The sequence below is a fragment of the Myotis lucifugus genome, unplaced genomic scaffold (genome assembly GCF_000147115.1).
Source record: "Myotis lucifugus unplaced genomic scaffold, Myoluc2.0 scaffold_138, whole genome shotgun sequence".
In the NCBI taxonomy this organism is placed as follows: Eukaryota; Metazoa; Chordata; class Mammalia; order Chiroptera; family Vespertilionidae; genus Myotis; species Myotis lucifugus.
Window position 1 is genome coordinate 1,930,376 of NW_005871186.1, and position 65,647 is coordinate 1,996,022.

Sequence of the window (65,647 nt, forward strand, 5' to 3'; positions counted from 1 at the left end):
TCCTTGCCTGTAAGCCACTACATGATCTGGTCCCTTCCTTCACTCTGCCCTCATCTAAAACTCCCCTGTGATCTTGATGCTCCAGCCACAATGACCTTCTTTCTGTTTTGTGAAACCTCAAACTCATTCTTGACTCAAGACCTTTTCCTCTTGCTGTCTCCTCTGTCTGTAACAATCTGTCCCTAGATCTTCGAATGGCTGGCATATTTCATCACCCAGCTCTCGGTTTATGTGCCACCTCCTCAGAGAGGCTTTCACTGACTTCCTTCTCAAATATGGGTACCTTGTCCCTGCCCTTTGCCTCCTATTGCTCTGTCTCATCTTCAGTGCTCTTATCTTTGTCTGAAGTTTTCTCGCTTATTCATTTGTTAATTTTTTTGTTATCTCCCTCTTAGTGCATGAGCTCCCTCAGAACAGTGATCTTTTCTGTTTTATCCATCATTTTATCTCCAGTTTGTGGCAAATAGCAGGCACTCTACATGTTTTTGTTGTCTAACTGAATGTTGCCGTCTCCATGCCCCTGAGCTTGCCCGGTTAACTGCTACTAGCCCCCCAAGTCTTGGCTCAGATGTCACCTCCTTAAGGAAGCCCCCTGAGCATGACAACTTGGTGAGTTATTGTCTGTTTACTCCTGAGGTCCTTATAGTTACCCTGGTCCTGGCATTTACCATGACATGCTGTGATGGCCACATCATTCTCAGTTTCTCCCCACTGTTGGAGGGATGAACTATGACTTATTTACTCTGTATCTTAATATCTCCAGTCTGATCCACAGTAGACAGCCAATCAATAATTGTTGAAGAAATCAGTGTTTCAATCAAAGTCTCAGATCTGGCTTTCCACTGCACTATATTTCCCTGTGTGCAGGCAGCAGCCAGAGTAGCTGTGATGGGCACTGACAACTAGGTCAAGCTTTCCAGCTCTTTGGGACTCTGATTGGCTCTGTTCCTCCTTGGGAAGTAGAGGGGCAGGAACCAGAACCCTGGGGCTCTGAAAAGGAGTGATTTTGGAGGGCCAGGCTGACTTGTGTGAGTAGAGTGGGGCTGGGAGTCTCACTTTCTATTGAGTTAGAAATTGCACTCTCCTATCTTTCTATTCTCATCTTGGCCATTCTAAAAAGAATGGAGAAGACCCTGCAAGGGTTCATCTGCTTTATCAAATACAAGAATATGATAATTTGGAGTGGATGTGATTCTGGGGCTACCACCCTGATGGAGTACTAGGAAAAGTGCTTCTCCACAAATCGGGTGAAGAACTCCAACCTCCTTGCTGGTCACAGCATTGTCCCTGAGGCTGGCCTTCCCTCTCTGGGCTTGGGAGCAGAAGCTAGAGTTTCCCAGGTATTTCTGGACTTCTCTCTGAAAACATTCTCTGACAGATGTTCCCACAGAGGCTGGCAGCGGTACCTGAGACCTCCACCCATTGTTCCAGGCTTTCCAACAGGCTAGGCTACTACACTGTGCACAAAATTAGAAGCAGCTAAAATAGGGGAAAATGTATAGGCCTTGGAGTTAGACAATCTAGGTTAAATTTCTGCTTTACCAGTCAACCGTTAAACCCTGGCAACATTATTTTTCCCCTTGGGATATCAGTTTTCTCACATATAACATAGAGAAGATACATAGACTTGCCATCATGCAACATTGTTCTTGGGTTAGGGATACACGTTGCAGTGCCTGGAATTTTGTAGGCGCTCAATGATTTCTGCTGTTATCATAAAAACAATAAAATCAGTGTTGGGAGTGACCTTGTTGTTCTGTTAGGTCAGAAGAGATGGAGCTGAGAGCCCCGGCCTCTCTCCCTGACTGCTTTCCTGTGGGTCTCTGAGAAGGCAGGAGCTGAGGGAGTTCTGGGGAAGAGTGTGAGGAGGGGCTGGTCATGGGGGCTGAGCTGGCACTGGGGGAAAGAGTCTTGGAGGCCAGGGGTAAGGAATGAAGAGGATTGAAGGCCTCAAAGTGGATTGCCACTCTTTGTAGCTGGGGGTTCCTGCTCCCTCATCCTCAAGAAAAGGCCAAGATGTCCTTCACAGTTCTCCAAGAAACATTCCTGGCACTTGCTAAGATAGTGCGACTTTTTCAGAGAAATATCTCAAGCACAAGATTATTCCTTAGAAGTAAGAGCAGTGTGTGTGGGCTTTCTAAAAGAAAAGAAACAAGAGAAAAGAAAAGAGCTCCTTTGTTTATTTTTCCTTGATTATACCTTATTTTCAGACTAGAGTGATTTAGTTACAATTTCCTCCAGATCTCCAAAGTTCTATCTCTGAGTATGTGCCAATGGCTCTAATTACCAACAGTTGCTCAGGCTGTAAGTCACTGGGTCCTTCTGCCTGCCTCCTGGTGGGACTGTGGGAGGTGGGGATGCTTCAGGGAGGGGCGGTGTGAAGGGTGACACTTGGTCCCTCTGGCTGGCTCCCTTGCCCATTCCTTTATTTCTCTCCTGCTGCAGTCTTCTGAGGTGTAGCCCGATATTTTACCTCCAGCAACAGCTGCCTGTGTCCTGCTGCCGAGGCACCTCCCTTCCAGTCCAGCTGAATCTTCCCCTCTGATTTCTCCATCTCAGTGCCTAGGCTTTGCCATTGTGAGGGACTGATTGCTAGTCAGCATGTGTATGTGTTGTATGAGTGTGTGTTTGAGGTGGAGTGGCAATGAAGGTGACAAATAGGAAGGAAATAAAACGTTTTTAGAAACTTCATACCTCTTTAGAGATCTTCTTTCCCATTTTTATGGAAATGTTCAAAGACAGTGCTTTGCACACTGTGACGCAGTTTTTGCAATGCCTTTTGACACGCCTTATCTCATGATTTTGCAGCAGCACTGTGATTTCTTATTCTTGCCCTCTGCATTTACTTATTGCTGAGACTTGCATTCCTAGCCCCAGGACGCTGCTCATTACATCACTTTACCCTCAGAATATGGCAATCCATGGCAATCCACAATACTTTCCCAACACATCTCCTAAGGCAGCACATTTTAATCCTGGTCATTCATTGCACTGCACTACCATGTCTGTTCATGTGAAATTTCTGGATGATATGGATATCAGAGCCTTCTTGCTAATGTCTCCAGGTGAGGCATCTAGGTCCCCTCCTCTCTTGGACACACACTGTATGTATGTCCACTTTACATGTATTTAGAGCCAAGACTTTGCACTTGCTCTGTTCTCTATGCAGCTTCTCATGCCCTCTGGCTCCCTGGGTAAGAAAGATCTTTTCTGTTTGACCTAAAAGTTCTTGTTCTGAAGTTAAGACCACCCCACCTGAACCTTCCAAACATTCTTTTATTCTTCTCAAAAGTCTCTAAAGTTCAGACAACTAGACATCCTTCCTACACACTGGACCTTGTTGTCCTCATTAGATGCCTATTGAGGGATTCTTCTTTTGAAAAAACTCATCTTACTTTTTAAACAAACATTAACTAAACACTTAATAAATATGGTAGGGTTTCTGCCCTTAAAAATTCATAATTCAGGGGAAAACAATAAATATGCAATAATTATAGTTCAGGAGGATAAATTCATAAAATGCGACCTAAACAAAGATCTTTGGGAGCACATAGCAGGAAATATTTAATTATACCCAAGGGAAAGAGAGTTAGGAAAATAGCATAGGAGAGACAGTTAACCAGGACGTGAACGGTGAGTAAGATTTTGCTCTGTGGAAAGTCAAGAAGGGAGGTCTGAAAGGACCTTGACAAAGGAATAAGAAGTAAAAAAGACAAAAAGACACAGGGGCACGAGAATCATTGCTACTTTATGAAACACTATGTACTTTAACATGGCCGAATCCTAGGGGCCATGGTGAGAAGTGGGAAGAGAGAAACCTAGGGCCAGATGCTGAAAGACAGATCTTTACCACAAGTTAGTCTTTATTTAGATTGAATTTGGAGCTTTCAAAGGAATTTTTTGTTTTGTTAATCCTTACTGAAGGATACTTTTCCTTTGGTTTTTAGAGAGAGTGGAAGGGAGGGGGAGAGACACACAGAGAAACACCGATGTGAGAAAGACATATTGATTGGTTGCCTCCCGCAAGCACCCTGATTGAGGTATGTGCCCTTGATCGGAATTGAACCTGAGAACCTTCAGTCTGAGGGCTGACTCTACCCACTGAGACAAACTGGCTAGGGCTCAAATGAATTTTTTTTAAAACCATGGCTAGTGACCTGATTTCTTTTGGTTAGAAGACTATTGGGATTGTGCCAATGAAAAAGATTACATGAGAGTCATGGCAGTCAGAATTGGAATATCTAGCTTGTGTGACTGTTTCGGCCACCCTAACAGAAAAGAGGAAAAACAGTTAATAACAACAGACAAGATTTTTTGCACATTACCTATGTGCCCGGCATTGTGTTAGATGTTTCATCATCTCATTTGATCCTCACATTGACATTTACTAGGCAGTGACTGTTATCCTCATTTTAAAGAGGCTTAGAGAGGTTAGTTGGTTTGCCCCAGATTGCACACTTAAGGAGGTCTTTGACTGGGATTTGAATTCAGGATTAATTTCATACCTCATATTCTTAAAAGCTATACAACTGTGTGTCTGTAAGAGTTTGTTTTTGGACAGGGAGAGTTTGATGTGCTTGAGTGACAGACAGGTAGATCCTTTAGTAAGACTTTAGAATTATGAATCTGGATCATAAAAGATAATTCAGGGCTGGCTAAATAGATTTGGGGATCAATAGTTTATACATAACAAATGGAAAGGAATGAGATGGCTCCAGAAGGGGGACATAGAACAAGAACACTGAGGATAAAATTCTCAGAGCATTATCATTTAAGAGTATGCTTAATGATCAAGCAGAGGAGACTGAAGATCCAGAAAGGAGACCAAGAACTAGTGATCAGAGAGAGATGAGGAGCAGAGGGTGGAGGGAGAAGTTCTAAGAAGGAGGGATTTGCTCCCAGTGTCATGCTACAGAGAGGTCAGGACAGAAGACTTAAATGACTTTGCCTCTTTGCCTAAAAATCTAGGTTAAATATGGCTCCTTATACCTTCTCCCTCCAGCAGTTTGAATTAAGCTCTGTTACTCTCTGTTCTAAAACTTGTGCTCCTAGTGTTCCCCTGGGTGATAGCTTAATGGTAGAACAAAGATGATTGACACATCCTGAACCCAGTGTTAGATGCAAGTCCCTCCTGATGCTGGCCATGAGCTCTTCTTCACACTCAACTCTTCTCTGGTTACCCATGCAGAGAGGCCCTACCCCTGCTGTCAAGAGCCAGATCTTGTAAATCTCCCCTTGCTATTTTCTTCCCAAGATAAAACTATCTGAAATATACCCTAACAATAAATGGCACTACTTCCATAGCTAGCTCCCAAATTATAGCTGAATGTGTGTGTGTGTGTGTGTGTGTGTAAATTTATACAATTTACATAATCTCATAGAAAGTAGGAGCACGTGAATATTTATGGATGGTAGAAAGGAAAGGAGGAAGTTAGTTAACTCTACTTGTTTTAACTGAGAGAGATGATCTGAGCAAACTCACTTCTGACATTTTTCACCTCAGCACTCTCTACTTACATCCCTCACTTTTGCAGCCAAGGGCGGGATTGGTAATCACGGCTGGGTGAATTATCTGAACCTTGACTTTTGAAGGATGGTTAGGTTGAGTTTAGAATAGGCTCAGAGGGTGGATAGACAATGACGTTAGAGTTTGGGTCAGAGAACAGGGCATCAGCATGGAGGGGAGAGGTGTGGTGTTGTGATTCAGGAGGATGTGACAGTTGTTTATCTTTGCATTCTAGCCTCCTCAGGTCTGGCGTTGACTGCAACTCAGCTTCTTCACTATGGTGGGCCCTAATGGCAATGAATCCAGTGCCACATATTTCGTTCTAATAGGCCTCCCTGGCTTGGAAGAAGCTCAGTTTTGGTTGGCTTTCCCTTTATGCTCCCTTTACCTTATTGCTGTGCTAGGTAACTTGACAATCATCTACATTGTGTGGACTGAGCACAGCTTACATGAACCCATGTATATTTTTCTTTGCATGCTTTCTGGCCTTGACATCCTGATCTCTACTTCATCCATGCCCAAAATGATGGCCATCTTCTGGTTCAATTCTACTACCATCCAGTTTGATGCTTGTCTGCTACAGATGTTTGCCATCCATTCCTTATCTGGCATGGAGTCCACGGTATTGCTGGCAATGGCCTTTGACCGCTATGTGGCAATCTGCCACCCACTGCGCCATGCCACTGTGTTAACACTGCCTCGTGTTACCAAGATTGGAATGGCTGCTGTAGTACGAGGTGCTGCACTTATGGCACCTCTGCCTGTCTTCATCAAACAGCTGCCTTTCTGCCGTTCCAATATCCTTTCCCACTCCTACTGCCTACATCAAGATGTCATGAAGCTGGCCTGTGCTGACATCCATGTCAATGTCATCTATGGCCTCATCGTTATCATCTCTGCCATTGGCCTGGACTCAGTTCTCATCTCCTTATCATATCTGCTTATCCTCAAGACTGTGTTGGGCTTGACACGTGAAGCCCAGACGAAGGCATTTGGCACTTGTGTCTCTCATGTGTGTGCTGTTTTCATATTCTATGTACCGTTCATTGGATTATCTATGGTGCACCGCTTTGGCAAGCCGCAGGACTCCCTCCTGCCCGTCATCATGGCCAACATCTACCTCCTTGTCCCTCCTGTGCTCAACCCTATTGTCTATGGAGTGAAGACAAAGGAGATCCGGCAGCGCATCCTTCGTCTTTTCCACGTGACAACCCTGACTTCAGATCCCTAGGCGTCAGTGATAAAACTTATTTTTCACTCAAAGTTCTTTAATGCAGATTTTAATATCAATATTTTGGGAGACAGTATTAGGAGCAAAACATTTTCCTTAATAAAAACACAACTGGTCCTTCAAAGATGAAACTGGTGGGAACATCTCCTGTGGATAGGGGCAGCAGAACAGTATACTCCCAATCCCCATTTTTTGAATATTATTTTTCCCTCTAGTTATTTTCTATATATAATTATTAAAATCCTGAGGTGATTGTAGTTGTAGGATTATTATTTCCCATTTAAACATCCAGTCCAATTCTCTAAACCTCTTGTACTAGTCCACAGCATTCTGAGATAAGGGTGCCACATCGAAAGCATATTTACCAAAGGCTTAAGTATGGAAAAAGTGAAATAAACTCAAGAATACAATACAATCAGATACTTTGGTTTAAAACTATGATTTTTTTCTCCCCAGAAACCATATTGGATCTCAGAAAAGAAGATATACCTGGATTTTCTTTTTCAAAATGATCTCCACAAAGAATATATAATTTATTTTCTTTTGGGCACCAGCCCTTACGAGGGAGATTGGAAGTAAAACCATTCAAAAACCACGTTACCTGCATTAATGAAAGATGACACACTGTTCTGAGAGTTTTCACAGCCCATGGACACTTCTTTTCAATCTGAATAGGAATATAATTAGTACCCCCATTGTACTAATGGGGAAGTTGATGCTCAATGGGGACTAATAATTTACATGAGGTCACACAAAAAAATTGTCTTTTGATACCGAATCCTATATTGTGAAGAGGAATTGTTAGACCAATGGGATAGTGAATTAGACATTTCCATAGTCTTGCATTTTCTAGGGGAGGTATTTAATTTCCTTTCTTACTCATCCAGTATTGTATTTAGAAATTCCCCATTAATATTGTTGGTGGCTTTAATCTCAATAGTTTCTGGTCCATTTACCACTGAACTTGTGAAGTAGCAGCAGGAGTGTGTTTGGGTAATTCCTAATCAGTAGTTAATTTGAGAAATAGCATGATTAGCAGTGGAGGCATTCGCTGGGTATCTGGAGAGGCACTTCATAAAGAGATGCATCAGAAAACACCTTGAAGCTCATGGGAGAAATAGGAGGTCTACCACAGACCAGGGAATCAAGAGCACGACACATCATGAAACTGAGGAAGCCCATGGGGCTGGCCATGAAGCAAGGCTAAGGCAAGCGTGGGTCCACAGAAACAGAGTAGAGCATATAGGTGGACAACTACATCCCCAGAGCTCTGAGCTGCCTTACAGGGGAAGCACACAACACCAATGCTTGGAGAACAAATCTACAGGAGAGACCAATAAAGCCTGTACTCTTGCCAGCTGTACTTAGCATAAATGTGGTCCTAGCGATCCCAGGACCCCCACAAGCTAGGTAGCATAGCATTTCCAGAAGGAAGCTGAATGGGAAAGAGGGGTTATGGGCTCCACAGGAGTGCAATAGGAATAAACAGGGCAGAAATGAGACCACTACCCATAGGGGGAGTGCTCAAAGAGAAGTAGCTAAATGTGAGAAGCAGGTAGTATAGCGGAGAACATGGCACAGGGCCAGCCAGACTTTTCTTAGCACAAGATTTCTTAGTAGAGAGGATATGGAGTGAGCATATCTGATTTCTTCCACTGGAATCCAGAAGACGAGAGTTGTGAATAGTATGGAATATGATACACCCAGGTGAGTGGTGGCCAGCAGAACTAGGAGCATAAACTTGAGTCATTGCAGGCTTCATTTGGAGGGAATGAAGGATTAGCCCATTGCCCAGCAGAGTCCAGACAACTGGGACTTGGGACTGAGAGAAAGAGACAGAATGAAAGACAGAGAACGACATATCATCTTTTCTTATTAGGAAATCAACACATGATTACTATAAATATAAATCTTAGACATGTGAAAATATTAAAAAAGTAACAATATGATTGTAATTATAATAAAAAAAACTCCAATAAACTTGTCACCTTAAAAGAAAATAATTATTAGCATTTTGGTGTTTATTTTTTCAGATTTTTATTAAGTGTTTGCATGCATGCTTCTGTAGGGGCATATGCTAAATGTGTGTGTCTGTTTTATACTTGAAATGCTATTGGAGACATAGATAGATGAATAATAAGCAGATAAATATAGAGATGTCAAATTCATTATTTCAGATTTAAGTAGGGATTTCATGTCTATGGTACTTAATATGCTCTGGATAACATTTCATAGATTTTATCCTAAACCACTTAAACATTTTGTGAGTGTAAATACACACAAACACACACACACACACACACACACACACACACACACACACACACACATTGGGTTACCTGGAAGGGCCCGGAGTTAAGAACTAGAATGAGAGGAAGAGGCTGCTTCTTTTTAGGAAATTTGGCTGGAAGTTAGGGTAGGTTCTGGACAAAGACCTTCATCATATGCCTTTTACACAAGCATCCTTTTACCTTCCCCATTTCTTTTGTTTGTATATTCCTGCCTCCGGCCCTACCATCTCAGCCACTTGGACCTTTTTGAATCCTGAAGAAATCTGAATGTTCAATCTGTCTATAAGTCACTTGTTCATTTTTTGTAGGTTTTATCTGTTTATAAAACAGTTTATGAACTGTTTTATAAACATGTCTTCTCCATTCACCAAACCTAATTCCTCCCCATTGTGGACACAAAGCTAAGCATTTCTCAGCCTCTTTTGAGATGGGTATGATTAAATGCTAGCCGTTACTTTCAGTGTGAGTGGAAGTGACATGTGCCACTTCTCTGCCACGCTCAAAAATCTTCCCATGTTCAATCTTCCACATTGACATCAAATGTGACTTGGGAAGCCATGAGTTGCACATGGTAAACCACAAGCAGCCTGGGTTCCTAAAAATTATGTAGAAACAGATCCTTCGTACCTGCCACCCTCCATCAACCCATATTTACACGAGGCAGTTGAATAAATAAAAAATAAAATACTAATGTGTCAAGACTTTGTACATGCTTTTGTTGTCCTTAAGTAGCCTAGCCTTGTAACAACACGAAATAGTTATTGAATAAACAGATTAAAAACTAAAGGAAATAAAACCTGGAAAGTAAGGAGCTGAGGTAAGACTGCTTTTTATCCTTTTAGATAAAATACTGGATGTATAAATTTATCAAAGAAGCAGATATTTATTTACATTAATATAATTATCAAAGGTCTTAATCAAGCTGGGTCTCATATAGATTTTCTTTTTTAATTTACTCTGGGTCAATACCTTCTCACCTTCTCAGGAAACTTACATTATTGTTCCTTCTCCCTATTAGATATTCAACCTCACTATCTCAGTCATTCTTAGCATTTATTATATTCCAGTCTCTTCCATATTAAAAATGACAATGACAAGTATAATCCCGCCAAGATACTATACTCCTCTTTTATCTCTTCCCTTTCAAAAAATCTCAAGAGAAGTTAGCTGTAACTTATCTCCACTTATGCCTCTCTCATCTAGCTCTCCCAATGCTCCGATATAACCACGGCCTTGGTGGAACTGCCAAAAGAACTTTTACTATCATCATCAAGGTTGTTTTTTTTAAATAATATATTTTATTGGTTTTTTACAGAGAGGAAGGGAGAGGGATAGAGAGTTAGAAACATCGATGAGAGAGAAACATCACTCAGCAGTCTTTTAAATCTATCTTTCTGACTTCATCCCCTACCACTCCCTCTTTAAACCCTATGCCGCAGTCATAATGGTTAAGATATAACAAGTGGTAGAGATGTAAAGAAGTGCAGAAATGCTCATCTTTCCACAAACACATGTACTTTTTCAAAATATTGAGCCTTTTTTTATATATCTCATTCCCCCCCCCCTACTTTTTTCTCTTTTTTACTCAATGCCTATGTTGCCTAGGGAAAAAAACACACCACCCTACATTTTTTTCCAAGATGAAATGAAAAGCATCCTCTTCCTTGTAGAGGTTTGTCCAATCTTTCTAGGCAAGATCTGGCAACTACTAATTTGCAGTCTTTAGTAATTTCTCGCAAAGAACTTTATTATGATACTTATAAATCTGTATTCTAGTTGTGTATATACATGTATTTATCCTGGCACAAAATTGTGAGTTTCTGGAGAAGACCACATTTTATATATTTCTCAGTTTTTATTTTATTTGTTTATTTTTTTTATATTTTATTGATTTTTTACAGAGAGGAAGGGAGAGGGATACAGAGTTAGAAACATCAATGAGAGAGAAACATCGATCAGCCACCTCCTGCACACTCCCTACTGGGGATGTGCCTGCAACCAAGGTACATGCCCTTGACCGGAATCAAACCTGGGACCCTTGAGTCTGCAGGCTGACGCTCTATCCACTGAGCCAAACCGGCCAAGGCATATTTCTCAGTTTTTAATCTTGGCACTGCTTCCAGTACAAACCAAATGGTGAACATAAATTTGTAATAGGAAGAAGCCTGATGGTCTTCCCACTGTATTAGCATAGTCTAGGAACTTTCAGTGATCGCCAAGGGTAGCAGGTTTCTGTGAGGCTATAGCAAGTGTCTTTGATGGTACCCAACCCTGTTGTATTTCATAGTTTCATCAGCCTTGGCCCTTTCCCCTCAGCACTCTGAGCATGGCCTCCCTGATGGGCTTGGATTTCACACTGTAGATGATGGGGTTGAGCACAGGGGGCACCATCAGGTACACATAGGCAACCAGGGCATGTACAATGTGAGGCAGGTGCCTTCCAAAACGATGGATCATGGACATGGTGATGCCTGGGATGAAGAAGACAAAGACAGCAAGGATGTGTGAGACACAGGTGTTGAGGGCCCGGATGCGCTCCCGGGGAGAGGCCAGCCCAAGGACTGTGCACAGGATGAGAGTGTAGGACAGGATGATGAGCAGGGAGTCTATGCCCCCAGTGGACACAACCACAAAAAGTCCATAGCAGATGTTGATGGTGATATCAGCACAGGCTCTTCTCATTATATCAGGATGAAAACAGAATGAGTGAGATAAGAGGATCTTGTTAGGGCAGAAGTTCAAACGTTTAAGCAGGAATGGCAATGGGAAGAGAGAGAACGTAGCACGGGCCACAACAGCCAGTCCAATTCTGATGATGACATTGTTTGTGAGGACAGCTGCATAGTGCAGGGGGTTGGAGATGGCCACAAAGCGGTCAAATGACATGGCCAGGAGCACCGAGGACTCCACCACAGAGAAGGAGTGGAGGAAGAACATCTGCACCAGGCAGGCATTGAAGGCGATGAGACGATGGTCAAACCAGAGCACAGCCAGGGTGGTGGGCATTGTGGACAAGGTGAGACCCACATCAGTGAGGGCCAGCATGGACAGGAAGTAGTACATGGGCTGGTGCAGGCTGGGAGTCCTCCTCACAGCCAGGAGGATGAGGCAGTTTCCAGTGAGGGCCGCAGTGTACATGCAGGAGAAGGGAATGGAGATCCAGCCATGAATGGCCTCCAGCCCTGGGATGCCAATCATCAGGAAGAAAGCTGGTTGGAAGAAGGAGATGTTGACATAGGATTGGGAAGAGAGCATCCTTGGAAGGCAGAAGAGGTCTCCAGAAAGATGTGAACTCTTCAATCTGGGCAGAGAAAAGACAGGGCACCTGTCATTAGGAAAACATTTATTTATGCTGTATAGGCTTTTGAATGAATTATTTCCCATTTCTCAGTTCTTACTTTGTATTATAAGTAGTTATAAAAATATGCAAACATTAGCGAATAGGTCCTCAAAACAAATATAAAATGTAGGGGGTAGTTTAACTTCTTCATGCTTACCAGAATATAAGTGACTGAAATGGATTTAGAATTTAGTTGTTTCTAAATATAAGTTCTATGCTATTTTCACCTTACTACACAGAGTCTTCATTAAATAAAGTGATGTTTATTAATATACTTTAATATATATAGTACTGTTTAATAATCATTAACACCATCATCATTATCATCATCATCATCATCATCTTCATCATCATCATAGTCTTTGTCTTGGTCGTTACTGTTATTTTATTAAGACTGCATTTTGCAGTGTTTCTAAGTGCTTTCACATAGTTTTCTCACTGTTGTCTTACAATTACCTTGCTGATAGAGACGGGAAATATTTCAGCTAATGTGAAAGGAGAGAAATTATGTATCCCACCATAGGGTGAGAGCTTTTCCTTGGACCAGTTTATTAGAACTTCAGATCTTTTTGTGTTTGAGGGGTCTGAGTACAAATCCTAGGACATTCTCTTTTAATCAAGTCCCAGTAATGATAAAGTCCCAGGATGAAAATGAGAATAAGTACTAGGTAAGTTTCGGTAAATGAAGAGACAGTTGATTTTCCCCAGGTCACTGAGGACACTTAAATATATGGGTTCAGCCCTAGCTGGGTAGCTCTCTGATACACCAAGGTTTGATTCCCTGTTAAGGACTCATACAAGAAGCAACCAATTAGTGCATAAATAAGTGAAAAAACAGATCACTGTCCTCCCCCCTCATAGTGGCTCTCTCTTTCTCAAATCAATAAATACAAATTTTAAAAAAAAAGTTGTCTAAATATGCCTTGCCCAGAGAATATCAGCCAGGGTCACTGGATGCCAGTGTTACCCAGGCTACACATTACCTTTTTAGGAATCACCCCTCACTCCATTTATTTAGCATTCCCCACAACCTTTACAATACCAGCAAACGCTTTGTTCAGCCCCTTCCCATACTCAATTGAGGCCTTGACTTGCCCTTGAATGTGCATCCCTGTAAATCACTCAGCACTGACATCTGCTCTAGCTGGAGGTCCACAGCTGCAGGGCCAAGGACCCAAAGTTAGAATTTCTACAGACACCAACTGAAAACATGAATCAAAGACATAAATGCAGGCACCTGTAGTGATCAGTGGGATCTGTTCTAATTTTAGTGTTTGATGCTGGGATAATACATTTATTAATTTATCAATCATTGAATATCTCTCATGTTCCAGATATTAGACTTCTCATTTTTGGTTGTTTGTTTGAAAATTCAAAATCAGAATTAAGGTCTATTTGTCTTAAACACTTTGAAATCTTATACTGCCTGTATCGGCCATGGACAGTACTAGATGCTGGAGATTTGTAAAGTGCGGAGCTGGTTGGACCAGATGATCTGAATGAGCTTGTTCTCTTCGCATGTTCCACGGTGACATGACTTGGGGCTCTCCAAATAAAACCCCTTCCTTTTTCTCTAAAAATCTCCTGTTTACCCCTCTGTCATAGTGAGCTTTTGAGTTCTTCCCACAGAGCCAGTCATCGTGCTATTCATCTTCTCATTTTTACTATTTATTGTCACTAATCCAAATCACATTTCTTCAGAAACCTCATGAAATCTCATTTTTTTTTCATTTTGATGATTTCATAATTTCTGTCCTCTTTTTTTTTCAGTTACTATCAATGAATGAACAGGAAAATGAAGAGCTGAATGAAAACTCCCTACTCTTTAATCTAGTTCCCTTCCATCCCAACCCATAGTACAGCATCTCTTAGATGCATATGTTTGTTCATAATTTATACTATGTTGTTTGTATATAGTAAAGACCAGTGGCTCCTTCAGATTAATACAAGTGATATTTATTTTTATCCAATCTTATTTGGGTTTTCATAGGACCAATCAGGAAATACTCCTTGTTATTGGTAGTTTAAAGCAGAATAGCAGGTGAATTCTGCCCTCTCTATATAACTTGCAGAAATATGAGGATTAATTTTTACCTGGGATGAATATCACCATTCTTTTTCTTTTATTCTGTATTGATTTATCTATTATTGAGTAATTCACAAATCCTCAATCCCATAGGTTAGAACTTGTCTAGTTGGTCTGTAGGTCTGATGAACTGTTAGATATTTGTGTGATCTATTGCTCTTGGCCGTGTTGGAAGGATATAAATGCTAAGTTAAGCTGAATATTACAAGAAGCTTAGAGCTCACAAGGGTGAAATTATAGAGCACCATTTAAGACAAGTTGCCAAAAATTAGGGACAACTTTTATACAATCAAGCTAATTTTTCCCTGTGTCCAGATGATGGCTCTTTCCTTTTAATGTTTTGTGACTATTACAGTGTTATGAGGGGTGGCATTGGGAAGGGATTCTGTGTGATAAAAGGACAGGTTTTTTTTTGGTGTGTGTTTTTACTAAAATGCCCATTTTGGTAGCACAGTTGGATTGCCATGTTTTCTGATTCCCGTGAAATCCCAAAGCACTCACTTAAACCTGGAAATCAGGTTAGGTTTGGCCTTATATTATTATCTCCAGGACAGTAAAAGGTCAAAGATATTTAAAAATTGTAAGATTCCCCCAGGAATGAAATCATTTCCATTTTACTACTCTAAGATTCTGTTACCTTGTGACTGGGTGTGTCTGGGAAAGTTAAGATACCTAGAAACAATCATGCTTTCTTTACCCCAAGCCAAGTACTTTTCTTTTTTCACAAATCAGAAATGGTAAATATGTAATATGATGGAGGTAATGTCTAATGCTATATGGTGGTAATTATTTTTAAAATACATATAAGCCAAATGCTTTTCTAAAAGGCTCTTTTTAATTGGAAGAATTGAAGGACAATCTCATAGTGAGGGTTGAGACACCATTCAGGTCATTGGCTGATGCTGGATGCTTATCTTGGATGGTATCGATACCCTCATACTGTGGCCCCAATCAGAGAAACAAAGGGGTAGTAATTTGCTTGGTCACAGAGTCTGGGTTTCTGATAATTATCTAACTTGAGAAATCTCTGTGCTTCAGGAGAGTAGCCTTCTTCACTTCCTATTCCCTTTTCTGGGGCCATAGACCAGCCATCCGTGGAGGTCTATGGCCCTAAATAGAACTCCTTACCTCTCTTCCAGCTTCTGCCATCTGCTCATCCACCATCCCATCCTGCACCTGGCAGCAGCTGACAGAGAGGGGATGTCAGACTCACTAACCTGGACCCCATTCTTCTAAATAATATAGATGGGACTGTGCCTGAGCCTCAAGTTACTCACCCTGCTTGTTGTTGCAGCCGTCTCCGCCTGTCCACATTCTGAAGGAGCCCAAGAAAACTCTGCAACTAAGATGTTACCTTTATACCACTGGCTGGATGCCTTAGTGAGTTGCTGCTCCCCAGGGATGTCTGAGCTACAGGTCACAAAGGAGGCTCTGTGCTTATGTTTTTCTGAGCAATGGGAATGTGTAGGCTATGTGTGTTGCCAAGGAGAGTTATAAGGAAATACAGAGATATAATTTAAAAAATCTACATTTTTTCCATTACTGGTGACGCTCATAATTTTAGCTTCCATTGTCTTTTTTTTTCTAGACTCTTTCAAAACAACTCCCAAAATGTTTTCCTTGCACTCTTTTTCTCTTCCACTTTTACCTTTTCAATCCAATAGACACAGTTAAACTGGTGCAACATTTTACAATGTAATAGAATTTCCATGCCTGACTTCTATATATATTTTAAATCCTTACACAAAAATATTTTTCCATTGATTTTTAGAGAATGTGGATGAGAGAGAGAAAGATAGAAACACATTGATTGGTTGCCTCTTGAATGTGGCCTGACCAGGGCTGGGGCAGGGGAGGAGCCTGCAACTGAGGTAGGTGCTCTTGATAGGAATTGAACCTGTATCCCTTAAATTCACAGGCTGATGGTCTATCCATTGAGCTAAACCGGTTCAGGCTCCTTGCCTAACTTTTAAACAAAGAACAAAGGACAAATGTTTCAATCAGGTCTGAAAGACCCAAGAAGTCTCACCACTGCCCATCATCCTTAGCTCATCTCCTGTTCTTCTTCCAAGACTCACACAAATTTTGAGCCATATATGCCTACTCACCTTTATGCAAGCAAACCAAATAATTCCATACCTCAGTCCCCCCCTTTACTAGGTGTGCCTTCCCCTTGCCCACCTTTTCTGCCTGACTAACTGCTCCTCACCTTTCAGCCTCCTTCTTACCTGTTTGCTTTCTGATTTAGTCTCAACAAGACAGTAAACCCTCTTTGAGGTCCCCCCAGCACTTACTGTGTACCTATTGCAGCCTCATTACACTTGGTTTTAGTTGTGTATTTACAAGCCTCTGTCCTCCAAAGAAGGGGAGAGATTGTGCACAGTTCATTTTAATATATCTAGTAATGAGCACAGATTCTTACACAAGTAAACACTGAATAAAATAGCTGAAATTAATGAGTGCAGAAAAAAATCAAGACTGTTCTCACCCATCAGTCTAAGGGTTTCCAATTGCCTGCCATACTCTTGATTATGTATCTGGGTCAAGGCTCTAAACAAGGGCTTTCTGGACATAAGATATGACTGTTTGGCCATGTTTTCCTCAGACTCTGTGGTTGAGTCTTGGTTTCATCAGCTTTGCCACTTCTCCCTCAGCACTCTGAGCATGGCCTCCCTGATGGGCTTGGATTTCACACTGTAGATGATGGGGTTAAGTACAGGGGGCACTACCAGGTACACATAGGCAATAAGAGCATGTACAATTTGAGGCAGGTGCCTTCCAAAGCGGTGGATCATGGATACACCTATGACTGGGATGTAGAAAACCAGAACAGCTAAGCTATGAGAAACACAAGTGTTGAGGGCCCGAATGCGTTCTTTGGGAGAAGCCAGACCAATCACTGTATGAAGAATCAGGGTATAAGATAGCACAATAAGCAGGGAGTCTACACCCACCGTGGACAGAACGACATACAGTCCATAAAGGATGTTCACAGTAATGTCAGCACAGGCCTTTTTCATGACATCAGCATGGAAACAGAATGAATGGGACAGGAGCATCTTGCCACGGCAAAAATTCAGTCGCTTCAGTAAGAAGGGTACTGGGAAGAGGGACACAGTGGCTCTAGCCACAATGGCCAGTCCAATTCTGATGATGACATTGTTTGTGAGGACAGCTGCATAGCGCAGGGGGTTGGAGATGGCCACAAAGCGGTCAAATGACATGGCCAGGAGCACCGAGGACTCCACCACAGAGAAGGAGTGGAGGAAGAACATCTGCACCAGGCAGGCATTGAAGGCGATGAGACGATGGTCAAACCAGAGCACAGCCAGGGTGGTGGGCATTGTGGACAAGGTGAGACCCACATCAGTGAGGGCCAGCATGGACAGGAAGTAGTACATGGGCTGGTGCAGGCTGGGAGTCCTCCTCACAGCCAGGAGGATGAGGCAGTTTCCAGTGAGAGCCACAGTGTACATGCAGGAGAAGGGAATGGAGATCCAGCCATGAGCGGCCTCCAGCCCTGGGATGCCAATCATCAGGAAGGAAGCTGGCTGGAAGAAGGAGATGTTGACATAAGACTGGGAATGAAGCATCTTTGGAGGACAGATTAACTCTTGAAAGATGTGACCTGAAACTGGGCAGAAAAATAAGGAGATATGACAAAATTAATGGAAACACCCCAATTCTAATATTAAGTGACTGGGTTCACAAACAATACCAAATATAAAAGGTATAGATTTAAAAATATACTGCAATCTTATGGTCCTTGTCTCCCCCCCCCCATCCCCAATATGTGGGATATAAATCATAATGCAGCAAATAGACAAATAACAAACAAACAAATTCATAGATTCAGACAATAGAATGACGGTTACCAGAGGGGAAGAGGGGTGTGGGGAGGATGAAGAAGGTAAAATGGGTCAAATATAGGATGATGGAAGGAGTTGAGATGGTTAGCACATAATGGAATATACTGACACTGCATTATAAAGTTGTACATCTGGAATTTATCTGATGTTATTAACCAGTGTTACCCCAATATATTTAATATAACAAAATACTGCATCTAAAAGCAAGCTAGTTAATAACTATATTTTAACTTATTGACTATAAAAGTATCATTTCATAGTGTGAAACACTGATCTCTTCACACATAGATTAATAAAACAACATACGAGAAACTGCCACCAAATACCTTTTAGCAGAGATTTCTTTAGCAACCACCAAAAATAGGTCTGTGAGCAAAAAGAATTTTAGTCTGAACACTGGGGTGTTCAGTTATGCCATATTTAGCCAATGTCATGGGCTTGCTCTGAAGGTAGGAATGACTTTTTTTTTTCTTTTCTTTTAATTTAGGTGTGTGGGGGTTGCTTCTAGAGCAGAGGATTATGCATATTCCGGTTGAAGACTTTAAAAGGAAATAAAGTTGCCCGTAGTATCAGTTTAGCATCCTCCATTCCTTCTCTCTCAGATACTATTTTGAGCAAATATGAAGCTCTGGTGGAACTCACCCCATTCAAAGATGAGCAACAAGCAGAGAAGGCCAACAGAATTTGAGCGGATGTATTTTGTAAAAACTCAAAGGGATAAAAGAAGTTACAGATATGTGAAAATACTTTTGGAAATAAAGAATTATTCAGGAAAGAGAAAAAAAGTTTCTGTCCAAAATTTTCCTAAATAAGGAAATGATTAACCAAATTAAACTTAAAAAAAATATTTTATTGATTTTTTACAGAGAGGAAGGGAGAGGGATAGAGAGTTAGGAACATCAATGAGAGAGAAACATCAATCAGCTGCCTCCTGCACACCCCCTATTGGGGATGTGCCTGCAACCAAAGTACATGCCCTTGACCGGAATCGAACCTGGAACCTTTCAGTCCGCAGGCCGATGCTCTATCCACTGAGCCAAACCAGTTAGGGCCCAAATTAAATTTTTTTGATATTAGAGTATAAAAATAATCTGGAATCTAATGAACAAAATAAAATGATGAACAAAATAGAAACAGATGCCTGTATACAAGGAACAGACTGATATCTGTCCGATGGGAGGGGGAAGGTGAAGGGATTAGCCAAAGAACATATACGCATAATGCAGACACAGACAACAGTGAGGTGGTGGCCAGAGGGAAGGGGGATGTGAGGGATGTGTGGAGGTGGGAAAGGGGGTGGAAATAGGGACATCTGTAATAGTGTCAACAAAAATAAATAAAATAAAAATAACTGATGAGAATGCCAGATGGGAAGAGGACTTGACACATTGTCTCATCCACTCCTTCTCTTCTCTCCCCAGAAATGTGGTCTGGGATTCCAGTTCATCTCTGACCTGTAACTCTCTGAGCCTCAGCTAGGCAGCCTCCTCAGGCCCCCCCTTTTTTTTTTCAAGCAAGGGATGAGACCACTGTCTCTTTTATTGTCCAAGACTGGTTTTTCTTCTTCTCTGCATTATTTCCAGACCTGCCCACTGCTATCTCCATCTGAGGCTAAGGTGCTGGCAGTCACCCATCTAAGAAGGGAAGAGGCAGGTGTGTTGGGGCCCCAGTTACTCACCCTGGCTGTTTCCCAGGCTGCTCTGCCACTCCACATGCTGCAGAAGTCCAGGATGTCTTTGTGGCAGAGGACTTGTTTTATCCCAGTGCGCAGAGACGCTTTAGCAGCAGTGCCCAATCTCCAGGGAAGGCGAGGTTTGGGCCACAGAGGAAACACTCCACTCAGGTTCCTGGGGAATAAAAAAGTTGGGAAGTCTTTGGAATCAGGGGAATTGTGTAGAGGAAGTAAACACTAAATGTGAAAGAGAGACAGAATCATAGACTCTACAATACCCCACGAGGTTTAAATGATGATATTCAGAGATTATCAGCTTCAAAGGCCCATCTGCATTTGAAATCTTTCCAGGACAACATTCCTGGTGAGGCTTCAGGACGAGTCCTACAGGAGTTCCCAGTCTTTGCAGTGGGTAGGGATATAGAGTGATGTGTTGGGAGCCTAGAAGTGCTGGCCTAACCCAGGCTGAGGGAGTCAGGGAAGGCTTCCTAGAGGAGGTCGAGAGGGAGCAGACTTCTGAAAGGCCCACAGACACTTCTAAAAACTCAGCTCTCATTCTGGTATAGACACCAGGACTCTGGGCTTATAGCTCCAGATTTGGCTGACAAAGATTGTGCCCACACTTCTAGCCTAGGACTGACCTAATGAATCAGGCAGGTGCAAGAGGGGGGGACATGGACAGTGAAAAGAACATGAACTGTTACAGAATTTACCAGGCAACCGAAAAATACACAGGAGTACTCCGAGATTCAGGATAAACCCATTTATTTCCAGATGTATTAGTACCATGACTCAGGGGAGCCTGTTTTCAAATCCTGAGCAAGCCAATATGGAGAAAGCTTTCTCTTTATACCCTTTGGTTTCTTTGTCCCCCAAATATGGATAAGACTTCCAGACCTTCTGAGGGTTTTGCAAAAAGCCCCGTAATGGGGGCCATGAGACCACACCTAAAGGCCTGGCCTGGCACCAGCGCTGATAACCTCTTCTGGGGGTTGTGTATGGTTCATGGTTTATGGCCTCTGTAAAATGTGAGTATTTAGGTAAACAGTTCTTGCAAGACCAGATAATTAAGAAAGGGGCAGTGACTTGATTATAGGCTAACAAGATAGTGCATTAGGGATACTGATTAACTAGGTACAGAGTCAGACTGCTAGGCCACCAAAAAAAGTCTTATTTTCCTCATCAGAACTACAGAGCCAGTCAGACATGGGTTCTAATTCTTGTTCTATTTCTCACCACATACAAGGCCTGTCTCTGTTCTTTCTTCACCCCCAAAATAGCTGTGGCCTCAGATGTTTCATAAATCAATTTGGACTAAGGTCATTGACCCGGAGCTGTTTTCTATAGACCCATTTGACTTCTCTTCGACTTTGATTGCACTTTCCCAGCTGGACTGGGTCTAGCCTGTCTACATTTTCCCTCTTAAGGAAAATTTTGTATATATATATTCTCCCACTCTGTAGGTGGTCTTTTCATCCTCTTAATTGAATCTCGATATAGCAACAGGTTTTAATCGTAATGAAGCTCAATTTATGAAAATTTTCTTAAATAAATTATGCTTTTGGTGTCAATACTAAGAAAGCTTTGCCTTGGATCCTGAAGATTTTCTCCCATGTTTTTCTAAAAGTTTTAGATTTATACTCACATTAAAAATTTTTTTACATTTAGGTCAGTGATCAATTTTGAGTTAATTTATGCATGTATTGAGGTATAAGTAAGAAATAAAGTTGTAATATACTTAAAGTGTACAATGTGATGATTTTATATACACATACACTGTGAAAAGATTCCCACCACTGAGTCAATTACATATTCATCACTTCACATATTTATCTTTATTTTCTGAGACTATTTAAATTTTATTCCCAGCAAATTTCAATTAAACAATATTGAATTATTAACTCTCATGATCACATTAAACATTAGATCCTTAGAATTTTTTTTTAATCTTATAACTAATTGTTTTGTTCTGATTAAAGAAAGCTCATTCCAACCTGGCTGGGACCTGGAAGCTCACCTGGAAATTCAGCCCATCCTCCACATCCAGGAGCTGCCTGTTATGATGGAAAGATTAGCAACCTTGTTGCAGAAACCAGAGTCATCAGCCCTTTGAATCCCCCAGCCCTTTGCATACCTGCAGGTCTTTGCAAACTCCCAGCCCACATTGCCTGTAAACTGCCCATTTTGCATACCCATTCTTATCCCTTTTGCTTCCTTCCCCATGTAATCTTCCTCCTTCTAACCAATATAAGCAGCTGACTTATGGTGGGGGGAGCGGGGAAAGAGCAGATTTTTGTGGATGACCAGCTGCTCTGCCATGCTGCTGGCATTATTGGAATAAGCGCTCATATACGGTTCAACCCTGTCTCTGCTCAATTGGCTCAAGTAGTGACAGGCCGCCCTGACCCATTGATTGTCCAGTTACACTTAGACCATGTGCGAAGGAGATCCCGCTCCTGCAGGAGGAGTGGAAGCCTATTGGACTCACCTGAGGCAGAGACGTATTCCACACGGAAGTGATACCATGCAGTATTTGTCTTTTTCTGTTTGGTTTATTTCACTTAACACTATGTCTTTCAGATTCATTCATCTGGTCGTAAATGGCAGGATTTCCTTTTTTTGTTTTTAAGGCTGACTATTGTATAACACATATATCACATTTGCTTTATCCATTTGTTTATCGACAGACACTTAGGTGGTTTCCAATATCTGGGCTGTTGTGAATAATGCAGCACTTAATATGGGAGTATAGATATCTCTTTGAGATAATGATTTCAGTTCCTTTGGATATATACCCAGACAAAGCTGGGATTGCTGAATCATATGGCATTTTTTTTTTTTGAGGACCTTTGATATTTTCTACAGTGGTTTCTCCAATGACATTCTCACCAACAGTACACAGGGTTTCCTTTTCTCCATACCCTTGCTAACACTTATTATCTCTTATCTTTTGGATTCTATTTGACACTGTTAACGCAAAAAAACTATTGAAACCTGTAAAGAATTTTTGTGAGTTTATTTGAGCCAAACTGTTGACATATGCTGGGAAGCAGAACCTCAAGGAATTGAAGTAATGCTCTGGAGAATGACGGGTTACACTTGTATTTATACATTGCAATCAAAGGAAAGGGACTTGGGTGAATTACATGAAATCCATTGGTGATAGACTAGAGAGGCGGGAGAAAGCAAAGTGGGGAAACCCCTGGGATTGGATAAAAAGTAAAATGATGGACACATACTTAGGTGGGTGCAGGAACAATTAACATGATAATGAAGGAATTTGTGGTATCTGTCCTGGAGCCCAACACATTTCGGGTCCAGAAGTTACAAGTTACCCAGACATTTCAAGGGTATGTTATCATAGATGCAAAAAGACAGATAGGCTCAGCTAAGGTAAAGGTTAACCTTGTCAGTGAAAATACTGGCCTAGGACGTAACTGCCCACCATAACTGCTTTTAGTTAAAGTTTAATTTCAGACCATCCCTTGTGGTTACTGAAAGATCAGACAGACGCCGAAAACCATGACTACAGGCTTTATTAGAGGAGAAGGACCCCGCCGGCTGTCTCGCAGGGGGAGAACAGCAGCACGCGCAGAGGTGGGCACGCCTTTTGAGGGGCAGAATGGGAAGGAATGGGGAGTTTATTGTACTCGGCGCACGCTGATTGGTGGCTTAATTTATGGTCCATATAGGAACAAGGGTTTAGGGTATTTAGCAGGTGTGGATTGGTGGTCCAATGTATAATCCATATAAGGTACATGGTTAGTCGCTCAGGTATTTCCGGGCTGCAGGTTACGTCATACTCCGCCCACCAGTTGGGGGAAGGGAGGATCTATCAGTTACTTTAGATCTCTGAGTTTGCAAGACTGCCATGCAGGCCTTCCCTGAGCTTGTCAGGTTAGCATGTGGTCCCTTTCGTCCACAACACTCACTACAATACTGTCTATTCTTTATTTTTGGATTCTCTTCACCTTTTACAGGGCCTGGAACACTGAAATGATTTTTGAATATTTAACATTAGATGACATCAAGGAAATGACTACTAGGCATGACTTTTGGCACCAGCTAAAGAATTGGTGGTGATCATTGTGGGAAAGAAACTAAAAAATGTGATGCTGGTAATCTCTGTTCATAAACATATACTGAGAGTAAATCTTGCCTTCAATTATAAAAAAGGCTGGGGAGAGCTCTCTTACTAGAAACAAAAAAAATATGTTCTGTCCTTATTTTTGTTAATCCAGTTTGGGATAAATGATGTACTACTGAGATGGAAGCCTCAATGAAATTACTGGGGGATGTACTGTTCTACTTATGGGGCAACCTCACTCAGACTCTGACTCTCAAGGGGACTTGGCTACCTAACCTAGTGCCGTTCACTGACCAGGCCAACATAAACATGGCTGGGAACGGGACAGTGTTTTTGGTCTTCAGTCCCTGGAGACACTTTTTCACTGGGAAAGATATACTCACTCTGATGAGCAATTGCCTGAGACCCAGAGTTCTTTCATAGCAGCACAGTGGCTGCCTGCCTGGGACCACCTCTATTAGTTAACTCAGCTCTCAAGCACCTAGAGGGTATCCTCCTGGAAGCTCTTCCTGACCAATGGGAACCAGAAGACAAACACTCTCTCAGAACCCTGGTTCATGTGAACAAGGAATAAACAATGGCCATACCCCACTTTAGTTTGTCATCTTCTGCAATACAGTGACGTTTTTCTGGAACAGCTTTGAAAACTATGATCTTTCTGTTGGTCTTCATCTTCTAGTGCATAAGATCAGTCATTTCAATCCTATTTAAATCCCACCTCTTTCATCCACTATACTACTCCCTTCCTTTCCCCATCCCCCAACCTCAGACCTGGTACTGGTGTGTGTAAGACCCAGGGGGCGGGGGGCGGGGGGCGGGGAAGGGGAAAGGCCAGTTTTTAAGTTCCACACTTCCAGGTTAATGTGACTCAATGAGTGATTTAAAAACAAACTCTGTGTGCCTTGCTTGTCATATCAGAACACACATTTCTGTTCTTCCAATATCTTGTCAGGCAGGGATTATTACTTGCCTCCTCCATGGAAGTAATAATAATGAATACTTATTGACTACATACTTTGTACTAAATACTATCACAAGTATTTTACATGGATGATTGTATACAATTCTCATAAAACACTGATGGGTAAGTACTGTTATCATCCCTAATAAACAGATGAGGATAACAAGCCGCACAGAGGATGCATTGACTTCAAAGTCACAGAACTGTCTGCTCTTTCTGTTGGACTGGGCTTCCTTTTAATAGAGCCTGTGACTACTCCTGGGGTGGGCAATCCCCAATCTTTGAGAGCAGGATTGGTTTCTGGAAAGAGCCTTAAGTGGTAGATTCAGCGAGTAGGAGATTGAGTTGGTAGGTACCATGTTTGGGAAAACAGCTGGTGTGGCCTCAGGGAAGGGTTCCCTGAAGGGTTTTAGCCTTACAGGCCCTTTGGAACTGTTTGGCTTCTTAATGTTCAGAGATTACATCCACTAGACAAGGTCACTCACCTAGTGGCAGAACAGAAATAATAGCTCAGAGCTCCCAAATCCCATCCCAGGGCTATGTCTCCCAGTAATGTAAGGGATTAAATATCATCCTCTCTAGGCCACTATACTACCTGCAGTAAAAAAGAACGGAATTTATTTTTTTTTTTAAAATACATATTTTATTGATTTTACAGAGGAAGGGAGAGGGAGAGGGATACAGAGTTAGAAAACATCCATTCAGCTGCCTCTTGCACGCCCCTTTACGGGGGATGTGCCGGCAACCCAGGTACATGCCCTTGAACGGAATCGAACCTGGGACTCTTGAGTCCGCAGGCCGACACTCTATCCCTTGAGCCAAACCGGTTAGGGCAAAAAAGAAGGAATTCTTACCATTTGCAACAGCATGGATGGAACCAGAGAGCATTATGCTAAGCGAAATAAGCCAATCAGAGAAAGATAAATATCACATGATCTCACTCATTTGTAGAATATAGAGAACAACATAAACTGATGAACAAAAACAGATCCAGAGACAGAGAAGCATGGATCAGACCGTCAAACCTTAGAGGGAAGGTAGGGGAGGGTAGGGGTAAGGGGGAGAGATCAACCAAAGGACTTGTATGCATGAATATAAGCATAACCAATGGACACAGACACCAGGGGAGTGAGGGCATGAGAGGGGGGTGGGGGGTGGGGGCAATGGGCGATATGTAATACCTTAATCAATAAAGAAAAAAAACTTTAAATAATATATTTTTGTTAGTCCAATATATCCAAAATACTAGTACAATCATTTCAACATGTTCTTGACATAACATTGATAAGGAAATAGTTTATATTCTTTCTTTGGTAAGTATTGTAGTAAAACATATAACATAAAATTTATCATTTAACTTTTAAATTTATTTAAAATTTTTTAAGTATAATACTCAGCGGGGTTAAGTATATTCACATTGTTGTGCAACCATCACCACTATCCATTTCTACAACTTTTTCATCACCCAAACTGAAATTCTGTACCCATTACATAGTAACTCTTCATCCTCCCCTCCCTTCAGCCCCTGGTAACCTCTATTCAGCTTTCTGTCTCTATGGATTTGCCGATTTTCTATACCTTACATAAGTGGAGTCATACAATATTTGTTCTTTTGTGTCTAGCTTATTTCACTTAGCATAATGTTCTCAGAGTTCATCCATTTTGGAGCATGTATCAGAATTTTGTTCCTTTTTTATGGTTGAACAATATTCCATTATACGTGTATACCACATTTTGTTTATCTGTTCAGCTGTTGATGAACACTTGGGTTATTTCCACCTTTTGACTATTGTAAATAGTGCTGCTATGAATATTGGCATACAAGTCTTTTTTTTTAAAGCATTTTTTTATTTTAAAAATATATATATTATTGATTTTTTACAGAGAGGAAGGGAGAGAGATAGAGAGTTAGAAACATCGATGAGAGAGAAACATCGACCAGCTGCACATCTCCTACTGTGAATGTGCCCACAACCAAGGTACATGCCCTTGACCGGAATCGAACCTGGGACCTTTCAGTCCATAGGCCGACGCTCTACCCACTGAGCAAAACCGGTTTCAGCGGCATACAAGTCTTTAGATGACTTGTTAAAAATAAAAACCATAGGGCAGTGGGAAGGGTAGGAAAGACAAAAATAGAATATGAATATGTTGGACTGTGGTGGGACACAGTGAGGAATTTGGGAGCAAGAGATACACACTTTATTAAATTGTCTGTTTGACCATGCTCTTAGGCATATGGAAGTAGGCAGGGGGGTTTAACTGAGATATAGTAATGCACAGGAAGACAGAAACAGATGGAGGTTGTGGGGACCTCATTATTTGGAGTGAGGCCAAATACCTGAATCTCCACTTTCACAGAGCATGGGCATCTCTTTGTTTCTTTAGGGAAGTTACCTCTTTCTTCCATTCTCTCTCTTTCCCTCAGTCCTGATCTAGTTGCATTGATTGGCTGCATGACTTTACTGCTCTGAGCAGGAAATCCCAGTTGAATGCTCCCAGGATCCCTCCTCTTAAGCAAGAGCTCACAGGTTGAAATCTCCTCCATGGTTTCTCCACCCAAGTCCCCCACCCAAGCTTTGTTCAGTGAAGCTACTGAGGGAAAACGTAGGCCCAAGGATTGCAGTCAGATTTCAGCTTTTCATCAGATCCTGAGAAAAGATGCATTAGCATCATTACAGTCATACAAATGGTACCTATCAGGATTCCTGCACTGGTGGGAAAGCAGACTAGAAAACCTCTTGTATCTTCAAATCGGAGATTATAGGATTCTATAAATATAAAAGCAATAGGCATAACACTTAGCAAAATTTAAAATAGAATTTTATTATATCTTATAGCTAAGTTTAACACTTGAACTGTTTGACAGATACAAAATACACTAAAAAAAAAGGGGAGATATGATTGAGAAGGTACAAGAGGTAAATAGACAAAAATATTATTCTCCCTTAATCTGGAAAGAAGCAGGATGTAGAATGTGAAGAGTAATCTGGATTTGTTGCAGGGTTAACAACAAGGGCAGGGTTAACTCTCAAAACACATAGTCGTTCATCTCATTAAGCACACAGCAGAGAGAAAACAGAGAATTTACACAGGCTGAGGAAATAAATGGCAGATGTTAAACAGGAAGCAATATAACATGGGAATTAAGTAACTATATTTGATCATCAAATGTAATTTCAAATCTTGGCGTAGCACACACAAACTGTATGAGTTATCTTGTTAATGTAAGCCTCATTTCTCTCACTTATAATAGGAGACAAAAATATACTTACCTCATAAAGTTGTTGTGAAGATCAGATAAAACCCATAAAACACTCATTACAGTGCCGGGAACATTGCAAGCACTCAAGATATGTTCATTGACATTATTGTTTAGGGCTTAGATAAATTCTCGGGTAATGAATGGTAAGCAAACTGTGAGGTCTGTGAAAAGCCCTGGTTTATATAAATTACCTGTTTTATTTCCCCATTTAAAAAGTTATACATGCCAGCTAAACAAGACCTTCATAATAAATAAATTTAGAAAATAAGACCAAAAATAAATCACTAATAATTTGAGCATATTTCCTTCGAGGCAGTTTATTTTTCAAGTTAGTTTCAATCATATGTCTATTGTTTTTCATAAAATTATAGATTGTTTTGTTTTATAGCAGAGTCTTTAAAGGACATATCATATTTCTTTAATATGGATTATTCCACATAATATTCCATTAAGTAAATGGACCATACTTGAGTTTACTCTTCCTTACTTTTACATATTATGGTAGGAGATTTCTATATATGATTACTGTAAATAGTGATGTAACTAATATCTGTTTTGAAAAACCCGTTTTCTGCCACTTATATTTATTTTGTTAGGATGCATTTTCAAAAGTGCGATTTCAGCATTAAAGCATACAACTTTTAAAAAGTTCTTGTTTCATACAACCAATTATATCATCAGCTGTGATGTTTAAGAATATACAGGGTGTCCCAAAAATGTATACACACTTTGAATGATTATAAAGTCAGTGTTTATTAACATACAGTTCATTTCCAAAATTTAAAAGAATCTGCAGAAATGAATAATTTTTTTTTTTTTGTCAATGCCTGTTTCAAACTGATGATCATTCTGGTACTGCTAATAACACGAAGCAATGGAATCGCAAACATCAAGAATCATTTCGTTCGGTATTCGTGTGCCCTCAGTTCATCGACTGTTGCTGGTTTCATACCATAAACTTTATATTTTGTCTAGTGGTACTTTAGGATAAAGTTTCTTTGTTCAAAGCCTAGTCTGGCTTCACCCATTATTTCAAATCAGTTAAACCTGAAAAGGAGTGAAAATTAAGTGAGTTATCAGCTGTTAAAGTGTGTATGCATTTTTTGGGACACTATATGTTTTAACATAATCTCCTTTTTTATTGTAAATTCTCATTAATAAAAATTGCTAATTTGATAGACAAAAATGCTACCTTGGATTAGTAGTCAGATAGAGTAATTTGTCTCTTGTTTCAGAGCCAACTGTATTTTTGGCACTCTTCTTTACGTTTTTTTTTTAAATACTTATTGGAGCATTGGTGGATTTTCTACTTAAATTTTTTATATAGTAAAGATATAAATAACATTTTGAGCTATGGAAGGGAATTATGGTATCTCCCCAAATTTCACTCTGAGCTGAGACAGAATTTGGAGATCAAACCAGAGAAAAGCATTGATATGCTTATCGGCTAGCATTAGTAAGTCATTATCAAGCCATTAAGGATAAGGGAAAGTGGAGTGGGAAGGGTCACCTGCTTCACACAGTCCGAGGGTCCTTGTCACAGCTGATCTTGAACATAGCTAGGACTCGAGTTCTGATCTGTTTGGTTTTGGCAGCATAGATAATGGGATTGATCACAGGAGGCAGGAGTAGGTAGATATCACCCATGAGAACGTGCACAATGGGATGAAGGCTGTTTCCAAAGCGATGTACCACTGAGAGGCCAATGAGAGGCACATAGAAGGCCAATACCACACTGATGTGTGACACACAGTTTCCAAAGGCCTTGGCCCGCTCTGACTTGGAAGGCAGTCGTAGAACTGTTCGTATAATCAGAAAATAGGACAAGGAGATGAACAAGACGTCCACGCCCATAATCAGGAGAATGGCAGTAAGACCATAGACCATATTGGGCAATGTGTCTGTTTGTGACAACTTCATCACATCCTGGTGTACACAATAGGAGTGCGAGAGCACATTGGACTGGCAGAAGGCCAGCCGTTTGATGAGCAGAGGCAGTGGGATAAAGAAGAGGGATCCACGGACCACGGCCACCACACAAATTTGGGCTGTTACTGTGTTGTTGAGCACTGCAGCATGGCGCAATGGGTGGCAGATGGCTATATAACGGTCAAAGGCCATGGCCAGAAGGATGGTGGACTCAATGGCCGAGAGAGCGTGAATAAAGAACATCTGGGCAATGCAGGCATCGAAGGCAATCTCCCTGGAATCAAACCAGAAGAGGGCGAGGATCTTGGGCATGGTGGATGTGGACAGGGCCAGGTCGATGGCTGCCAGCATGCAGAGAAAGAGGTACATGGGAGCATGCAGGCTGCGCTCCGTCTTTACGATAAAGACCACGATGCAGTTTCCAAACACCGCCACAGCATACATTGAAAGCAGAGGGAAGCCGATCCAGAAATGGACTTCTTCTAGTCCGGGGAAACCAATAAGCACGAAGGTGGCATGTGTGAAGTTGCAGGAACTCATAGCTGGCACGGAGAAGGGGCACTGGAGAGGGTCAGGTCACACTGGCAGCCTGGTAGGAGATGGAGCACAATCAGAGAGGCCAGCCCTGGAAACTGGGGACTGATGCACCTCAGTTCTCCTTCCTTTATTCTCTCCTCCCTCTTCCAAGCCTTTTTGGCTTTTTCATAAGCTATGAAGCCCCCTCCAAAGAGAAAAGTGACAGCTCAAATTCATGTACTGTCACTATTCTCAAGGTCCATTTATATTTTTAAAAGGGAACCTGGAAAGAACATGCTTATCCCAAAATGTATCCTTCTCAAGTTTCCTTAGACTCCTTCTCCCAGCCCATACCTTCATTGTCTGGACACTGGGTGGTCCTTTTCTCAGATAGGTGTTAAGAGATACCCTTTTGGGAACCCCTTCCAGATATGGCTGTGTCCTCCTCCCCTCTCCTCCCCTCCCCTCCCCTCCCCTCTCCTCCCTTCCCCTCCCGTCCTCTTCCTTCCCTTCCCTTTCCTTCCCTTCCCTTCCCTTCCCTTCCCTTCCCTTCCCTTCCCTTCCCTTCCCTTCCCTTCCCTTCCCTTCTCCATTCTCCCTTCCCTTCCCCTCCTCTCCCTTCTCCTCTCCTGTCTCCCTTCTTTCCTTCAATTTTTCATTCATTCCACAAACAATGACTTACATGACATACTATGTACAAGGTTATTTGTTAGATGCTGTTGATACAGAGGTGAAAGACACCTTTTGCCCTTCAGATGCCCTACTTAGAGTGAAAAAGGGACAAGTAACCAAATTATTAGGGTTTGGGAATGTGCTAGCATAAGGTGGGCATTTAATGCATGGGAAGAGGAGAAGCATGATCATATTCCTGAAAAAGATGATCCTTCTGTTCAGTTTTGAAACATAAGTAGAAATCAATCAGAGAAGGGAATAAAGGGTATATTGAGGATAGGGAGGGTTTTGTTTTGTTTTATTTTGCTTTGCAGTTTTTCAGGATTCCAAATACCCAGGTCTAAGGTCAGTGTGGGGAGAAAGAAACACAATAGTATTTTTTAAAAAAATTAAAAGGAAAAAGAATACGAAGCAAAAGGCCAAAAGTCAATCTATTAAGAAAAAAAAAAAAGGAAAGTCATCTGGGGGTCATTGAATGAAAGGCAGGAGCCCCTCCAATGACTTCTCTGGAGATAAAAGTGCTGGCAGGGTGTGGGGCCTCAGGCAGATCTTAGCTGTTTGGCATGTTCCCTGTGAAGGCTCTTCTCTCTCTCTCTCCTTGCTGATGGGATCCTACACATGTGAAAGCTGCCTACAAGGCCACTCTTATTGTCCCAAGAACTTGGTCCAAATCCAGATATTCCTAGAGCTTTGTCTTACCTGGAACATTGGCCAACACGGCATTCATATTAGGGCAGACATTTCCTTTTTAGAAACCCAGTGCTGTTCTGCCGCAACCTCCTCAACCCTAAACACGTGTGCTCTTACTTCATTAAATGTTTCCCTGCTAGGCTCCCTAGTGTCCTGGCTTTTAGAGCTAATTGTATCTCAAGAGCCAAGGAAATGGCTTCAATAAGAACCTCTGAGTCTTGGGAATAAATTCTGCAGGAGTTTTTATCAATTGTGTTCAGGTGAACTGTTCATCTCGCCAAGATTCTTCTTTACTCCTAACCTCAGTCCTTAACTGCAACTGGGAGATGCTCTTCCATTTGGCCTTAGTGGAGAGAGTTTGGAAACCAGCAGTCTTACATAAATATAATAAGATGAGAACTAAAAGATTTGACTTGTATTATCCCCTTTGGAGACAAAGTAGTAGTAACAAATCCAGGGATTAAAGATTATAAAATCCACACCTCTGACTGCTATTTGCTCTTCTCCATCCTCAGAACATGTACAAGGACATAACAGCTACCCTCCTTGACAAGCACAGATCCCAACTTTGGACCCTAGCTGCTGTCAGAGAATAAAAAGCTCTTTTCAGAGGCAGATAATTGCATCCCTCAGTGAGATCAAAGGAAGCTTATATCTTGCATCCATGCAACCATCTACGTATCTGACATAGGTAATTTGGGGAAAGGAGATTCAGAAATCCAAACAAATCAGGCTGGTAAGTATGTGGTAATGCTAAGGTAACTTCCTTGGAGGGAGGCCATATCACTGGACCTCTGTGTGCAAGAGAAATGGGGCCCAGGCGAAGAAAAGGGTAGGCATGGAAGTAGCAAGAGGAGCATAGTAACGTATTTCTTCCTTTTCAAGGCCTCCTACCCATCCCACTGCATGTAGCACTTTAGATAGATATAAGGGCCTCTGTTGGCCGCAGAGAGTCAGCTACTGTCCTGACCCATCACTCCGCAGGACATCTTTTCTGCTTTCCTGGTAGCAGTCTAAGACTTTGGGCCGTCATCTTGTTTCCCTAGTTTCCCTAGTTACCATAAGACCTTATGTCTCCCTCCCAGGTTGCCTTGCCTTTTGCCTAAGGTGACCCCTGGCTAGACCCAATTTCTGATTATCTTTGGGTCCAAATGTGGCTGTTGCATTTATACTCACTTGCTAATGCTCTGAGATATTCCTTCTTGGCCCATGGAGGTGTAGGTGGCATGCAAGGGCTTTCCCTGCCCTGCTGTGAGGCAGTGTGTGGGGTCTTCAAGGTCCCTTAGGACGCAGGATTTGGGCTGCCTAACCCCAGATGAGGTTGCACTCACTTGAAAACGGTGCAGAGAAAGCAGCTGGAGCTGGCTTGCCCTTTTAGGTACAGGCCTATTTATAATGCTGCCCAGGAGGCCCATGGGAACAGGCTGTGGGAGCATGGACTGGGGCTCCAGGGGCTTGGCAGACAGGGAAAATATCTCCATGTCCTTTTGTGTGCCACTCCCACAGGGTTCCCACTGTTTCTCTCTGGGGGGAGGGAAAATCACAAGGGCCCCTGCCTCTGGCATCACTCCCACACTTACAGATACAGGGCTCTCGCCAATCTGTCTCCACTCTTCCAGGTAACTCAGGCTCCCTCAGTCACTGCTCTTCCTCATTAGCCACTTTCCCAACCACAGCAGCCAATGTGCATTTACTAGTGACGTCCTTGGGCTCTAGGAGTTCATATTCTCTTTAAAAACCAAGGTAGGCCTCAAAATGTGCAGTCCCATCATTCAAAATAAGGGCATTCACTTCTTCAGCTTTTCTTTTCCCATCTTTTCTTTCCGTTGATGAAACAGACCTTGATGTATGGAAATCACTCTTTATTGCACCTGTGTTACAGATAAAGATTAGATGAGATAAAAGCTAGTTAATTAGTGATAATATCAGTTGGATAACCAGTTTTTCTGACTCTTTATTCATTCATATTCAACAAATATTTATCAAGGGCTTACAGTGTAAAAAGAAAAATAGACAGCCCCTCCAGAAACTCTCATCCTCATGGAGTGGTATAGACAATACATGGAGCTACCATGAAAAACAAAAAGCATGTTCAATAGTTTAAGGAGGAAAATAAAGGGAATGTGGGAATAGATAAATATCAGGGGGCAGTTGACTTTTTTTAATAATATATTTTATTGATTTTTTTATAGAGAGGAAAGGAGAGGAATAGAGAGTTAGAAACATTGATGAGAGAAAAACATTGATCAGCTGCCTCCTGCACACCCCCTACTGGGGATGTGCCCGCAACCAAGGTACATGCCCTTGACCGGAATCAAACCTGGGACCTTTCAGTCCACAGGCCAACGCTCTATCCACTGAGCCAAACCAGTTAGGGCAGGCAGTTGACATTTTAAGTGAAGCTGCCAGGGAAGGGCTCACATAATGGAAACATTTGAGAAGAAGCCTGAAGGGAATGAGGAATGTGTCTATGGAGATATTTGAGAAAGGCCATTTCAGGAAGAAGACAGAGAAACTACAAATAAAGTTCCCGAGAAGGGGGTGTATTTGATAGTTTAGAACAACAAGGAAGTCAGTGTGCCTGTGTAGACAGACAAGGGGAAGAATAGTAGGGAGATGAAATCACAGCGGTGATGGGGAGTTGAGTCACATAGGCCCTTATAGGACATTTAAGGGTTTTCACTTGGACTCTGAGTTTGGTGGCTACAACAGTGGTCTTGTGTCTTCATTTATTTTTCTCCTTAAACTACTGGCTTTTGGGAAAGTCTCCAATTCATTGTGAGCTTGTCCACCTTAGTCAGAACACAACATTTGCTCTGCAAACCACCCATTCCTGATGTGTCCATATTACCCACACCCTAGGGATGAAAGCTTATAAGTTTTCAAAATTATTAGGCAGTGGGGCTGTTCACACATTAGAGTGTGTGGGTGAGGTTGGGGAGACATCTGTAGTAGTGTGAACATCTTGGCCGTCTGGATCTTGAGACTGAAGTTCCTTCTTCTCTTTCCTATTTGTGAGACTCTGAGTACCCCCAACCTTCTTCTCTAGTCTATGTCACTCTTTTTCTTTCTCCTCTTCCTCTCTCCATACCCTATCTTATGTGGTGGGTTCAAACAAACAAAGAAACAAACAAACACCCAGTATGTAATTCCACACCATCTGAACTTTTCCACCAATTTCCAACAGTGAATAAAATATTGTCCCTGGTCTTGAGAAGTGGGTACAGAAGTGGGCTAGTTGCAGTAGATTCTGAAGAGGGAAGTTGTGCATGAGAAAAAAGCACAGGTACTATAGGAGCACCTGGAAAGGACACCAGCCAGACTTGAGCAGTCAGGAAAAAGTCTCTGAAGGAAAGTCACTTTTAAGTCAGGAGAACCGAGAGAGTGAAGGTGACACAGGTGGAGGTAAGAGCTTGTCGAAGGAATGAAGTGAGATAGAGCAATCAGGGTTAAGGAAATGTAAGTTGCTTGTTGTGCCTGGAGTACCACATACCGGGGAAGTAATAAGGCTTGAGAGGAAAATAGAGCTAGGTTATCAGAGATTTTATTATTTTTACTATGTGGTAGGCCCTGTTCCCAGGGTCTGGAAGACACCATAAATGAAGCAAAGGCCTTACACTCAGTGATCTTACCTTGTAATGGGGAACAAGAAAAGAAATAAACAGATATGTAGTATGTTGAGCAATGAAAGTGCTAGAAACTAAAAACAAGATGGGTAGAGAAGAGAGTGAATGCAGACAGGAATTGAGGGAGAGGTTGTTGTTATTTTTTTTGTCAAGAGCCCTGTAATAAGATGACACTTCAGCAGAAACCTGCATGAAGTGAGACAGTAAATCATGTGGGTACCTGGGGGAAGAATATTTCAGGTAGAGAGAACAGCAAGTGTGAGGTCTGATGTTGAAGCATGTTTGGTGAGTTTAAGAAAATATTGGAGGCTAGTGTGGATGTAGGAGAGTATATAAAGGGGGGAGTCGTTGGAGCAGTTGAGATGATGGAGAGGAGTCAGATATAACATATAATGACTGTGAATATTCCCTGGGTAAGAGAGGAGACCACTGGAACATGTTGAACAGAAGAAGTGACATGATTTGTCTTGTGTATTTGTCTTGTCTAGATTGTAAAGCAAAAGTGGATGAAGAAAGATCCATCAGGAGGCTATTATATTTCAGGTCCAAGATGACGCTGGATTGGATCATGGTGGTAGTAGTAAAGGTGGTGGAAAGTAGTTGGATTCCAGATGTCAATACTTGAAATATCTGGATGAAAGAGTCATCAGCATTTTTTGATAAACTGGACGTGGAATGGAAGAGAAAGAAGTGCCATGACTCCAAGAGTTCTATCTCAGTAAATTCAAAGGCAGAGTTTCTGAGTTTTGGGAGACTGTGATTGAGCATGTCTTTGTCTTGATGTGAGTACATAGTTTTAGACATGATGAGTCTAACATGATTATTACCAGTATACATTCAAATTAAATACTGATACCTAGGCAGTTGGATATGCATCTGGAGTGTACATATTAACTTGGGATTTGTCAGGATATAGTTGGTATTTAAAACCATAAAGCCAAATAAGATGACCAAAATTCAAATATAGCAAAGAAAAAACATACAGGTCTGAAAATAAAAACCTGGGATATTCCAGCATGCAAATATCAGGGAGATAAAGATTACAATCATTGAGACTAAAATACTATTGATGAACATGCTGAGAATTTTGACACCATTCTTATTATTAAATAGTAATATAATCACAAAGTGAGTCCTCTGTAGATATGAAAGACTACTGCTACTTCCTTGCTGGATTAGATGCCAGCTATAGGGCCCACCTTTATGGAATGATTCTAATGTGACATGGAAATATGTGCTTTAAAATTTGAGAATTAATGGATATACCCAAGTTGAAAAACTTGATGGATTAGCTCTTACATAAAATATATGCCACAAATAAAAACATCTATATATATAAAAAGCCAGCGACTGGAACTCTGTAACGACCATAACAACCGGTCACTATGACGCCCACTATGGCCAGCAAATTGGCCCGATCCTCAACTTTGTATTGTTCACCTTGGAGTGTCTCTTATCCTGCTCAAGCTGTGGAAAGCATCCAGCATGGCCCAAGGTGTCCACGGGGGACCTCCTGGCCGGCAAGACGTAACCCTGGCCACAGAAGGGACATTTGGAAATATTTTTTCAGAAAGCTGCGAGGAGGAGGATAGACTCCCCACTCGACTTCCCTGTGACTCAAGGGGACGTGGAAACTCCCCGGGCATGGAGGCATGGGCTCCCGATTTCCTTTCAATGTGCATGAATCTGTGCACCCGGCCACTAGTCTATATAATAAAAACCTAAGCGACTGTTATGGAACGACCAGAACAATTGATTGCTATGATGAGCACTGACCACCAGGGGGCAGCCACTCAATGCAGGATCTGCCCCTTTGTGGTCAGTGCGCTCCCACAGGGGGAGTGCTGCTCAGCCAGAAGCCAGGCTCATGGCTGGTGAGCGCAGTGGTGGTGGTGGGAACCTCTCCTGCCTTGGTGGCAGCCCTAAGAAGCAACGAGCCAAGTGGTAAGGAGCAGCGAGCAGGTGGGTGGTAAGGAGCGAGGGGTCCCAGACTGTGAGAGGGTGCAGGCCGGGCTGACATACCCCCCACCCCCCCAGTGCACGAATTTCGTGCACTGGACCTCTCTCTCTCTCTCTCTCTCTCTCTCTATATATATATATATATATATATATATAGCTTACAGTACAGGCAGTGTTAAGATAAGAGTGAGGGACCTGAAGTCAGTTTGCATGGATGTAAAATATGATTTTGTTACTTACCAGCTATTTAAGCATGCAATTTAACATTTTGTGCTTGTATTTTCTCATTGATATTAGAAGTAACTACCTTGTAATGTTGTTTGGATATAAAAATGTTTTAATATATGTAAAAAACACACCTAGAGCTATGACTGGTCAAAGGAAATAAGTGTTAGTTAAAATTATTATTACAGTTAGGAAGTACTATCTAATTCTCATAAAGGAGTGATTTTTTCCTAATGTGTTGTTCTAACTGCTATGAAGTGGATTAAGTAAAAAGGATTGTTGGCAGGATTAACAATAGTTTAGAATGAAAGGTGATGAGGAGAAGAAATTCTAGACTTAGGGCTGTTTGTTCCTTTCATTCTATTTAAAAAATTTTAAAAATATATTTTTATTGATTTTTAGAGAGGAAAGGAGAGGGAGATAGAGATAGAAACATCAATGATGAGAGAGAATCATTGATTGGCTGCCTCCTGCATGCCCCATACTGGGGATCAAGCCCACAACCCAGGCATGTGCCCTGACAGAGAATCAAACTGTGACCTCCTAGTTCATAAGTCGATGATCAACCACTGAGCTATGCTAGCCGGGCATCCCTCACATTCTTATGTCTCTGTATCCACATTTGTAAAATAAAGGAGTCAAGCTAGCTGATATTCTACATACAACCCAATCTGTAATTTTTTGCTCAGTTTTATCGAGCGCTAGTTCTATTTTTTAATAACATGATTTGATGTAGAGTGGCTAGAATTCTATGCATTTATATGTCTTTGGAATGGAGAATTTTTATCACAGCTCTACGTATCTGTTTGGTCTTCACACTGTAGATGATGGGGTTCATCACAGGTGGGATCAGCAGGTAGGTGTTAGCAATCATAGTATGTACATATGGTGGGGCCTGTTTTCCAAATCTGTGAACAAAGGATAGACTGATCAATGGAATATAGAAAATACCAACAGCCCCAATATGGGAGATGCATGTGCTGAAAGCTTTCTTTCTCTCTTCTGGGGATGCAATGCTGAGGACAGTCTTAATGATCAAAACATAAGACAGGAGGATGAGGATTGAGTCCACCCCAACAGTAGAGATCATGGCTGTCAACCCCACCGCATTGTTGATCTTGGTGTCTGTGCAGGAGAGCTTCATCACATCGGGGTGGAAGCAGTAGGAGTGGTGTAGCACGAGGCTGCGGCAGTACGACAGTCTTTTCAGAAGGGCTACCATTGGTGTCAGCATAAGTGTCCCCCTGATGACAATTGCTACTCCAATTTGAGCTATCCTGGAGTCAGTTAAAATGGTTGCATACTTGAGAGGATGAGAGATGGCCACAAAACGATCAAAGGCCATGGCCAACAGCACTGAGGATTCCATGACAGTGAAGAGTTTAATAAAGAACATCTGTGACAAGCAGGCATTAAAGCTGATCTTCCGGGCATTGAACCAGAATATACCCAACATGGTGACTAGGGTGGAGATGGACAGGCCGAGGTCAGTGGTGGACAGCATGGAGAGGAAATAATACATGGGTTCGTGAAGGCTGGGCTGAGTGACAATGGCAAAGAGAATCAGGCTGTTTCCTGAGAGGGCAGTTATATAGAGAAAGCAGAAGGGAATGGAGATCCAGATGTGGAAGGCTTCCAGCCCAGGAACACCAGTTAGCAGGAAAATGATGGAAGAGGATGTGGTATTCTGGAAGTTGGACATGCTGAATTATAAGTACAGAATTCCAAGGTGAAATTCTGGAACAATGAAAAAACTAAATTTAAAAAATTAATCTAAACTACAATTAATTAATTTAAACTACAATTTAAAAATAAAACCTATAATTTTATTGAACCCCAAACAAACCCAAGACGAATATCTCTATATTACATAAATATGAATAGCTCATTTAAATTAACAAAAGAATTGTACGTTTTCAGCTGCTGTAGTAGGTACGATTTAAAATTTTTGTATTTTTTATTTTTTGTATTTATCTCAGCCCACAATTTTTCTTCCCTGGGGCCCTTTGCTTGTAGCTATGTTTATACTATGTGACCTTTTCTTTCATTCCTCTAGTCAGAGCTGTCTGGACTAAATAAAGACATTTTACCCAAGATGGGAAGATCATATTTCATTCTTTTTGGAATGTTTAAATTGTGATAAGAGGTAGCAGGTTGGTTTTCCTGTATAGTTGACATAAGAGAAATATAGATTGGGGCTTTAGAGCAGCAGTATTACATCAGCCATAAGTATAGAAAACAGAGAATCTTAGGACGATTTTGGAAGCCAGAAAATATGAGATATTTATAATATATGGAACACATATTAAATGACAATAAATGGCTTAGGCACCAGTGCAGTGTGTCTACAGTATCTAACCTTTGCAGTGACCCTTAGAATGCAGCACCTGGCATCACATTTGTGAGGGATGGAGAGTTAGAGCACAGACCTACCACCATAGGGACAGAGGCCTTTGCCCTCACTTGACATTTTTGCTGCCATGTTCAGACATATTTGGTTCTTCAATCTTCCTGAAGACTAGTTGTTCTCTAGAACAGATTTTCTCCATTTTGTTAAGACATACTTTTTCAAGAGATACCTAGTACAATGTTACTGTTTTGCTTTGGAGGAAAAGATAAAACTATATAGAAAACATCTTGTTTCTTTCTTTTTTTTCATCGAGTAAAAAATTCAAATTAGGCATATGGGTTTGTATGAGTTGGAAGAGGAGGTCTGGGGAGAGCAGAGTTTAGGGTTGTGGCTAGAGAGGGCTCAATCAGTGAGAAGTAGCCAATATTATGGTAACTGTTTCTTAGGGAAACCTAAGAGTTTCCAAGACACACAAGTTTACCCAAATAAAGTGCTACCTCAAGGATTCCCTAAAGAAATATTAGATTGAAAATTGGGAAATTTTGGCCCTGGTTGGTGTGATTATGATAATATGCAATGACTGAGTTGTAATTTTGCTCACTGAGTTCTAGAAAATTTTATGAGATCAGTTTTTTTAAAATTATTAATTGCTATCTGAAATTTCTCATTCATCCTAACTTCTTCATGGCTCCCCTTACATTATTTCATTAATTCAAACAATTTCTTCCTTGCTCATTTGCATTCTTCTTATCAATTTCTTCCCTTCCTTTTTCTGGCTTGGATATCAGAAGAAAAACATAGAGTTTAGGTTGAAATGATCTGTGCCAAGTCTAGCAGAAGGGAGCTCATCCAAACTCTTTCCCCAACCCTCCTACATCTTCCTACACCTGCTCCTCATTCATGCTGGGCTCCAACACAGGGGATTCCTTATTCCATTTAATAGCCAGTAACTCCACTCAAGCTCTTGATCATCCATAAACACTAGTTTGTTTCAACATCAAACTGAGAGCACACACTGTATTGTGTCAGCATTAAGCATATGAAGCAAGTAAAATAACAGGTTTGGTGTCTGAGAAAACCAGAGAGTTTGCCAGGACCTCATCTTTTGGTTCATGAGTTGATGCTCAACCATTGAGCCACACCTTTTTAAAGCTGAAAACCTTATCCTAATATATAAAAAACACTGGGTCCGTCACATCCACAATGACCAGAGGCCTGACCTAATGCCCAGGCTGCACGCGCATCAGGCTCTGGTGGGGGCGGACTTGTGGCAGTGGAGACAGGGACGAGGGAGGTTGGGCTGGCACTCACACTCACTCACAACCACACACACACACACACACACACACACACACACACACACACACAGACACACACCAGCTCACAGTCTTTTCTCCCTTTCTTTCCCTCCTTCCCAGCTTACTCTTGGAGCCTCTCTCAGAATGAGGGAAAAAAAAACAAAACAGACCGGGCCTGAAGAGGGCTGGATGGAAGGGAGGGTGGGAAGAGCATGGAGCGGCTCCCCACTGACCCCTCCCCCTCCCAGCCAGGAACGGAGGAAGAGGGAGACAGGGAGGCAGGGAGGCCTGGAGGACTGCTGAGAAAAACAAAGAGAGACAGAGACTGGGCGAGATCAGGCCAGCAGGGGAGGGCAGTTGGGGGCAACTAGGCCAGCAGGGGAGAGCAGTTGAAGGCAAGATCAGGCCAGCAGGGCAGTTAGCAGTGATGAGATAGGCAAAGGCAGTTGGGGGCAAGATCAGGGCGGCAGGGGAGAGCAATTAGGAGTGATCAGGCAGGCAGGCAGAGGCAGTTAGGGGTGATCAGGCAGGCAGGCAGAGAGGTTAGGGGCTATCAGTCAGGCAGGCAGGCAGGCAGGCAGAGAGGTTAAGGGCAAATCAGGCAGGCAGGCAGGTGAGCAGTTAGGAGCCAGCAGTCCCAGATTGCAGTCCCACAAGGAATGGGCCTAAACTAGCAGTCAGACATCCCCCAAGGGGTCCCCAATTGGAGAGGGTGCAGGTTTGGCAGAGGGAACCCCACCCCCCCATGCACGAATTTTATGCACCAGGCCACTAGTTTTTAATAAGAGTCCAGTAATTCTTATGAAAATAAGAAATGAAAAAGTGTCAATTTTGAATACCTACTACATGCCAGGCACTGTATTAGTTACATATCAGAGGATATGTGACTCTACTGCTACCTGTAGAGTGCACAAGGATAAGATGCTTCTAAGCAATAAAACCGAAATAGTGTAGGGTGACAGATAGTGTGTGTATGTAAGAATATGTCTGTGTGTGTTTAAGAATTATCAGTTCTGCCCTAACCAGTTTGGCTCAGTGGATAGAGTGTCGGCCTGTGGACTGAAGGGTCCCAGGTTCGATTCCAGTTAAGGGCATGTACCTTGGTTGCAGCACATCCCCAGTAGGGGGTGTGCAGGAGGCAGCTGAGTGATGTTTCTCTTTCATCGATGTTTCTAACTCTCTATCCCTCTCCCTTCCTCTCTGTAAAAAATCAATAAAATATACATAAAAAAGAATTATCATTTCCAAGAAATCTTAACAGAGTAGATAAAATATAACTGTGTAAAGTTCTAATGAGAAGAAGTGAGTTCACAAGGATGAAAAACAGGAAAGAGTGTTTTTGACATAAAGACATGAGCAGGGGCTGAGTGAAATAACAAAATACAAGAAAATTGCTATGCTGGAGCCTCACATGCAAAGCTAAAGGAATTGGTGGGGGCAAGGACATGACACTCTTGCATTCCAAGGGAAGAATAAGGAACTTAGATTTTAGTTGCAGAGCATCAAGAGCCAGGCATTTCTAAATATTTTATGAATAAGTAAACAAATCATTCTCATCTCTTCTGATTTAACTCCAACAAAATTCCTTTCCACTTTAGTAACTTATTTTGCAACATTGGCTCTCATTTGGCATTCCACAATACTCAAGTTTTATCCCCCCCCACACTTTTCTATAGATATTTTCAATACACACCCAATTCACCCAAGATCTATTGACCATATCTCATCATTGGCCATATATTTTATGACAAGAAATGTTCTTTGGACAATCTGCTTCACCTTCAGTAACAATCTGAAAATTTTCTGCAGTGACTCACAGAAAGTTCTCCAACTGATGCCATCAATGACTTTCTAAACAGCAAATCCAATTTTTTTTTCAGATTTGTTTCCCTCTCCCTCTTCTCAAATTTCTTCCATGTTGCCCACCTCCTCTTTGAAATTCTCCTTCATTTCCTACAAGATAGTTATTCTGTGGGCTCCCCCACTACTCCCATTTACCAAACAACATTTTTGTACTCTATCTTTTAATTGTGGTATTCCTTAGAAGTCTGTTTTTTTTCTTTTTAATGTTTTTATTGATTTCAGAGAGAGAGGAAGGGAGAGGGAGAGAGAGATAGAAACATCAATGATGAGAGAGAATCATTCATTGGCTGCTTCTTGCAGGCTCCCTACTGGGGATTGAGCCTGTAACCCAGGCATGTGCTCTAACTGGGAATCGAACTTCAACCTCCTGCTTCATGGGTTGATGCTCATATGACCTATTGACCCACACTATCTGGGATTTTTTGCATGTGTTTCTTTTTGAGAAGTTTCTCTTTTTTCTTGCTGTCCCAGATATTATACTCTCTTTGGGATATCTTAATTATTCCCATGGTATTAAATAGTATTTATATCCAGATGGCTTGCAAATCTGAAGTCTAATTGTGGTCTTTCCTGAGTTCTATATTTCAAAAGTTGATAGAATTTTTAAAGCTGTGGCAAGGTTACAAACTTGAAGGCATTAACAAATTTTGGAACTAGAGTGAGGAGATCACATTAACAATTTAGGAAAATGACTGGAACCAATTTGGAGAACAAATCAAAGCTCTCTGCTTAGTGCCAGTGAGTAAAATTTTATCTCGCCTTGAGGGACATCTTTAATCATATTCCCTCAGATAACTCAACCTCAATGTGAGCCAAACCCAGGGTATTCCTTCCCCCATTCCAATTTCACTCTCGCTTCTATGCTTTATTTTTTACAAAATGACATCAAATTCTATCAAATCATCTAATTAGCATTACCTCCCTCCCACACACAACCATATACACACATTCTTCTCCTCCTCTCATACCCTACATGCAAATATTAATTAAATTATTATTGATTCTACTTTTGAAATGTCAAAAATGAGAGCATCCAGTGGTTTACATATGAAGACTAAGGGATAGCAATATGGTTGGTAGTGGGTACTTAAAGCTGTATTTCATTGCATTTTCTCACATTGAAAGATTGTTACTGTTCATATCTATACTAATAAAAGGGTAATATGCTAATTAGACCAGATGTCTTCTGGACGTCCTTCCAGACGTCCTTCCTGACAAAGCTTGCCTGGGTCCCAGGTGCCTGCAGCCAGCCAGAGGGAGGGAAGCCTGGGTCCTGGGTGCCTGCAGCTGCAGCTAGCCCAGGCAAAGCTGCCCCTGGTCCCAGGTGCCTGCGGCCAGCCAGAGGGAGGGAAGCCCGGGTCCTGGGTGTGGGGGCTGAGGCAGAGGTGGTTAAGGGCAATCAGGCTGGCAGGAGAGCAGTTAGGGGTGATCAGGCAGGCAGGCAGAGGTGAATAAGGGCAATCAGACAGGCAAGTGGTTAAGAGCCAGTGGTTCCGGATTGCAAGAGGGTGCAGGCTGGGCTGAGGGACTCCCCCATGCATGAATTTTATGCACTGGGCCTCTAGTCAAAGAATAAATGAGGACTAAAGGATATTATTAGGAAGAGGTGCTAAAGTTCTCCCAAGCTACTCTTTAAAAAGAAATTTTTTTAAATTGATTTCAGAGAGGAAGGAAGAAGGATAGACAGATAGAAACATCAATGACGGGAGTCATTGATTGGTTGCCTCCTGCACACCCTCTACTGGGGATGGAGCCAACCACCCAGGCACGTGCACTTGGCTGGAATCGAACCTGGGACCCTTTAGTCCTCAGGCCAATGCTCTATCCACTGAGCAAAACCGGCTAGGGCTCCCAGGTTACTCTTTTGCACTCCAATCACCCTCAGATCTGTTCAATCCATCCTCTTCAATCCATGCACAACCTTCATTTTCTTTCGTAAGAAATGAGCTATAGTCTCTCAACTAATTTTCCTGTCCACTTAGATCACAATGATTCTCTTTTCTTGTTGTTGCACTGTTGTGACCTGCAACTCATGTTTATGTCTTTAACTGTTAAATTAGACCATATGGCAATTATCACTATTATCCAAGCCATTGTCAATGTGTGTGACTGACGTGGGTTCAGATCCTTTCTCAAACACTAACTAGTTTTGAGACCTTGTACAGCAATACTAATTGAATACATTAATCATAACAATAGTTACCGGTGATTGGAGCTTGTTACTTGAATGTTATGTTATTGTGCTGAGCACTTTATCACTTTATAATTTTACTTTTTGATTCCTATGAGGCAAGTATTATTAAATTCACTTTAAATTATCTTTTCTGATAAAGAATCTGAGCATCAGAGAGGTTATGAAACATATTCAGGGTCCCACACAATGAGTGAACGTCAGAGCTGGGATTCTAAAACCAGTTCTTCCGAATTCCAAGGCTCATGCTCTTAAGAAGTATTGTCACCTGAAAGTAATATAAACTTTTTTTGATCCAGTTTCCTCATCTATAAGGTAGAATATACCTAATGCAGTGCCTGGCATAAAGTAGGTGTTCAAGTTGGCATTTTTCATCTTTATTAAGAAATATTAAGCTTAGAAATAACTTTTTTTAAATCCCCACCTGAGGATATTTTCCACTAATTTTTTTGAAAGAATGGAAGGGAGAAAGGAGGGAGAGAGAGAGAGAGAGAGAAAGAGAGAGAGAGAGAGAGAGAGAGAGAGAGAGAGAGAGAGAGAGGTGAGAGAGATACATCAACTGGTTTCTTCCCACACACACCCTGACTGGGGTCAGGGATTGAGCCCACAACAGAGGTATGTGCCCTTGACCAGGAATTGAACTTATGGCGCTCTAACCACTGAGAAAACCGGCCAGGGCTAGAAATAAGGTTTTAAGCCCCTGACAACCTTTTTGGTTTCTCAAGCACCAAACCAGTAACCACCATAAATATATTAGCACAATGATTAGATCATATAACTAACAAACAACCAGCTAATCAAACTACACCAGGCAGAACAAAATACAGATTTCCTAATAATACATAATTCTATAATTCTACCATCTACTTCAGTCCATCACCTCACTGTCTAATCTAACTTTAAACAATGTGAGGAAATTCTCCCCTATGGATAAGACATCTCAGCTAATCCAGAATTAGCTTTGTTATTGAATAAAAATTTTTTACTTACAGAGTCAGTTCTCTCAGGCTGACTTAGAAGGCTGAGGAGGCTTTAGATTCCAGGGGAGATCCGAGCTTATGAGAAGACTCGTTCCAGCTTGGCTGCAGACAGCCACAGAGCTGAGAGACCAATTGCTGGTGGTGGTGTAACTCACGGAGTCTCCAGTGTCTGGAGGTTCCCAGAAGACTTTTTTTTCCCTCATATAGCCTTTTTATATCTGTCCCATTATGCAATTACTATTGTGGCTATGTGCTTCATAGGCTGATATAATTTTTTCTGTCCTTGTGCACTTTTATGGAAGGGCTTAAAAACAGTTTTAGATATAATTCATATACCACCGAATTCACCCATTTGTAAGTACAATTCAATAGGTCTGTAAATTTACAGACTTGTGCAATAACCATTATCACAGTCTAATTTTGAAAAAATTTCATCATTCCAGCTAGAAACCCCATACCCATTAACAGTCACTCTGAGGAGGCTTTTTAAAAATGAAATTTTATTCCAGATTGTGAAAAGGCATCACCCTTTGTAAATGTAAATCAGACTTTACTCCATAGCATCAATTGCTATTCACAGCAGTTATGTTTCATTAACCTACCTGTGCTTCTTAGCATCATTTCTTTCTTTTTTTTTCATTATAAATAACATATAATACATATGTTATATTTATTCAAAGATATAATTATAAGGACATTAATTGCTTTTACAAAAACAGGATCACATTATGCTTAGTTGTGTGTATTTTACTATATAAAAAGACACTTTTAGCAATTTGTCTCAAATCCTTTGTCTGCATATTGCAGGTACTTATTCTTTTTTTAAATTTTGTTTTATTGCTTAAGTATTACAAAGAGTATTACATATGTCTTCTTTTTTTTCCCCCTTGACCTTCCCCTGGCCTCCCCTACTCCCCAGTGTCTTGTGTCCATTGGTTATGCTTATATGCATGCATACAAGTCCTTCGGTTGATCTCTTACCCCCACCCCCCAGTTAGCATCATTTCTTTACACTATTTATTGCCTTGTAAGACTCTCAGCCCTGAATTCTGCTTTTTTGTTTCCTGCTTCAGCATGACCATCCATATCAGCTGCTACATGCATGAATTGTAAAGGCTGTATAACATCTTACAACTGAATATAAATCCTTTATTTCTGTGTCACTGAAAATTTTTGTTACCTGTAGTTTTGACTACTGCTGTGAATAATGCTGCAATCAATGTTCCTCTCTGTAAAACATGGCCTGAGTCTCTGATATTTTGCTTTGGATGAATTGCTAGAAATAGAATGATATGGGCCTGTTGAGGCAATAATATATTGGAAAATCCACTTCCAGAGAGTTCATACAAATATCATAAAACAGTGCTTAGTCCACCATAACACAGAAACTGTACATTGTAGGGACAGAAAAAAGGCCTCTTTTTTTCTTTGCTGTGGCCTTCCACAAATTATGAGAAGCACTTGATAGTTGGATGCAAAGATTGCTGGCTCCCCTGATTCAAGCTGCCCCTCTATTCAAACAGGGGGAGGAGATAAGACTATACTCTCAAGGTTGCATTCTTGCAGCCCCCTCCTCCCTGCTGTTTTAACAACTCAGGGATAATTCACAACAAGGAGCCTCTAGTTAGTAGATTGTTCCCTCTCCCCTCCCTTTCACACAAGCCTCTTGAGCTCTCCATAACTTTTGTTCTAAGCTTGTTTTACAGGCTTGGGAAAAATACTGATAAGACACCTCCTTAGAACATCTGCTGGACTGTCTCTTCGAATGCAAACAAACTGTAACTTTTTAAGACAACACTCCCTCCCTCCCCATTAGCTCAACTTCAACACAATCCCCCTTCCTTCCTTGTCTCCTAGCAACAGTGACCACCGGTTCTTCGTTAAAATGTGCAAGCTACTCTTTCTTCTCTTCCCGTATTGATTAGCAATACACAGGCCCTTTTTTCCCCTTAGAAAGTAAAGTAAATTTCCTCCCTTCTCTTAGATATCAAGTCTTTCAATCCCATGTCACTTGCCAAAACTTCCCATGTATTACGTTTTAAAAAACATTTTCTGATTTGATAGAATTAATTTATCCATACAAGTATCTACTAAATATTTCCATAGGGTGTCCTATATTCCAAACATCATGCTAATACTAAGTAATAGGAATTTTTTAAAAAAGAATACAACATAGTTTTTACTGCCCAGGGTCTCCCAGTTTAGTGTAGAAAACAGACAAGTTAACCAATGATTATCAGTGTTGATAACCAATAATAAAGTGATCTTTGAGGCATGAATCAAGTGCTTGAGGAATATAGTAGGTAAAAATCTCAGTCCACAAATTAGGTGTATAGAAGTAAAGTTTTTACTTTTTTATAATTCAAGCTATTTTCCATTTTGAAATCCCAGCCCACTAGGTAGAAGAAAACTAATCACAATAATTTGAGATATTTCCCATCTGTTCAAATTTTGAGCATCTTATATCACAGAATTTGGGTAGATGGATCTGGCCAGCAATGTCATCTGATGTGAGGTTACTGTTTCCCTCTTTAGTCTTTAGTAAATAGTCCCCGTAGATTGATGTAGACTTATGGCCCCCTTAGAACCTCAGATATTCCCACCATTTTTGGACCACTCTTGAGCATATAAGTATTGGAGTCATCCTTGATTTCTGCCTCCTGCACTCTGTATACAAACCTGAAAATCCTTCTAATATCTTTGAAAAATAACCAGAATTTAATCACGCTTCATCACCTGCAAAAATGCTTCCCCTATCTGAAAGGGCGAGGGCTACGCCCTCCATCTTGCCCCGAATCCTCCATTTTTGGGCAGCAGCCATGTGCTCAGCAAGGAGCTTCTTCCCGGAAGCCCAAGCCTCTGCTAGCCACATCTAGAATTTCTTTAAACTAACCAATGACAATCAAGGGAAGTGCGCCCCATAGACACAACCACATCCTGTGTAACAAGACCCAGACTTGCGCCTGGCCAATCGGCAGGTCCCACAGTCCTCTCTCCTCCCCTTACTCCAACCCCCCTGTAAAACCTCTCTACCCACAAAGCTTGCTCTCTCTGCTTCTTGTCGCTGCGTCGGCGAGTGTGGTGGACGGAGAGCATGAGCTAGCTCAAATAAAGACTCTTTGCTTTTGCATCGGACACAGCTGGCTCCCTGGTGTGGTCTCTTGGGGATCCTGAAATCTGGGCATAACATATCCAAATCACAAGTATCTCTCACTTGGATAATTTTAGCAGTTTCTTAACCATTCTCTCGGTTTCCATTCTTACCTCTCCCCACCACCCAATCTATTTCACCATGAAAAATGTCTTGGCCTGAAATTTTATTCTTTATAATGCAACAAAAACAGTAACAACAAAACAATATCTTATTATGCATTCTATGTCCAATCTATTATGTCAGATGTTATGGTAGGTAAAATAATGACTCATGAAGATGTCCATATCCTAATGCCTGGAACCTGTGAATATGTTACCTTTATGCAGAAGGAACTTTGCAGATATGATTCAAATTGAAGATCTTGAGATGGGGATATCATCCTGGATTATCTGGGTGTGTCTAATCTAAGCAAATGAATCCTTAAAAGTAGAGAAATAGAAAGATGACAGCATGAGAAGAACTTGATTCACTGTTGTTGGCTTTGAAGATGACAGAAGGAGATCAGAAGCCAAGCAATGTGGGAAGCCTGTAAAAGGAGAAAACACAGGGTTTTTATTCTCTCCCAGACCCTTTGGAAAGGAATGTAGTCCTGCTGATGCCTTAATTTTAGCTCAGTAAGACTTATTTCAGACTTTTGACCTATGCAACTGGAAGATAATAAGTTTCGGAGAAGAATCCATTATTACTTTGACTTAAGCTGTTCCAAGGATTTAAGGGTTTAAGTAATTATTTAAGTCTCTCAGTTAATAAGTGGCATAACGAGTATTCAAATCTTGGGCTATTTGGAGACTTTTTCAGTTTTTAAAACTCATTCCTTAGAGAATCTTCACATCCTCCTTCTAACACTAATTCCTGTTCAAGTCATTCTAAACCCTACAGCACACATGCTTGCTAACACATTGTCACTTGTGTAAGCTCACATTTGACACATGAAGTTTTGTTCTCCTGTGTCTCCTTACAATGAACTCCTTGAGACCTTTAAAATCATTTTTTTTACCAGGCTGGGCAAATTCTAGGGCAGTGACTGATTTCCCATTAGTTTCAGAAATGACTTGGGAATGATTACATTTATTTTTACTTTGGCTGAAAGAATGTGACTTTTTTCTCAGAGCAATAGTTGCTACAGGATTATCATGTACATTCCGTGCCAGAGCTTGGTGCAAGCTCTTGGAACGGGTGTGCATACTGGCACACTACTTTCAAAATATGGCTCTTCTCACTGCCCTCCTCTCCCCCAGCCTAGCAGAAGAGTCACTGGTAATTTGATTCAATCTTCTAAAAGTCTGAGCAAAGTGTCCCTCAATGAAATCACATAGCAACAAGAATATGTAGTTGTCAATATCAATACCATCCACCCCAGGAGACATACCACAGTCTGTGACGTCATTCACCTTCATATTAATGTTTGCCAAACTTGTTAATCCAAACAGGAAGAGCAGACATAGAAACAAGAAAACTGTGCCATAGGGACTTGCAATAAATATTATCTGTTGAGTGTCAACATTTTACTACAGTCAATAGTGAAATATCTTGCTTATAAAATCAGCAAATATTTTTTTTTAAACATAATACGGGGTTTGGCCAATGATGTGGGCTTGAAAGAATTCACAACTAAAAGAAAAGACGCAGAGAGGAAATTTATTTTACTTTTTAAGGGAAAAAAAAGGGCCTGTGTTTTGTTAGTCAATACAGGGCAGGGAAGAAAGAGTGGCTTGCACTGTTTAAAGAGCCAGTGGTTGCTGTTGCTAGGAGACAAGGAAGGAAGGGGGATTGTGTTGAAGTTGAGCTAATGGGGAGGGAGGGAGTGTTGTCTTAAAAAGTTACAGTTTGCATTAGAAGAGACAGTCCAGCAGATGTTCTAAGGAGGTGTCTTATCAGTATTTTTCCCAAGCCTGTAAAACAAGCTTAGAACAAAAGTTATGGAGAGCTCAAAAGAGGCTTGTGTGAAAGGGTGGGGGGAGGGAACATTCTACTAACTAGAGGCTCCTTGTTGTGAATTATCCCTGAGCTGTTAAAACAGCAGGGAGGAGGAGGGTGCAAGAATGCAACCTTGAGAGTATAGTCTTATCTCCTCCCCTTGTTTGAATAGAGGGGCAGCTTGAATTAGGGGAGCCAGCAATCTTCGCATCTAACTACCAATAATAGTTATTATTTATAATTTGTGGAAGGCCACAGCAAAGAAAAAAAGAGGCCTTTTTTCTGTCCTTACAATGTACAGTGTTTCTGTGTTATGGTGGACTAAGCACTGTTTTATGATATTTATATGAACTTTCTGGAAGTGGATTTTCCAATATATTATTGCTTCAAGAGGCCCATAATATTCTATTTCTAGCAATTCATCCAAAGCAAAATATCAGAGACTCAGGCCATGTTTTACAGAGAGGAACATTGATTGCAGCATTATTCACAGCAGTAGTCAAAACTACAGGTAACAAAAATTCTCAGTGACACAGAAATAAAGGATTTACATTCAGTTATAAGATGTTATACAACCTTTACAATTCATGCATGTAGCAGCTGATATGGATGGTCATGCTGAAGCAGGAAACAGAAAAGCAGAAGTCAGGGCTGGGAGTCTTATAAGGCAATAAATAGTGCAAGTTCTGAAAGAAACAGAGAGGATGAGATAGGAGTAAGTGGCCTGAGGCTTATGTATTCAGATTGTAGAAACAAACCTAAAGCAAGCAAACAATAATAACAACAAATGGTTGCTACAACAATGGTTATTCTGTTTATGCCACTATTTACAAACCATACCTGGGTTCTATAACTTTACTGACCCTCCATGGTCTGGTAAAAGTCTCATTTTCATCTTTTGCTGGCTCTAGTGATGCCAAATTACTAGCAGTTCTTCTACCCTGTTGATTTAGCAAGCACCAACCATTCAATTTTAGTGGATAAGGAAAAGAAGCTCATTCTTACCTCTCATTCAACTTCTGGCTATTCCGATTTTTCCTATTTATCCCATTCCTCTCTGCTTCTAACATGTCTTGTATATGCTTCCACTAGCATTCTCCATCCATCATTATAAGAATATTGTATAAAATCTATATATCTGTTTTTAAACAAGATCTGAGAGTGCAACAGTGAACACAAATGACATTACCCCAGATATTACAAAGTCTAGTGGAGGACATAGGTTAGTACATGAGAAATTACAATACAGTGTTATAGTTACTCTAACTATAGAGATCTTTGCTACTGAAAGAACAATAGTATTGATATCACCTGAAAGCTTGTTAGAAATGCAAAATATTAGCTGTACTAAATCATACTTTGCATATTTGCAAGATAGCTAAGGGACTCATGTGACAATCATGTTTGAGAATGTATGTAGATCACATAAGTGTTGGGACAACCTAGCCTCATGTGTTCAAGGGAGGATAATCAAATATACATGCTAAAAGGAGGTCTGAGGAAATAAGAATAATAACTAATTAAATGTACTTCTTGGCATAAAAAGCTGTGCCAAGAATTACATTGTCTTGCAAAGACCTACTATATAGAAAAGGGTGTGAAAGTAACTATTTCTAGGGGAGCTAGGAAGGAAGGCAGGAGAGTAGAGGGCAGTGCGAGGAGACGATAAAAGGTTAAGAAAATGTTTTAAGCGCAGTGAGCAGTTGTGTTTCATCCCATAGGCAGACTGAGCACTATATTCAGAAACCACATAGCAAGGCAACTGAAAACAAACACAAAAACAAAACAAAACTTAGTGAAATTAAAGCACACACACACAATATCCAGCTTAATTAATGTATCTTCAATTTTGAAATAAAAAAACTAGGAAAAAAACTATTTTTAAAAATATATTTTTATTGATTTCAGAGAGGAAGGGAGAGGGAGAGAGAGATAGAAACATCAATGATGAGAGAGAATCATTGATTGGCTGCCTCTTGCACTCCCCTTACTGGGGATTGAGCCCACAACCTGGGCATGTGTCCTTGACCGCAATCGAACCTGGGACCCTTCAACACACTGGCCAACGCTCTATCCAGAGTCAAACCAGGTAGGGCTGGAAAAAGCTATTTTAATTGTAATATAAATGTAAATTTTATAACAATAAAATATCTTTTGGGTTACATTTGAGGCAGAATTTGAGGAATCAATAAACACCTAAGTCGTGCCATGGAGAACAGGATGAGACAAGGCTCAGAGGTGAGCCAAGCGTGCCATGTTTAGATGTCCCCCATTTAGTGCTGTCAGTGTTCTGGATTTTGGCCACGTGTGTAGTGGTATCTCATTGTTCTTTTAGTTTGCATCTCCCTAATGACATATAATGTGGAGCATGTTTTCATATGCTTGCCATTTCCTATGCCTGTGCACAAGTTAGTAACAACCCCCAAGATATTCATAATGCCCAGAAAAGGTCTTGGGCTCTGAAATACATAGTATTGCACTAGTGTCAGTGAATATGAGTTACTCAGCAACACCTTGCTATACAGGTTGTCTTATGATAGCTGTGCCCTGGCAAATGAATGGGGAGTCAACTCATGGGAGATTCAGTAACAACACTTATCTCTTACTTTGGCACTATGCAAAGCTTTGATTTATAGCTGTTCAGATTGCACTATGCAAAGCTTTGATTTATAGCTGCTCTTGAATGAGAACTGAAATCATAGTGCATCTCCAGGAGTCTCCTTTGGGGAAATACTAGTGAAGCTAGACTGAAAAGAAGTTGCCCTTTATAGTCTGTTGTTCCGGGCACAAAGAATTATCAGGGCACAGTGGTATAGAGAACTCTCCTAGGAATTTGTGTTTCTGCTGGGTAAAGGCTTCTCACCAGACAGCTTCTGGGCTCTTTATAAAGGCTCTCTTTCTCAAATCTGATCGCTCTCCATTCCTGAGAAGTCCCTTGGTTCTTCTGCAGGAGAGATATATTTGGAGATGGGGCAGGACTGATGAGAGACTGTTTCCCCAGCCTTAGCACCTTTCTATCTGGCTTTAAAAAGATTCTCTGTTACTGTCTGAGATGACTCTTCAAAGAGCAGGGGGTATGATGAAGTGAACTCCTTTTCCAGACCCAAGAATTCTTCTTAGCATGAGGTCAGTATTTTAGTTTATCCGAGTCTTTTCTGAATACATCAGGGTCTGTATAATTTTTGGATAGTTTATAAAACCAACAGTTTAGAGGAAATTGGTAACCTCAGTAGTATATATTCAACACATTTACATGTTATATGTATTCATGTATTATAGAATTTAAAAAACAATTTCTATATTGTTCAAAATAGTCATTAAAATATAGACTGCAGTCTTGAAGTTGTGAACATATGTTAATTCCACATTTTCTTTTAAAAAGTTGAAGTTCTTTTATTTTTTTAACATGTATTTTATTGATTTTTTTTATAGAGAGGAAAGGAGAGGAATAGAGAGTTAGAAACATCGATGAGAGAGAAACATCGATCAGCTGCCTCTTGCATACCCCCCACTGGGGATGTCCCCGAAGCCAAGGTACATGCCCTTTACCGGAATCGACCTGGTACCCTTCAGTTCACAGGCCGACGCTGTATCCACTGAGCCAAACCGGTTAGGGCTGAAGTTCTTTTAAAATAAAGAGTGGCAGAACATGTGGTTTGAAGTCAGAAAGAAGAAAGTAACATGAGTCTTCTGAGCCTTGGTTTTCTAATCTGAGCCTCAGTTTTCTCATCTGTAAAAAGTAGCCAACAATACCCAATGCATGTTGCTGTGATAGTGATTGATATGAAGCTTTGTAGTTGGGGCAATCTGTTGATATATTCTTGGTGATCTGGCTATAAAGATATTTAAGTCATAGCCCTGGAAGAATTCTCTTCAGGAGAGAACAAAGCATTAAAATATATCTTTCTAAGAATAGTTATTTAATATTTGCTTATTAGTCTTAATGAAAAAACATACTCAAGGGTGGTTTCAAAATCATAGAATTAAAAACAAACAAATAAAAAACAAACAAACAAAAAAACAGAAGTATTTCCTGCCGAAAAGCCTTGCTAATAGAGTTTCCTGCATTGGAATAGTTCTTCTATGTTGCTTTGATTATATAAGTGGAAGTGAAAAGAGATTCCAGGAGGATCATGCAGAGTTGTGGAAAGAAGGATTCTGAGAAAGAGATATAATAAAGAAAGTTGTTGGGTACTTAGGGAGTATTTAATACTTTACTAGCATTGTTTTCAAAAAGAAGGCTAGCTATGCCCTAGCTGGTTTGGCTCAATGGATAGAGCACTGGTCTGTGGACAAGAGGGTCCCAGGTTTGATTCCAGTCAAGGGGACATGGGTTGCGGACCAGCAGGGGTGTGCGGGAGGAAGTTGATCAATGATTCTCTCTCATCATTGATGTTTCTATCTCTCTCTCCCTTCTTTTCTGAAAAAATAAAATAAAATGAAGGCTAGCTTGGACACTTAGCTAATCCACTGGGGTCTCTTCATTTATTTGCTATAATAAATAGAGCCTTAACTTGAAAACTTGCTTCCTCATCTTTAAAATAACGAATATATGCTTTAAAGTTTCTTAATACTTTATCTAGAAGAAAACTGTTTTTATCACCATGTCTAAGCAAAGTCCTAGCATCAAGGATAAATACCAGATTAATAAGAATACTGTTAGTTTGTCATCTCCTCTTCTAATATATGCCAATTTGTTTACATGACTTTTACACCTAATTTGAGGGAGCCATATACCAGTAATCACAATATGTGCCTGATAGTAAGTGTCTGGGTCTATAACTATGATTAGATGCAATTGTTTTTTTTATTCAGCACATACTCTTAGATGCTATTGTGCCAGGCGTTTTTTCTGGCTCTGAGGTCACAGGTTTGGGAGAAACTAATGAGGTCCTTGTGTGTTGCTGGGGGTCATTTTCACCTTAGAGGTCATGCCTCTGCAATCTTTTTTAAAGTTATTATTTTGATTTTTATTAATTTCAGATAGGACGGGAAAGGGAGAGAGAGATAGAAACATCAATGATGAGAGAATCATTGATGGGCTGCCTCCTGCATGCCCCTTACTGGGGATCGAGCCTGAAACCTGGGCATAAGCCCTTGACTGGAATTGAACCCTGGACCCATCAGTCCGCAGACTGATGCTCTGTCCACTGAGCCAAACAGCCTAAGGCAGGGGTGGGCAAACTTTTTGACTCGAGGGCCACAATGGGTTCTTAAACTGGACCGGAGGGCCGGAACAAAAGCATGGATGGAGTGTTTGTGTGAACTAATATAAATTCAAAGTAAACATCATTACATAAAAGGGTACGGTCTTTTTTTTTTTTTTTTTTTTTTTTTTTAGTTTTATTCATTTCAAACAGGCCGGATCTGGCCCTCGGGCTGTAGTTTGCCCATGGCTGGCCTAGGGCATATGCCTCTGCAGTCTTAACAGTAGATACTTCTTTTGCCTTTTCCTTAAATACTGCTATTTCCCACGGCTGTTTCCTCAGACCTCCTTTCCCTTAGATATTATTACTCCCAGGTATTTTTGCCACTCCTGTGACTTCAATCCAGGCACCACTTTGACAACTCTCAAGACGTTATCAGGAGGCCATCACTGAGGTTCTTGCATGTATGTCGCAGGTGAAAAAGTGAGGCTTGTCTTACAACTGATGTCCAAGTGCTCACCCCAAACCTGTGAATTATATATATTTTTTGCATTGTCTCAAGCCAAGCTTTCCAGCCATTAAATTTTTAGTGAGTTCTCAAGAGGCTTTCTATATTGAACATTTCTTCAGATACCTAGAGAAATACCTTCTTGGTCACATCTCCTGTAACCAGTTATTTTCACTCAAGTTGAAGCCACTGCCTGCTCATTGAGGGGGAACAGGGGTTGAAATGATACTCTCCAAGTTAATTTACACTCAGATATTTTCTTTTCAGAGTCATGTATGAATATTCTTGGAATGTCATGTCAAATTCTAGTTCTGACCATTGTACACAGTGCCACTTGGTAGATATATACATATTTGTTGAGAGAAAGCATGCATCAGTGATTGAAAGAGGAACATAGACTTTAAAAACCAAGCATTCTTTCTGTAGATAAAAATAGGGTGGCTGAAAAGCTAGTACAAGAATCAATATAAGGAACTTCTTCCATCCTATCAATTTCTTGATCTGGCTGAATACATGCTCATATCCTCAAGCAGTGATGGCTTCTTAGGGAACTCCCTGCCCCAATATATTTTCAGTGCCCTTTGGCAAAAATGGAACAAAAAGAAACCTTTGAGATATCTTCTCCAATTGATATTTGAGAGCTTCCAATGAGTTTCATTGTTCTGTTGAGCTTACCTTTAGGCCATCTGTCTTCAGGGAGAATTTTCCTTAAATAATATCAGGTTCACAGCTTAAACAGTAAACACTTTAGTATCATATCTATCATCCACTGTGGTCTATTTGAATAATTTTAAAAAATATATCTTTATTGATTTCAGAGGGGAAGGGAGAGGGAAAGAAAGATAGCAACATCAATGATGAGAGAGAATCATTGATTGGCTGCCTCCTGCACATCCCATGTGCCCTTGACTGGAATTGAACCTGGGACCCTTCAGTTGGCAGGCTGACTCTCTATTCATTGAGCCAAACCAGCTAAGGCTATTTGAATAATTTTAATTGGTTCTTTCCCAGTATTTACCAGTAGTTTTGTCTTTTTAACCAATAGTTGTTTTGTATTTGTTCAATCAGAAGTATTTTTCTGATGAATTTTCTGATGAATATTGAATATTATTTTTATTATCTTATTTTCATTGGGTACCCAAGGACTTATACATCTTATTATCCTCTTAAGGATTTTGCCTTGGAAACTGATAAGTAAACAAAAGCAGGATGAATTGCCTTTTGTGTTGTCGTATGGTTCCCCAGAACTAGCCTATTTACCCATGAACATAGATGGTAAAAGTGGAAAATGTTACCATCATGTATCTAGCCCCCTGTTTCATACATAGATGGAAATATACTGAAGCCTAGATATAACATGTGGGAATCTTGCTAAAACCCAGGTGTTGTCATACAGTTTAGTGGTCTGTCTCTTTCCCTAGATTAACTCTAAATCTAAGAAAAAAATAACTGTGTATGCACTTCACTTCTGGGGAAGAACAGGACAAGGTTCATAGTGAACGTACTTTATGCAATATATCGAAGAGAATGGAAATGATTTTCTTCCCTATTTTTACAGGATATGCTTTTCTTTCCCTAGGGAAAGCGACTTCCTTCACTCATCATGCCCTCCTTCAACCAGAGCATCTTCCACCCTGCAGTTTTCTTCCTTACGGGCATCCCTGGTTTTGAAACTTACCATGCCTGGATCTCTATCCCATTCTGTTGTCTCTATGCCGTTGCCATCACTGGGAATGGAATGATCTTGTTTGTCATCATCACTGAGACAAGTCTTCATGAACCCATGTACTATTTCCTCTCTATGCTATCCTGCACGGACCTAGGACTGTGCCTTTCCACATTGGTCACCATACTGGGTGTTTTCTGGTTTAATGCTCGAGAAATCAGCTTTGATGCCTGCATTGGCCAAATGTTCTTTATCCATGGTTTCACCTTCATGGAGTCCTCAGTACTCCTGGCAATGGCCTTTGACCGCTTCATTGCCATCTGTAACCCACTGAGATATGCCACAATCTTAACCAATTCAAGGATCATCAAAGTGGGCTTTGCAGTAGTTATTAGGGGAACAACAGCTCTAGTGCCTTTACTTCTGCTCCTTAAGCGTCTGTCCTTCTGCCGTAGTCATGTTCTGCACCATTCATATTGTTTCCACCCAGATGTGATGAAGCTTTCATGCACAGACACCAAGATCAACAGTGCATTTGGCCTGTCCATTGTTATCTCTAATGCCGGCATAGACTCTGTCTTGATCCTCCTCTCCTATGTTCTGATCATCCACTCTGTGCTCAGCATTGCCTCCCCAGAGGAAAGGAAAAAGGCCTTTGGAACATGTGTCTCACACATAAGTGCTGTTGCCATTTTCTACATCCCCATGATCAGCCTGTCACTGGTGCATAGATTTGGGAAGCACGCCCCTCCCCTTGTGCACACACTCATTGCCAATGTCTATCTACTTATCCCTCCTGTAATGAATCCCATAATCTACAGTGTAAAGACCAAGCAAATTCGTAAGGCTGTGCTCAAAATATTTCTTTCTAAGCTAATTTAGGAAATTTTTAGATTACCATATCTTTACAAAGTCCTCTCTAACTCATATTTTATCATCTTCCTATATGAGTTACAACCGTACCTTGAAAAAGCATGTGTCTATATGCTTCCAGTCTATTGTGACGAACTGGTAATTTACTAATGCCTTTACCTTCTTTCATTCAGCCACTCAACCCACCTCTGACAGCTGTCAGTCTGTTCCATGTATCCATGCCTCTGTTTCTACTTTTTTCATCAGTTTATATTGTTCATTAAATTAGATTCCTCATATTTTGTTCATTGTATTCCACATATTTTTAAATGGAGTTCTATTTCAACACTTGGAATGTCCCTTTTAATAGCTTCCACTTTCCCTTCAGTATTCTCCTGTATAAAATTTCGGCTATAGTTTCATCTATCAATGCTATTTCATCATTTGTTCTATTTTTCATTAATTTTCCAAAATTTATAGATCACTAATTATACTGTTATCCAGTGAAAGCTGGCTGCAATTCAAGTGAACAATGACTGTTCTTACAGCGATTTAACAGATTTTCTTAAATAAATGGTTTTTCATTTGCTATATGACTTTAGGGCAATTTCCAGAGGATTTAAATGTATATACCTGTATCTATATATGATTTTTGCTATTATAGTACTTTCCCTGGGGAGCATGTTCACAGATCTCCTCTTGCTGCCATTTTAAAATTGATCTCTTCACTTCTTGATTTTGTACTTCAAACAACACATTGCAATTGTTTCCTGATCATTCTAGATTGGATGATACATTCTTCTTATATATTCTTATTACTCTTTCTGCTTATATTATATACTAGGGAGCAAGTGCATGAAATTTGTGCATGGGGGTGGGTCCCTGCACCCTCTCCAATCTGGGAGCACTCCAGGGAGACCGCTTCAATCTGGAAGTTTCTGTCTGTCTTTGCAATCATATGATTTGCAAGCGAATTGTCTGAGACCCCAACTCAGTTTGGTTTGGTGCTCACAGAATAATAGAGGTCTTTTTTGTCTTTGCTCCATTGGTGGAGATTCCTAGAAGTTGCTTGATATCTTCCTTTTAATTTTTCCTCGACACTCTGACTTTACTTTTGTCTCTAACATTTGCTTTCCCTCCATCCCCCACCCGCAACAGTAATTTGCTCCAGGCTCACTTTGCTCTAGTGTCCAGGACAGCGGTTCTCAACCTTCCTAATGACGCGACCCTTTAATACAGTTCCTCATGTTGTGGCGCCCCACAATTTCATTGTTACAAATTGAACAAAATGAAAGCATAGTGATTAATCACAAAAACAATGTATGATTATATATGCGTTTTCTGATGGTTTTAGGATACCACTGTGAAAGGGTCATTCAACCCCGAAAGGGGTCGCGACCCTCAGGTTGAGAACCTCTGGTCTAGGAGATCCCGAAACGCATCTGCCACCAGAACTACGATTCCCAGCATTCCTGGTACTACCCGTGCTCTTGGTTTCTGCTTCCTGTCCAGGGGCTGCAGAAACCAAAAGGACCAGGAACTTCCGCTGCCCCCAGGCTGGGCTGACAGGACCGGACACTCCAGTGATGTTCTTGGGACCCCAGCCACTCTGCTAAGACCCCCAAGCTGCCTGTTCTCCGCCCACTCTCCTGCTGTGCTCTCCATCCCGCCCCGCCCCCAGCCACTCAGCGCCTGTATGTGTGCTTGCTGGCCACAGGTCGCCATCTTTGTTGGATTAATTTGCATACTCACTCCTGATTGGCTGTGGGCATATCCAAAAGATGGTCAATTTACATATTTGTCTATTATTAGTATCGATATTGTAATACATCACACAAAATACTCAGATTTTGATTGCTTACTTTCTTATCTACATATTTTATTTCACTAATCATGACAATATCTTATTTGTCTCTCCCACAATACCATATTGTGCATTGTCCGGCAAAAGTAGAAACTCAATAAATGAAAGAATGAATCAGTGGTAATTAAATTATCCTATATAATAAGAGTGTAGTATGCAACTTGTCCCCTCAACCGGGAGTTCGATCAGAAGTTTAACCAGAGGCAGGGCCAGCCGGGGGAAGGGTGGGAGGGCCTGGCTGGTGGTGGTGGCAGGCGACTGGGAGAAGGGCAGGTGTACCCGGCTGGCAGCCGGCAGATGCTAGGGACCCTACTAGTGCAAGGATTTCGTGTATTGGGCCTCTAGTATGTAAGAATCCCAGATAACAAGATTTAATTTATTCTAAGATTAAACAAAACTTAATTCTTTATTATGTATACTTTAAGAAAACAAATCAGGACAGAGAAGTACCAGTTCTTGGAAGTATATATTTGGAAGCTTGGTCTAATGGGCAAAGTGTTCATTTTAGCCATTGTCATTCATGCTTTCAAAATGTTACTAAAATTTCCATAATATTAGGATATTTCATTGGGCATTCCTAAAGAGTATATTAGTAGATTAGTAGATTAGTAAGTATTTATAATTCAAATTTTTCAATGTATGTGTCCTTTATTGAGTTTTCTTGAAAGAGGGCATATCTATAATAAAAATTTTAATGACATTACATTTTTTCAAGTTATATTCCTCATAAGCTAACTTAAAGCAAGAAGTTAATCTAGTTCATTCTTATGGTCTTAATATCTGTCCTAATAATACCTGGCTTATTGTTGATGCCCAATATGTGTTGTGTTGGAAGATGAATAAGAATATAATTTGGGAGTATGTGCTTGGTTTTATTAGTTCTACTTTAATGGCCACAAAACTCTGAGCTGGTGATGCCTCATGTGGTAAAGTGTTACACAGTCTTATCATTCTTTGTAAAGAAGTGAGTGAGATATGTAGGAGTTTTGATTAATGAGCAAGTTTCTCTTGTTGTTTTTAATGTAGTTTTTGAAATAATAGGCAAAGTATCCCTAAGGAATTTTGTTACTGTCTGAAATACAATTGATAAATTTTGCTTTAAATTTTATATTTCCCATTTCTATGGATATAAATGCATAAAAAGGTGAGATAAATGTCAAACTTATGAAGTGATTTGCTATGAAGAAATTAGAAAGATTGGACTTGAGGGAATATATCAAGGAGGACATGGTCTTTTCTATAAAATCTCTTATTAATGAAAGCATATTTATTATTTCTCATATAACTAAAATTTAATTTGAAAACGTTTTTTTTCCTGATTGTTTTTATGAAAAAATAGGAGGAAAAAGGACAAGATTGGAAACCAAGAAACCGATAAGAAAACTGATTTAGTTGAAAGATTTTAGTGTCCTAGATTAGGTGTAAGAATGGAGACGAAGAGATATTTTGTTGTTATAATAGAAAGAAAATACAGATTTATAGGATGCAGGAGAAAAGAGTGAGTAAGCATTAGTTTTTATCTTTGGCACCGGAAAAAATATTAAAAATTACTTAATAGTTCTGAAAAACATTTATTCATGAAAAGAATGAGTTGAATTATTCTTAGTCAAATTGGGCTTTATGCAAACAGGGGTAAGTTCCTGAGATTGAGATCTCAGGCCCCCAAATTGGCCTTTGCCTATATGGTTTGGAAAGTCAGAGCTATGATCAATTGCTAGATAATATAGACAGAAAAGCTGAAATCAGTTATAAGAAAAATTTCTTATGTTACACATGCCAAACATTGAATTGAATGACTTATCACTGAAATAATTCAGATGGCTGACTATTTGATAGTCTCTTATGTTCAGTACAATTTAACAGCTATCATTGACTATCTGCTCTGTGGAAGATAAACTTTTAGGTATTGTAGCAGCATCAGAGAAAACACAGACATTTTTTAATTTAAGGAATTTACTGCTTTATGGAAGTAATACCGGAACTACTACTAGTATGTATATACAACATATGGTCAAAAACACATAAAGGAAAAAGAAATAGATACAGAGAAATCACCATAGTAGGCAAATTATGACAAGGAAAGATCAGATATAATTGAAGCAGTCATGAAATTTTAATGGAGAAGATATTTAAAGATGAGCCTTGGCACATGTAGTATTTCAAGGTGAAGGAGTGGGTGTCAAGGTTGAGGTCAAGAGTAAAGCCCACTATTAGGAAAGCTGCATGATGGAGCAGTTAGCAGACTGATTTTCTTAGACTGCAGAGTAGGTGAAAAAAGAGAGGTAGATCAAACTTTAAAGGAAAGTTGAACTTAAATTGTGGAGGACTTTATCACAGAGAAGAATTAATGCTTTATTTAGTTGTTAGATGATAAATAAACATGGAAGAGTTGCTTATTGGTTTGTTTTTAAATTTTATTTGAGCTGGATATTTGAAAAATTAATTCAAAATGAATGACAGGCAGTTTTTGGCAGAAACAGCATAGAAATGGGAAGTCAGTTAGTCATTTATGGGAATAGGGCAACTGAGAGGTAGTGAGAATCTAAGTTAGTATTTTGGTCTAGAAAATGATTACTTTAACTAGGATTAGCTACATTGTAGGTATGTTTAATTTGGATAATTTCTATTTCCATACAACTCTAAAATTGCATAGGTTTATAACTCCGAGTTGTGATAAATTTTCATTGACTCTGAGATGGGATTTTAAGGGAGCAATGACTGTTAAATATGAGTTCTCTTGGAACAGAGAAGTTTGAGCATAACTTTTTGAATCTGCTTTGTTTTCACACTATAGATGATGGGATTCATCACAGGGGGAATAAGCAAGTATACATTAGCAATGAGCGTGGGAACAAAGGGTGGAGCATGTTTTCCAAATCTGTGAACAAAAGATAGGCTGATCAAAGGGATGTAGAATATGGCCACAGCAGTGATATGAGAAATGCAGGTGCTGAAGGCCTTTTTCCTCTCCTCTGGGGATGCAATGTTGAGAACTGAGAATGATCAAGACATAGGAAAGCAGAATCAAGATAGAGTCCACTCCAGCAGTAGAGATAATTGCAAATAGTCCAAATGCACTATTGATCTCTGTATCTGAACATGAGAGCTTCATCACATCAGGGTGGAAGCAGTAGGAGTGATGGAGCACGTGGCTGTGGCAGAATGATAGATGCTTAAGAAGTAAGACTAGTGATGTCAGAATGACAGTCCCCTGGTAATGACTGCCATGCCAATATGTGCAATCCTTGCTTGAGTTAGAATGGTAGCATATCTCAGGGGGTTAGAAATGGCCACAAAACGATCAAAGGCCATAGCCAGGAGCACTGAGGATTCCATGAAAGTGAAGAGGTGAATGAAGAACATCTGTGATAAGCAAGCATTCAAGCTGATTTCCCGTGCATTGACCCAGAATATTCCCAGTACTGTTACCAGTGTAGAGATGCATAAGCCAATGTCAGTGGTGGACAACATGGAGAGGAAATAGTACATAGGCTCATGGAGGCTTGGCTCAGTGAGGACTACAAGTAGGATCAAGGTATTCCCAGAGAGGGCAGTTAAATAGAGGCAGCAGAAGGGGATGGAGATCCAGGCATGGGCCCATTCAAGTCCAGGGACTCCAGTCTGGAAGGTAGGGAGAGTAGAGTTATGGTAGAATGACACTACGGTCTGAAGAGGCAGAATTCTCCTGTAAGATCCTGACTTTCTAAATTTAAAATTTCAAAATTATTTTTAGTTGATATACATTTAGTTCACAGAACTTTAGAGTACAGCTCAATGAAGTTTGACATTTTTATACACTCCTGTAACACCTTCCACGATCAACTGATAAAATATTACCACCAACCCAGGGGACTTCCTAACACTTCATCCTCATCAGTGTCCTCTTCTATAGTAACCATTCTTCTGACTTCTATTAGCATAAATACTTTCCT

General features: G+C 40.7%; 7 protein-coding genes across 7 annotated transcripts; 2 read left to right on the plus strand and 5 right to left on the minus strand.

Moving 5' to 3' along the window:
* Positions 1–5,775: 5,775 nt before the first annotated feature.
* LOC102426412 (olfactory receptor 51E1) lies at positions 5,776–6,833 on the plus strand. The gene has a single exon (XM_023758804.1). The coding sequence runs from the start codon at positions 5,784–5,786 to the stop codon at positions 6,735–6,737; it is 954 nt and encodes a 317-aa protein (XP_023614572.1). The 5' UTR covers positions 5,776–5,783; the 3' UTR covers positions 6,738–6,833.
* A 4,487-nt stretch (positions 6,834–11,320) lies between these two features.
* LOC102426723 (olfactory receptor 51I2-like) lies at positions 11,321–12,283 on the minus strand. The gene has a single exon (XM_006094526.1). It carries the CDS (start codon positions 12,281–12,283, stop codon positions 11,321–11,323), a length of 963 nt encoding a protein of 320 aa, XP_006094588.1.
* A 4,801-nt stretch (positions 12,284–17,084) lies between these two features.
* LOC102424105 (olfactory receptor 51I2-like) lies at positions 17,085–18,047 on the minus strand. The gene has a single exon (XM_006094593.1). The coding sequence runs from the start codon at positions 18,045–18,047 to the stop codon at positions 17,085–17,087; it is 963 nt and encodes a 320-aa protein (XP_006094655.1).
* Positions 18,048–29,812: 11,765 nt separating this feature from the next.
* Positions 29,813–30,780, minus strand: LOC102427038 (olfactory receptor 51E2). The gene has a single exon (XM_023758806.1). The coding sequence runs from the start codon at positions 30,775–30,777 to the stop codon at positions 29,824–29,826; it is 954 nt and encodes a 317-aa protein (XP_023614574.1). The 5' UTR covers positions 30,778–30,780; the 3' UTR covers positions 29,813–29,823.
* A 7,902-nt stretch (positions 30,781–38,682) lies between these two features.
* Positions 38,683–39,627, minus strand: LOC102427545 (olfactory receptor 51F2). The gene has a single exon (XM_023758802.1). The coding sequence runs from the start codon at positions 39,625–39,627 to the stop codon at positions 38,683–38,685; it is 945 nt and encodes a 314-aa protein (XP_023614570.1).
* A 19,309-nt stretch (positions 39,628–58,936) lies between these two features.
* Positions 58,937–59,881, plus strand: LOC102424418 (olfactory receptor 51F2-like). The gene has a single exon (XM_006094594.1). It carries the CDS (start codon positions 58,937–58,939, stop codon positions 59,879–59,881), a length of 945 nt encoding a protein of 314 aa, XP_006094656.1.
* A 4,555-nt stretch (positions 59,882–64,436) lies between these two features.
* Positions 64,437–65,614, minus strand: LOC102424729 (olfactory receptor 51F1-like). Its single transcript, XM_014460681.1, is given in 4 exon segments — positions 64,437–64,713; positions 64,715–64,923; positions 64,926–65,418; positions 65,577–65,614. Coding segments are annotated over 4 exon segments (1,017 nt in total).
* Positions 65,615–65,647: the final 33 nt, after the last annotated feature.

What these genes read in the sequence shown, in the direction of transcription:
- LOC102427038 (XM_023758806.1), bottom strand. Translation starts at nt 30,777, where the DNA reads ATGAGTTCCTGCAACTTCACACATGCCACCTTCGTGCTTATTGGTTTC.
- LOC102427545 (XM_023758802.1), bottom strand. Translation starts at nt 39,627, where the DNA reads ATGTCCAACTTCCAGAATACCACATCCTCTTCCATCATTTTCCTGCTA.
- LOC102426723 (XM_006094526.1), bottom strand. Translation starts at nt 12,283, where the DNA reads ATGCTCTCTTCCCAATCCTATGTCAACATCTCCTTCTTCCAACCAGCT.
- LOC102426412 (XM_023758804.1), top strand. Translation starts at nt 5,784, where the DNA reads ATGGTGGGCCCTAATGGCAATGAATCCAGTGCCACATATTTCGTTCTA.
- LOC102424105 (XM_006094593.1), bottom strand. Translation starts at nt 18,047, where the DNA reads ATGCTTCATTCCCAGTCTTATGTCAACATCTCCTTCTTCCAGCCAGCT.
- LOC102424418 (XM_006094594.1), top strand. Translation starts at nt 58,937, where the DNA reads ATGCCCTCCTTCAACCAGAGCATCTTCCACCCTGCAGTTTTCTTCCTT.